Source organism: Pongo abelii, chromosome 5, assembly GCF_028885655.2.
Source record: "Pongo abelii isolate AG06213 chromosome 5, NHGRI_mPonAbe1-v2.0_pri, whole genome shotgun sequence".
Lineage (NCBI taxonomy): Eukaryota > Metazoa > Chordata > Mammalia > Primates > Hominidae > Pongo > Pongo abelii.
This window is the reverse complement of record NC_071990.2, coordinates 50,442,700-50,514,788: the sequence shown is the minus strand read 5'-3', so window position 1 is coordinate 50,514,788 and position 72,089 is coordinate 50,442,700. Positions and strand designations below refer to the sequence as shown.

The window sequence follows — 72,089 nt, the reverse complement described above, 5'->3', positions numbered from 1 at the left end:
CCTAGCCTGATTTTCCAGGATTGTTTCTCAACATAGTCATCCCCCCACAAGCCTCCCTCATAGCATTCACCCTATGCTCTAGATGCTTGTGATAATTTGACAGTCTCACTCATATTTCAGGCTCATGCTGTTCTTCTTACCTTAAGTGTTCTCTTTCCTATCCTGGTCAGTGTAATCACTTAACAAGATTGAGCACAAAGACATTATAACGTGTGCATCAAGTATTGTATTAGAATTATTTGTGTTTTGTTCTAACAGATTCTGAGATCCAAAAAGGTAAAGACTTTATGATTTTATTCTCTTACATTTATTCTTCTACCTCCCTAAATTAAATTTATAAACAAGATTAGTGTCCAAATATTTTTACCTATTTAGCAAGTCAAAACTCTGCAGATGATAAGAAAATTTTTGTTTTGTATTGAGAACATGAGAATAACATAATTAAAATAAATAAAGTTGCTACTCATGTACAAAGGTACACAACACTACTAATTTCTTATTCATAAGTTTTTTTTCTCCAGAAATGCGTACAATAAAACTGGAACTTATTTTTATACTAACAATTATGATATTAATTATTTTTAAGAAAGTCAGGCACAATGAAAGGAAGAGAAGTTTGAAAATCAGAAAGATTTCAGTTCAAATTTTATTTTGCCACACACTAGATATCAGACCTAGAGAAAGTCACGTAACTCCTTGGATATCAAATATGCAAAATGAGGATTAAAATATTTACTTCTCAAGGATGTTTGAAGGATCAACTCAATAAAATTGGGTTAAATGGTAAGAAATCACCAATATTCTATCATGTTTATCTACAGACACAGGATAGTTTTCCTTATGGAAGTCACTATTGCCTTGAAACTAACCCATTAACTAGTTAACAAGTCATAGGTATAAGAACTATTCTCTATAGTATAGATGCTTAACAATGGTCAGCCTTAGACAGATGACAGATTACAGTGATCGAATGATGTGATGATGATGACTAGAACATGGATTGCTCCTTCAGTCTTGAGCATCATTGCTCATCCAATCTTGCAACCAAGGCATGTGCTTCAACTTCGCTCGGCTTGTGCTTGAGAAATATTACAAAACTGACTGGCTCAGTCACAACTTGGGCCCACGGAACTAACTAGTCAATTGGGTTGTTAACCTGCCTCAGGTATGAGAACCAATGGCTGCAAAGCCAGGTGAAAGTCTACACTAAATTCAATCACTTTTGAGACTCTACTATAAGTTGATATTGTTGGTGCAGCAAAACAAAAAAGACAAGTCAGCTTCAGCCCCTGCCTTTAAAAAGCTTACAGATAGCTGTTACACAAGACAGGCAGTAATGTGCTTAAAATGAAATTTAAGAGTGACTCTCAGAGGGTAGGGAGAAAGAGAGAAAGATTTGTTTGACTATTGGGATCAATACACATTTGCAGTCTTTAGGAAGCTTGTGGTTTCTATATCTATGCCTTGTTATTGGTTGAATTTCTTACATAATTCAAACCATTCATTTAAATGAAATTCTGCACAATTTATGAACATAGTATAACAAAGAGTTGTTGCTGATTTCTTTTTCTCTCAGTGTCTCTGTCTCTTGAATACTCTCTGCTCTCTCTTTTTTTCTCTCTCTCAAAATAACATGTAAATGAACTGCCAGACTTCATTCCAAATCAGCGAAAGTGAGCAGATTTTATGTAATCCCTTGGCTCCTGGAAACTGCTCTATATCCAATAACTAAAGGAGGCAAATATTTCACCAGTGTGTTATGACTGGTGGTTTGCAGGGTCATTTGGGTGTTTACAAAGTTAGAAAAGTGTATGAGGTGCTAAAGAGCAATTCAACATAAACAACATTATTCCTTAATGACATGATTTTTAAATGTTCCTTAAACAATGTTATTCTTTGATGGCATGGTTTAAAAGATATTAAAAGATGTTTGAGGTCAATTGTTATATTACTTAGGGAAAGTGCCTATAAATATTGAATGAAGAATTTGATTTTTATAGGATTATAAAATGAGGCTATATTTCTATAAACTATCTAGAAAAAAAACCTCAGGAAAATGACCTTTTCCTTCATTTTTTAACATTCGCATCTTAAATGTTTTTTACTTAAGTTTTTAATTTGCAGTATAAAATGCACTGAAGAGAATATTAGCCATTTTCATAATGTGTCTCAAAAATAATTCTGTTTTGAAACTAGGAAAGGAAATCTTCAACCAAATATTCCATTAGAAATATAGATATACTGAAGAAAAACAATTTGTAAGAAACTTGCCTATATGCTTTCCTTCACTGTTTAAGCTCAAATTCCAGTCACTCAAATTGCAAAGTTTAATATGAAAATGATGGTAGCAATAGGCTCCAATGAATTCTACTACATTTTCCAGGCACATCCTCATGAGTTTTGTGGTGAGATGTAGTTTTGTTTTGATGATGACACACTCTGTTTTTTATTTAGAAACATGTCTCTTTAACCTACAGTGATATAGTGATGATACTTTCAAAATGAGTTTTTTCAGAACCATTTCAATTCAACAAATATTGCTCTTCAGATTGTCCCTTAAACAAAAATTGTCTTTTAATGCATAGTTTGAAACAAAACAAAATTTGCAAGGAGTTGTTATTTTAAAATCTGTATACAATACATAGTTCCTCAAATTTCAATTCTAATTATTTTTTTCTAAAAACCCACAACTTCCTCAAGACCTTGTGAAAATATAATGTATTGCCATTGTGCAATAAATAAGATAATCCAACAGTGAAATAAATTTCAATGCAAAGTATGAGGAGTTGATGAAAGCAGAAGACATGAGGAAATTAAAAAAAAAAAAAAAAACTGCTAGACTCCAAGCATAAATATCCAACCATAGAGGCAAATGTTTCAAAGCTTTTTAACTTTCCTTATTTAAAGAATTTCTTTGCTAGGACACTTTATATTCGGCATTTCTCCCCTTAAAATAGAAAATGAGGAAAAAGTAAAATATTAAATAGTAAAAGTATTTTAATTGTATAAGGGCTTTGGGTATTGAAAAAAAACAAATTTCCTTAAAAATCATTTAAAAAATCTTCAGGATGATTTCTATTTCTACTTGTATTGTATTATGTCTATGGGAGAAAAATTACTCCTTTGAACTTGTTTAAAGGAGTAATTGTTTAAACTTTTTAAGTATGTGCAGTTAGAATTTTTTTAGAATTGTTATTAGTATACTGAGCATATCTAATTTCAACAGAGCAAAATGACAAATATTAGTACAGTTTTAAAAGAAAACAAAAAGAAATGGTTATCCCTCATGCTTTATGTGTGTTGTGGATTTTGACATCAGTGTAGTTTGAGTGATATACATGGAATTTTGAATGTATACTGTTTAGTTTTAAGCAACTAAAAACATTCAGACCTACCATTAGTTTAATAATTATCCTCAGTTTGTAGAAGATTCATTACCCACAGTAAGAGAATATGCTCATGTTTCTGCTTTGGGTTAATATTCTTTACTAGAACTTCAATATATAGTGAAATAATTGCCTACCCTTCATATTTCAAGATTAAAATAAAATCTGAGGTATCTTTACAATTTGAAAGAAAAATTTCTTATTTCAAACTACAAATGAAGACATGCCAAACTAATAGCAAATTGTTTGCTTTTAACAATGTATGTGTTGTGTGTGTGTCTGATATATATATTAATATATATATCTGACAAGTATATATATACACACACACACACACACAACACACACACACACGGCATGCAGTACACAGGAAACATTGGTGAAGCTTCCAAATTTTAAAATATTGTGAAGAGTTGACTCCTATTGGCTAGAAGCTATAGAATATCACGGCCAAACTGGAAGCTTGACACTAACAGTTTATTTTTTTTAAATTTCAAAATTAGCTAAAATAACAGAAACACAAGCATATATTATACCCTGAACAGGGATAATAACCAAATATATGTGTGCAAGATCTCAAGATGAAGAGGAAATTTAGGGTCCATGTTTTTATTTGCTTAAAAGCAAACAATGTACAATTCAAAGTTCCAAAGCATATTTGCACAGACATTGTAATTATTAGCTCACTTTATCTCTGCTGGCTCAAAGTAGTTCTCAGCTTTTTAATCACTTCTCTACTGGCACAGCTAATGTGCCTACAAGTTGTCTAGAATTTTAATATTGCTAAATTTAGTGATGCAAATTGTGATTAAATTGTTGAAACTTGTTTAATGCAAACCCTGATTGAAAAGAATGCATGCTTATTTAAGGAAAACGTACAACTTTGCAAAAATTATATAGCGCTATATATAGTTCCACATTTAACAGCTTTACCAACCTGCAAAAAAGTTGGTTCTTGTAGAAAACTGCCAGGCTATGTAGTCTGAAATCTGGAGTCGTAATACCAGAGAGCTGTCAGTCAGCCATCCATCCATCTAATTGGCTTCTTACCATCTTTCCATCATGTTTTTTTTATAACTGGTCGCCTCTGGCTAAAATGCAAATCATGAGGAAGAGCCGTCTAGAAAAAGCTGCTGCTTTCTTAATTATCTGTCAGAATATGGACCAGTGGACCCAGGGCCGCACTGTAGAGTTATGCTAAGCAGCAAGGCATCATGGGAATTGGAGTGACAGCTCATTTTCCTCCTGTGTTTTCTGTGTTCGAATGACAATGCAGAAATATGGGTTTTCCCACACTTTCTCTGAACACCTGGGCTATTGCTCAGGGGAGCACAAAGCCAAAACTGTCACATTTCCAGACATGGTCTTATTACTGTCACTATGACAGGATTGTTGACAAATGCCAGCAGTCATCTCGGCATCTTGGGAAATGTCTGCCATGATTGTGTCAACAGCCTGACAGAAATTGTTAATGTTTAAACTTCTTCCACTGACAGAATCCTGTCTTGCTGACAATATTTGTCATATGAAACTCAATCTTTGTCAAACTTGCTTAAAAATTGACACTTTCTCAATTTATTTTTTTTTTCTTCTGGTTTACTGCCTAGCAGTGCAAAATTTTAGCAACAAGATTTCAACAAGGTAACGTAACACAGTAATTTAGATCCACATTCCATCCAAATTCTCCAACCCATTATAACTTGTGGCCACTTTGTCCTTTTGACCTTTGCAGCCAGAATAATTAGGCATAAATACAGTATATATATAAATATATATATATACACACACACACACACACACATATATATACACACACACACATATATATATGTATGCCTTAGGATTCAAACTTGTGAATTATTCAAGAGCTACAAAATACTATTTCTCAGTATATAAGGTGGAAAATCAATTAAACTTTGTGGATGTTTTTACTTATAAGTAAATCAGTTGCAAATTTGAAGATATGCATTAACTTTGACCTTTAAGCTGTTAAATTTTTATTCCATTATTTTGAATTTTGATTAAAAAATCATTCTGACAAGTTAAACAGTATCTTTTGCAGGAACTCAGCAAGTAGAGTTTTTTCTTTTTCTTTTTTTTATTTCACAAGTGATTTTGTCAAAAGTGGACTATTACAGGGATAGCCTTAACTTGTTAATTCTGATACATGTGTTAGAAACTATTTATGTGAGCAGTTTAAAGTACATTCATGTTTTAAAGGAACATCCTTCATAAATTCTACAGGTGGCTCATTTTTTGAAATATTTTTTAATGAGACACAATGCTCAGATTACTAGAAGGTAGTTAAATTGTAGCTGGCTGTACTAGAAATGCCCAGTCCTCCACAGGATGCTATATGTCTTAGACATGGCACAAAAAGAAAGAGCAATTGGTTAGCTGAATAATATCGTCCATCTGTCCCTGACAGAGCAATCCTTGTCAAACTAAGAGTGACAACTTGTTAATAATGATATAACTATTATTAGCAGTATTATTATTAGATAGTATGTCATAACACACAGTGGTATACATACATACGTGGTATACCCTTATACCAGTAGGGACATATTGAAATAATTTATTGTTAGAATAGATATCTCCTAGAAAAATGGAATGTATCTGGTAGCACTACTTACTTGAATTGCTGCCAAATATGATTTCCAGTTATATTATAGAAAATGAACAAAAACAGATACTGTCTAATTTACTGAAATAGGTAGACTTTTTATTATGCCTTTTAGTTTAATTTTTATATGTCTTTAAAGCCTTATATTATTTTTTCATGTATTTTTTAAAAATTCAAACATTACCACAAGTAACTCCAGAAGTAGATTGTGATATTTTAGACCAGGATCTGACAAATTTGTTATGCAATAAATCAAATACAGGCACACCTTGGAAATATTGTGGGTTGAGTTCTAGACCACTGCAATAAAGCAAATATTGGAATGAAGCAATATTGTAATAAGGTGAGTCACATATTTTTTTTTGTTTCCCAGTGCATGTAAAAGTTATATTTACACTATATGGTATTCAGTCTATTAAGTGTGCAATAGCATTATGCCTAAAAAACAGTGTGTATACCTTAATTTAAAAATATTCTATCGCTAAAAATGCTATCAATCATTGAAGCCTTCAGTGAGTTATCATCTTTTTACTTGTAGAGGGTCTCATCTTGATGTTAATGGCTACTGACTGATTAGGGTGGTAGCTGATAAAGGTTGTGGTGGCTGTGGCAATTTCTTTAAAAAAAAGGCAACAATAAAGTTTGCCATGTGGAGTAACTCTTCATGAAACATTTCTCTGTAGCACGTGATGCTGTTTGATAGCATTTCATCCACAATGGAATTTCTTTCAAAACTGGAGTCCATACTCTTGAAACCTGCTACTGCTTTATCAACTGAGTTTGCAAAATATTTTAAATCATTTGTTCTTATTTCAGGAGTGTTCACAGCCTCTTCACCAAAAGTAAATTCCACCTCAAGAAACCACTTGCATTGCCCGTCCATAAGAAGCAACTCCTCAATTTTTCATTTTATCCTGAGATTCTGGCAATTCAGTCAAATCTTCACTTCTAAGAAGAGAATTAGAAAGCTTTGCTTTTAATTCTAGTTCTCTTGCTATTTCCGCTGCATCTGCAATTACTTCCTCCAGTGAAGTCCTGAATCCTTCAAAGTCATCCATGAGGGTTGAAAGCAACTTCTTCCAAACTCCTCTTAATGTTGATATTTTGATCTTTTCCCATGAATTATGAATGGTCTTAATGGCATGTAGACCTTCTGAATCCTTCCCAGAAGGTTTTCATTTTCCTTTTCCCAATCCACTAGAGAAATCACTATTTATGGCAGTATGGCAGCTATAGCCTTATGAAGTGTATTTATTAAATAATAAAGCTTGAAAGTCAAAATTACTCTTTGATCTATGGGCTACAGAATAGATGCTGTGTCAGTAGTCATGAAAACAATATTAACCTCCTCGTGTCTCTCCATCAGCACTCTTGGGTGACCAGGTACATGTCAGTGAGAAGCAATATTTTGAAAGGAATCTTTTTTTCTGAATAGTCAGTCTCAACAGTGGGCTTAAAATATTCAGCAAACCATGCTACAAACAGATGTGCTGTCATCTAGGCCTTGTTGTTTTATTTATAGGGAACAGGCAGAGCAGATTTATTATAACTCTTAAGGACTCTAAGATTTTCAGAATTGTAAATGAGCGTCGGCTTCAGCTTAAAGTCACCAGCTGCATTAACTCCTAACAGGAGAGTTAGCATGTTCATTGAAGCACTGAAACCAGGCATTGACTTCTTTTCTCCAGCTATGAAAATCCTAGATGGTGTCTTCTGATATAAGGCTGCTTCTTACACTTTGAAAACCTATTCTTTTGTGCAGCTACCTTCATCAATGATCTTAGCTAGATGTTCTGGATAACTTTCTGCAGCTTCTGCCTCAGCACTTGCTGCTTCACCTTGTGCTTTTAATGAAGATGGTTCCTTTCCTTAAACCTCATAAGCCAACCTCTGCTAGCTTCCAGCTTTTCTTCTGCAACTCCCTCTCCTCTCTTAGCCTTCATAGAATTGAAGACAGTTGGGGCCTTGCTAGGGAATAGACTTTGGCTTAAGGTAATGTTGTGGCTGGTTTGATCTTTGATCCAGACCTCTCAAATTTTCTCCACATCAGCAATAAGGTTGTTTCACTTTTTTATCATTTGTGTGTTCACTGGAGTAGCACTTTCAATTTCCTTCAAGAATGTTTCCTTTGTGTTTACAGCTTGGCTAATTGTTTGGCAAAGGATACTTAGCTTTTGGCTTGGCTTGGCTTTCAACATGTCTTTCTCATAATAAAGCTTAATCATTTCTAGCTTTTGATTTAAAGTAAGATACATCTGATTCTTTCTTTTACTTGAATACTTACAGGCTGTTGTAGGGCTACTAATTGGCCTAATTTCAATGTTGTTATGTATCAAGGAATAGGGAATCTTGAGGACAGGGAGAGAGATTGGGGAGTAGCTGGTCAGTGGAGCAGTCAGAACACACACAAGATTTATCAATTAACTTTGCTTTCTTATATGTGTGTGATTTGCAGTGCTCCAAAACAATTACAATACTAACTTCAAAGATCACTGATCACAGATCACTATAACAGATATAATAATAATGACAAAGTTTGAAATATAGTGAGAATTACCAAAATGTGATACAGAGGCACAAAGCGAGCACATGCTGCCTAAAAAATTGTAGTAATAGACTTACTTGATGCAGGATTGTCACATATTTTCAATTTGTAAGTGACACAATATCTGTGAAGTGTCATAAAGCAAAGTACAATAAAACAAGACATGCCTACAGTAAATATTTTAGATTTTTGTCTCCAGTACAACTATTCAGCTCTGCCATTGCAAAAGACATATAAGTAATGCCCTTTTAAAGATGGGCATGATTATAATAAAACTTTATTTCTAAAGGCAGGTAGAAGGTTGACTTTGATCTGCAGGCTATGGTTTGCTGGCCCTTGTTTTAGACCAATCCCCGATTTCAAATTTCAGCTCTACAGCCCATTAGCTGTGTGATGCTAAGCATACTTCATTTTATTATCTCAATTATTTCTCAAAATAACCCTTGTGTAATGCATTAATCTCCTCATATTACAAGTGAAACTTGATGGCTTATAGAGGTCAAGCCCTCAGACTTCCTAGGATATAAGAAGTAAACCTGGGATTCTAATAGGAGTTTGTATAATTTCATAGCTTTCAGCTTTTTTGATTATGATATGTTGCTTATAACTCTCGTTTACTTCTGAAATAAAACTCTAAGCCAAGTTTGGAACCCAGAGGACATAAAGAGAAAGAAAATGGGGAGGTGTGCAGTGACCATTATGGATGATTTAGGGAAAACTGCTATTCACCAACAGAATTGCTTCCTCTTTTGACAACACAGGGTTCTCTGCCTTCACTAACACTAATCACCTACAATTGGCCTACGCAATTGAGGGTAGGGTGCAATCATGGAAGGGGAAATGTGCCTCTTAAAGAGTGTTTAAATATGTAGAATCATTCTCACTAACATTCAGGAAAAGCATTTGTAATGGTTAATTTTATGCTCAACATGACTGCACCATCGGATGCCCAGATATTTTGATTAAACATTATTTCTCAGTGTGCCTGTGAAAGTATTCCTGGATGAGATTAATTTTTTTGAATTGGGAAATGGAGTATAGTAGATTGGCCTTTCTCATGGGGGTTGGCACAATCCAATATTTTGAGGATGTGAATAAAACAAAAAAACAGAAGGGAGAATGACTCTTTTTGAGCTGGGACATAGATCTGCTATACTCCCGCTGGAGCTTACACTTTAGGTTTTTCTGGTTCTTAAACCTTTAAACACTGACTGTAACTAGAATACTAGCTCTCCTGAGTCTCCAGCTCACAGACAACAGATCATGAGACTTCTTAGCCTTTAGTAGCACATAAACCAATTCTTGAAAATCTCTTCATATTGTGTGTGTCCATATATTCTGTTTCTTGGGAGAACTGAGACTAATACTGCATTTTAACTTCATTTCTAAGTAAATCATGACTGAAGATTTCTCCAGCATGAGCCAAGTGGACTATCTTAATCTCATGAAACTGTATAGCCAACATTTTCCTCTAGCTCAGTGTGGAAGACGTAGCATTACTCCCTGTTCATCACAGACTCAGCCAGACTTTCTAAGACGTGTTACATCAAGAAATTACAGCCAATGGATTCATCTGCAGAAGTCAATGGGGGCATCCCTACATAATGTTCTATTGTTCTACTTTGTCCCTCGGTGAGAATTCAATGTAATGCAATTCAATTCAATTCAAATACCTGAGTATGTATGGAGCGTCTAATTTGTTTTAGGTTAAGTGTTTTGGAAGATTAAAAAATACATAAACTCTGGTCATTTAGATTGAAGTGCTGCATCTATAACCCAAAGAAGTCCAGGGATTGCTGACAAAAACCAGAAGCCAGAAGAGTCAAAGAAAGACTGACCCCTACAGGTTTTGGAGAAAGCATGACTGAGCCAACACCTTGATTTCAGAATTCTAGCATATAAAACTGCAAGACAATAATTTTTTGCTGTTTTAATCTATCAAATTTTTAGTACTTTGTTACAGCATCCCTAGGAAACTGATAAAAGAGGCATTAAAGTATAGGAATAATTGTCCTAATTTTAGAATCACATAAATCTGGATTAAAATCTTAACTCTATCACATTCTGATGTTTATTTCCTCATCTGCATAATGAGAATTCTTCCCAATCAGACTCATCCTCAGCCTTACACTAAAAGATACTGCCGACATGCAGCCAATGCTGAGTAAGTGTTCCAAATATGCTCACTGTACATTCTAGTGCCATGACTAGACCTAGGTTGGCATCCTCAGCTGCCATGGGTATTTCACATGATCCCAGCTTCCTTTGAAATATGCCTATGAGAACCCAAAATACACAGTAACCAAAATTAAAACTGGAAGTGAGAAGTTTTTTCAACTTGCTCATGATTTTTCAAAACAACAATGCATAAGTTTTTTTCCTAGAAACCTTAACCTTTGAATATTGCAAGTTTAAAGTCACTTGCATTGTGATTATATTCTTTTCCAACTCCAAAACAAGTAAATATATTTATAAAGTATAATCGAAGCTATGGATATGATGCGGCTGAATATTTGAAATCAGGACTGATAGGCTTTTCTGGGATACATGGTACTGTATAGATGAACTTGTAACCTGGAAATTAGTGGTTATCACCTAGGCACTCAGAAAAACATTCATTATCTGTATAGGCTATAAATGTTGGGACACCAAAAAAGCCTACTTTATGTAGGCTGGCCAAGCTTTTATTCCAAGTAGATAAATGAGGTTATGTTTCCATAGGCCTGCTGTAGAAATAGAAAAATGACTATACTGTTCACATACTCTTTGGCAAATGATTTTTTACATTTCTATCACTTCTTGTTACTATATAATGCACTGAATAAAAATTCACTTATTTTCAAAAACATAAATCAATTAATCAATTTAAAGATAAGTGTACCTGAGAAACAAACCTACAAGAGGTCACTGGGGAGAATTAAACATCTTTTTAAATAATAGCCTCTGAAGGAAGGATGTTTTGTAAACACAGAATATTACTTTATATAGGCAAAGCCAAACTCTAAGAGAAGTGGCAGAAATGTGATCAGAAGGAGTACAGGCAAAGTAAGACCCTAAACTTTCTCCCAAACCTCGTGGAAAAGCCATATATATTGATACAGTAATTTACATTAGTACAAAGATGAGAAAAAAATGTACTTTCTCTGAGAAGCTAAAAAGAGGACAGAAAACACAAAATTCTATTTAAAGAATCTGTAAAAGCCAAATTAGTATTTAGATTTCACTTAGTAATAGTCATTGATAAATACCTTCACGGGCTATAATAATATTATGATTAAATGTATAGCTGAATGTAAGATAACTATGTGATAAAGGAGTTGGAAAAGAGATGATGAACTGAGTTAATAAGCTGACAAATGAAACATAACAAATTATTATTCAAATTTTTAGATAATTGGCATCATTTGGGAGTAAGGAAAAAAGGAATGCAGTTGGAGAGAGATGACATACTGTGATAGAAAACTTCTATAAATGATCTATTTAACACCAATTATCATGCTATTTTGCCATTACTCCTAAGTTTTGCTTTAATATCTTGATATCCTTTGGGAAAATGTGTCATACAAATGACAAAATGAGGTTAATTATAATAAATTCAAAACACAATACTTTTGAAGCCAAACCTCACTCACTTACTAGGACTTATTTTAAATAAATCTAGAAGTTTTGGGTTTATGATTAGAACTTTGGCAGTGCATCACATTTACAAGAAAATCATACTTCCTTTATACTCTTTAAATGTATACCTAGATGACAATTTGGATGTTTATTTTTAGTGAACAAACCTCCTTATTTCAAAAAGGATTTGATTTGGCTTCCATGTCATGCTTCTGTAGATGATCGCTCTATCCAAGAGTAGTCATGTCATGAGCCTTGTTCTAATATTTTGCTAATGGCTAGATAGGCATTTAAATGCATTCTGAAAATTTCAGCTCTAGAGTTACCCCAATTCCAAAAAGGCAACAGAAATTTTAAATTTTAAAATACAAAAATGTCATCCTTGAATCTTTCCTTATTAATTTCACTCTCAAATAAACTAACGTAACTTTCCAGCTAATTCAATCTCAGCTTTCTATCCTGGTAGAGGAGGCCAATCAAAAAATTTGGAATACAAACTTGTCAGCATGGACAAGGCCACAGGGATTGAATACAGGCCAAAAATATATTTCTACACCTTCTTCCAAATAAGAGTTGAAGCAGCATATCAAAATTATTTTCCATAACACTGGAAATTCTGAGTAGCTGGATTTGCCCTTGAACATAGAAATCCAGCTTTTATGACTTAAAGAATCAGCATTTGAAGAGACATCAAGGGATAAAAAAATAAAAATAGGGAAATGACATCAAGTCATTTGCAAAAATGTATCATATTCAATTCTCACCTCAAGTAAATCACACATTTTCATATAGTGCGAGTATCTTTTGAGGCCAAGGAAATTATTGTTTGAGGTAAATTATTCTTGGGGCTCTGTACTTCATGAAAAAAGAGAGTCATTGGCAGTCCCTATTAGATGAGCTTAGCATGTTCTAGGATCTGAGTGACTTCACCCTAAGTAAAGGCTTCCTCATAAGCTAGGAAGGGCTGGAACTCTTCACAGAGACCTGGCACCTAATAGCCATTCAATAAATATATATGAGTTATAGAGATATTGAAAAACCCTAAAAGGAACCTTTGAGAGTACTCATGACGGGATGCTAGAGGAGGTTCTCTATTCATTTATTTATCTATTATTTATTCTCTATTATAAAACTCATAAATGTTTTCTGATTGAATGTTCACTGAACAGCTTTTGTTGTTTTCAATGTGTTTGAACTGATTTTCTCCTTTCAGTTAGGATTAGGAATTCTTTAAGAATAGAAATGATTGTGTATCCTCCTATATGATCTCCCAGGCTCGTCACAGTACTCTATACCTTGTAGTACCTAAATGAAACCTAGGGGAGGATGATCAGGAGAACTCATGTTTGAGTGCTTTCTATTTGCCAGGTTGATGCTGAGACTAGCAATGGCAAGTATAATAGAGTCTGGGACACATTTCGTAAATAACAATGATAATAATTATTGTTTTACTGTAGATACAATAACCATTCAAGCTGTGAGAGGTGATACCTTTAAGATGAGAATAATTTAGAGAAAAAATGGATCTTCCTCTCCTCCACACACTGCAATGTCAAATAACTAAATGACCCTGGAATTTTGTGTGTATGAGGGGGTGAAGGGATAAATAAATGTAAAAAATCTCATTATCTTCTTCAAGCATCTTGTTTCCCAGCCTTTCAAGCTTTCTACATTTCTATAATGCTTCCATAACTTTCCAGGGGTAACAGATGACCATTTATGTTGCCACTGTAGATCTTTTCTCTCTAGACATTTCATAAAGAGAGCATGATTCATTTAAGAGTTTTGAGAAGAAATAAAAACTACTAAAAAGAACAAAGAAAGATGCTAATTAAAATAATGCATATATGTAGTCAAGGGTAATGTCCCTTTAAAAGAATGCCTTTCAATTAAATTTATCAAAACTAGCTTCTGCACTTTGACATGAAGGTTTGAGTATAACACATGTCAGTCTGGCCACTCCATTACCGGAATGACATTCAAATATGCAGCAGATGGTAATCAAAATTGAGTCGAGGCTTTTGAAGATATATGTTATGATTAACCAGACGTGGACTGCACAACTCAGAAATTAAGGGATGTTGGGGATGCTACAAGAGGAATTTGATGGTAATTTGGAGTGTTAAGATCAGGTGGCAACATAAGTCACTTCCAGAACAGCATGGAATGTGACAAGACGTGTGGTGGGGTGATAGAAGTTGTTACCAAAGTCATATATAAATGACACTTCCTGACTTCTCATGTTAACCCTGTAGCATATTAACATAAATCTAAAATAGTATAACGTCTGAATATGTACTTGTGACAGCTCCCAAACATTCGCATACATGAAGGGCATTTGCAGCTTCTGAGTGTATGTGCTGTGGGGAGGATTTGTTGAGCCCTACCCACACTCCATATGGCAGCCAAAACGTCCTTATTGTGATCAGGATATGAATTAATGACAGGCATCAATCACTCAGTTCTTAAAGAGCTTTGAAATCGATGGTTTGTCGGTAGTTTATCTATAGAATTATTTTTCTCACACTGAATGTCCTGCAGCAATCAGAAGAGTAAACAGGATGGGATACCGGGAAATGAAAAAAAGTGAAGAATCTTCATTAGCATAATTCTTATCCTCAGCTCCTGAACTTTCAACTAGAAAACCGTGAAACAGAAGCATTTTGGATGTTATCGTTATTTTTAATTACACTTGCTCTCCCTGAATATCAAAGAGAAAATGTTTGACAATTTACTGTATTCTATTATTTGGAATGACAGAACTTTTTCAATTCTAATATCTCCATTAGTTCATTTATTTCCCTCTACCCACCAGCCCAGGCCCAGTAAGCTTGTTATGAAAAGGTGGTGCGGTCCAGCCCCAAGCCTCATGAATAAATATTCGTATAATAATTGCAGACATTTATTGGGGCTATACTAAATGCCATGAAATGTTCTAAGTGCTTTGCAATCACTAACACATTTAATACTTGAATCAATTATATGAATTAAGTACCAATAGTTTTATCAGCATTTTACGAATAACGAAACTGAAGCACAAAGAGGCCTGGGACCACACAGCTATTAAGTAACAGAGCTGGATTAAACCAGGTCAAAATGACTCCTAGATCCAAATCATTTCACTACTGTGCTTTTCTGAAACTTCCCTGACACATGTTACTAGCCTGCACTTGTCCCAAGAGGGATATCGGCTGCAACATCCTTAAAATCAATAGTTCTTACTGTTGTATCAAGATTTCTTGAACTCACAAGTGGATACCAAAAACATTTGCAGAACTGTGTTTGAAAACAAAGTGTGAGAATGCACGGGAGGGTTGTTTGTTTGTTTCTGTATAATAAATTTGTTTAAGTTTCTTATAGATACTGGATATAAGACTTTTGTTGGATAGATAGATTGCAAAAAGTTTCCCCTATTCTGTAGGTTATCTGTGTACTCTGTTGATAGTTTCTTTTGCTGTGCAGAAGCTCTTTAGTTTAATTAGATCTCATTTGTAAATTTTTGCTTTCATTGCAATTGCTTTTGTTACTTTTGTCATAAAATTTTTGCCCATGCCTATGTTCTGAATGGTATTGCCTAGGTTCTCTTCTAGTGTTTTTATAGTTTTGGGTTTCACATTTAAGTCTTTAATCCATCTTGAGTTAATTTTGTATATGGTATAACAAAGGGGTCCAGTTTTAATTTTCTGCGTATGGCTAACCAGGTATCCCAGCACCATTTACTAAATAGGGAATCCTTTCCCCATTGCTTGTTGTTGTCAGGTTGGTAGGTATGCAGTTTTATTTCTGGGTTCTCTGTTCTGTTCCATTGGTCTATGTGTCTGCTCTTGTACCAGTACCATTCTGTTTTGGTTAGTGTAGCCCTGTAGTGTAGTTTGAAGTTGGGTAGCATGATACCTCCAGCTTTGTTCTTTTTGCTTATGATTACCTTGGCTATTCAGTCTTTTTGTTTGTTTGTTTCATAAGAATTTTAAAACAGTTTTTTTTCTAATTCTGTGAAGAATGTCAGTGGTAGTTTAATGGGAATAGTTTTGAATCTATAAATTGCTATGAGCAGTCTGGCCATTTTCACAATATTAATTCTTCCTATCCATGAGCATGGAATGTTTTCCCATTTGTTTGTGTCCTCTCTGATTTCTTTGAGCAGTGGTTTGTAGTTCTACTTGAAGAGGTCCTTCACTTCCCTTGTTAGCTGTATTCCTAGGTATTTTATTCTTTTTGGGGCAATTGTGAATGGGAGTTCCTTTGTGATTTGGCTCTCAACTTGCTTGTTGTTGATGTGTAGGAATGCTAGCAATTTTTGCACATTAATTTTGTATCTTGAGACTTTGATGATGTAGCTTATCAGCTTAAGAAGCTTTTGGGCTGAGATGACATGGTTTTCTAGATATAGAATCATGTCATCTGCAAACAAAGATAGTTTGACTTTCTCTCTTCCTATCTGATTATACTTTATCTATTTCTCTTGCCTGATTGTCCTGGCCAGAACTTCCAATACTATGTTGAATATGAGTGGTGAGAGAGGGCAACCTTGTCTTGTGCCAGTTTTCAATGGGAATGCTTCCAGCTTTTGCCCATTCAGTATGATATTGGTTGTGGGTTTGTCATACATGACTTTTACTATTTTGAGATATGTTGCTTCAATAAAAAACAATCAATTCCATTAAAAAGTGGGCAAAGGACATGAACAGACACTTCTCAAAAGAAGAGATGTATGAGACCAACAGACATATGAAAAAAAGCCCAAGATTACTGATCAGTAGAGAAATGCAGATCAAAACTATAATGAGATAGTATCTCACACTGATGAGATTGGCTATTACTAAAGAGTCAAAAAACAACAGATGCTGATGGAGAAAAAGAAGGCTTATACACTGTTGGTGGAAGTGTAAATTAATTCAACCATTGTGGAAAACAGTGTGGAAATTCCTTAAAGACCTAGAGGCAGAAATATCATTTGACCCAGCAATTCCATCACTGGGTATATACCCAAAGGAATATAAATCATTCTACTATAAAGACACATGCACACATATGTTCGTTGCAGCACTACTCACAATAGAAAAGACATAGAATCAACCTAAATGCCCATCAGTGATAGACTGAAGGAAGAAAATGTGGTACATATACATCATGGAATACTATTCAGCCATAAAAAGGAACACGATCCTGTCCTTTGCAGCGACATGGATGGAGCTGGGGGCCATTATCCTTAGCAAACTAACACAGGAACAGGAAACCAAATACTGTGTGTTCTCACTTATAAGTGGGAGCTGAATGATGAGAACACATGGATACACGGTGGTGGCAGGGAGGACAACACACAGTGGGGCCTGTCAGAGGGTTGGGGTGGAAGGAGGGAGAGCATCAGGAAGAACAGCTAATGGACACTGGGCTTACTGCCCGGGTGATGACATGATCTGTGCAGCAAACCACCATGGCACATGTTTACCTGTGTAACAAACTTGCACATCCTGCACATGTACCCAAGAAGTTAAAATAAAAGCTGGAAATAAAAAAGAATAAGCTTGACAAAAAATACAAAGTGGTATAAAGGTACATACTGAATTAGATCTGGCCACAAATCTTCCCCAAATACTTGGGAAGACTTGAATGAATAATTTCTCCTTTGTGAATTCTAATTATTTTTTTCTGTAAAGAAAGGGAGTTGACTAGATAATCTCTGTGGGTACCTATAAGTCTAATATTCACATGAACATAATATTTTCATGTAGGGTTAATTATATTTGTGATCCTTATTTAAGCCTTGGCCACCATGAGGTTTCCTCACAGATGTCATCTTGAGCATCTTATGTCAACAGGCATGATCCCCTTCCTTTCATTTTCTACACCTGAACCCTTTGTTTTCATCATACTAGTAATTGGTGGTGGTAGATAAATATTTACCTCTTTTTTTATCTATCTCACCCATTAGTCTGTATAGTTCCTAAGGATGGAAACTGAGATTGTTTTGTTTACCATTTCAGACCCAGTATAAACCACAGAATATGGTGTATGTTAGATGCACAAATTATGTACCTCATTTATTCAGTATTGCCATGGAAGTGACTGTGACACATTACTGATTTTTACATGATAATAATTCCAGCTTACTGTTGGTGATCGCTATACAACTTACAAAGAATTGTTATACTCATTAGTTTCTTAATAGTCATAGCAATAGCTAAGCTATGCTTTAAGTCCAAAGTTATCTGTTATTCTAAACCTTTCTTAAGAAATATGTGTAAATAGTTTTGTAAACAGATGAGTTTTTCTGTTTTTCTTTTTATTTTACCCTATGATATTCTGAGCTCTATTTTACTATCCTCTATGTGGTAGATTATTGAAAGGTGGCCTCCCTGTAATCCTAGCACTTTGGGAGGCCGAGGCGGATGGATTACTTGAGTTTAGGAAGTTCAAGACCAGCCTTGGCAGCATAAGGAGACCCCTGTCTCTACAAAAAAAAAAAAAAAAAAAAAAAAAAAAAATTACTTGGTCATGGTGGCACAAACCTGGGGTGGGAGAATTGCGCCTGGGAGGATGTCGAGGCTGCAGTCAGTGAGCAGTGATCATAATCAGTGAGCATATATAGGCAGTCCTTGAGAATTGTTATGATCATTGGAAACTGGCAATAGTGAGATTGTGTCAGTTTTAAGCCTAAATAGCAAAAGGTTTTATAATTTCCTTTTTTGCTGGTCTTGGGAAAAAAATGCTACCACATAAATAAATAGAGGCTAGCTTACTAGACAATTGAAAACACATGGTCCAATTACCTCTGCTGCCCTGGCTGATGATCAGCCAACTTCCCCATATGGGAGGGAAGCCATTTGAAATCTTCCAGCCCTAGAAAGCACACCAGCTGCCTATAGACTCACTGACTAGTTATGTTCAGATCAGATAAGTTTGGCCAGACCAGAACTGCCTACCAGAACTGTGAGCTAAATAAGTTATTGTTTTAAGCCGCTATGTTTGAGGACTGTTTATTATACACCAAATGCTGACAGATAACCTATGATACGATGATACTTTAAAAGCTTGCTAGGATATTTTGGTCTTTTAGTGCAACCCAACAAGGATGAGAACTCTATATTATTTTTAATTCTTCATAGTGTGCTTTGTAGATTTTCTTTCTTTTGTCTTTATCAGAGTTGGTGTTAGGTTAGCAGGCCTCTCTCCAGGAGCCATATTTTCCCTACACATCTAAAGTGCATGTTCAATATGTAACATAATCCAGATTTATCATAATTATATATTTTGTAAAATAAAAATAACCCTTAAGAGTTTTTGAAAAGCTCCCTTATTATTCTTTGATTTTTAAATAGTCTCTCTGTCATTGATTTTGTATGACTGGAATTATTTACATGCTTTTATTTCTTTCAGGATTTTGTCTTGAAAGTATATTCAGTATACCTAGGGTTACCTGAAAAAAATGACATTCAACTATGTGATTTGTTACCTTAATTAGCATCAGATTCTTTGTACCCAGGTTTTGTCAGACTATTTCCTTTTATTTTGGCACCTCAGTCTCCCATGGGTGAGAGTGCAGAGTAAATTTAATTTTTTTTACTATTGGGGCAAAGAGCGTTACTAAATGATTTTCCTCTGGCTTGGAAAGAATGCTGTATAATGCCTCAGCTCTAAGACTCTAGTAGATAATAGAGAGAAATGAGCAGGCTGAGAAACAATAACTAAAATAAATAAATTTAAATGAAATGGATGAATGAGGGAATTAATAGTTCTTCAAGAATAGATAATATGAACTCTGATGCCTTTCTTTCCCAGTTCCTGGTACCTCTGAAGTGGGCATTTGACCCACAATATACCCTGATGCAGATGCTAAGATGCACTGGTAATGCCATCTTTGTTACATAACATTTTAAATGCAGGTCTCAGCAGACTCACAGTTTTTCAAATTCTGTGACAGATACTTAACGTTGACACTGGTCTGCATGATAAACGGAAGAAAGTGACAGGAACTTTATTAATACCTGGACTCAGAATTCATAAGGGAACACAGTAGGTCAGAAAGAAATTCCTAAAGTAAGAAACTTTATCCAAAAATAAATTCGATCAGTTTGATTTGGTCAAAACTGAAGGAAGAGTTCAGAAGAAGTGAAAGGGTTGAACAAGAAAGACTAGTACAAGCATTTTTGAGAAGTTGACGGAAGAAGGAATGAACTAAAATATATTGTATATATATATCTCCTATTTGTACATCTTAAGAGAGGGGCATCGTTAAGGCAGGAGAGAGGAGGGCGTGATAAATCCAGAGGTTATGAGAGCAGCAGCATACAAAGCAGTGAATAATTCTTGGCTGAATATAGTTTGGCCAGACTGTGCTTAGAACCTGAAAGTTTTTCACTTCCTGCTAATGACATAACAATATTTATTTATTTTTCTTTCATTTTGGACATGTCAGTTTGTTTGCAATCATCATGGTGGATAACTTCCTGATATGATAAGGCTGTCATGGCATAAGGTAATAAATATAACTGAATATGGAAAATATAAACTGCTAAGGGAATTTTGTAATATTATGGCAAAAGTAAGTGTTTATATGGATATTCAGGCTCTCAAAATAATTAGCCAGGGCAGATAGCTTCTGCATAAATGAAGAAAAATGAACATTGCCACGAGACATGGTCACAGTGACCACTCTGTCCAAATGACCCATTGCCATATTTCTGAGAAGTACTTTAAGCTCTCGTTGAGGAAGACCCTGCCAAGTACATGTGTTCAGGTACTGAGCATCACATTTTTGTTTATGTTGCTGCATTTTGTGATGTCTTCTCTCAAACCATCTATCACAGATGGACACTAGAGAGATGGAGGCTTAAAAAAAGAATTAAAATCCGTGTATTGCTCTAGGCATCTTTCGCTTTGTTATTCCACCTCTCTCAGTTTGGTGGTTCATATTTAGTGGTTGCTCAGTCAAGACTGTGACTAAAAATAATGATGAACCTGGGGGCAAAAGAACTATCCTGATATGATTATACTTTATGTTTTGATGCCATACTTGATGACAACTTACTTTTTTATTGTAAATTCCTGGGAATGGAGGCAGCACATAATGGAGCTTGGTAATTACTAGTTTATTCATTAGTGTCTTTGATATAGCTTTGAAGTTGCTTGTAAGAATTACTTCTATTTTAAAGAAAAGCGTATCAGCCGTAGGCAGACTTAGCAAAAGCTACACAATAGGTAAGTTGAGATGCCTGACCCACTCTAATTCAGCATTGCATCTGTGATCCAAGTTGCCAGATGGGAGGTCTACACATCCTTAGAGTTCTTTAGTACACGGTCATTAAGTGGTGTCCCAGCTGGATTTTAGGCTGTCATGTCCTTATGTACTTAAGGGTTTTTCCTCGGGTCCATGAGTTTCCTACATTATGAATGAATTCATTGTTGACCTTGACGTTTAATGGTGAGCTTTATGGAAGAGCCAATAATACGCTGAAAATTGAGCCCTGATGTAATCAAATCTTGATGTACGTGCAGTTCAAATATACATGTGTATGATATCATTTACATAAAATAGAAAAACTATCATTGTGATCCTCATATGGTACACAACTAGGTATACTGCTTTTGGTAAGCATTGTCCTTTTGAACATTTCTGTGTCTGTTTTTCTTATTGTATATATCTTTTATTTGTCCTTTTTATTTTATTTTATTTTTTTAAGTTTTGCATTTTTTTCTTTTTATTATTATTATTATTATTATTATTATACTTTAGGCTCTATGGTACATGTGCGCAACGTGCAGGTAAGTTACATATGTATACATGTGCCATGCTGGTGCGCTGCACCCACCAACTCGTCATCTAGCATTAGGTATATCTCCCAATGCTATCCCTCCCCCCTCCCCCCACCCCACAACAGTCCCCGAAGTGTGATGTTCCCCTTCCTGTGTCCATGTGTTCTCATTGTTCAATTCCCACCTATGAGTGAGAATATGCCGTGTTTGGTTTTTTGTTCTTGCGATAGTTTACTGAGAATGATGATTTCCAATTTCATCCATGTCCCTACAAAGGATGTGAACTCATCATTTTTTATGGCTGCATAGTATTCCATGGTGTATATGTGCCACGTTTTCTTAATCCAGTCTATCATTGTTGGACATTTGGGTTGGTTCCAAGTCTTTGCTATTGTGAATAATGCCGCAATAAACATACGTGTGCATGCGTCTTTATAGCAGCATGATTTATAGTCCTTTGGGTATTTAATACTCTCCACTTTTCCACAGTATATGACTTTATTCAATCTGTAAAATCATGGCATAACATAGATATTTTCTTTTAAAGTATATATAGAATTTTATTTCTTAAAAGAAAACAAATGTTTCCCCATGTAGTTTTGCTCTTATTACACACTACCTTACTACTCTGTACATATATGGGTTCTACAAATCTTCTACTTATTTACACCTATTCTTGTTTCACATGTAACAAGAATATTACATGTGATATTGCATAGAAGAAAATGTGTTTCTAAGTCCTTATCTTTTTTATTCTACTTTTTTTTTCAATATCCCCCTACCCTCTCTATTTCTTGTTCCTTCTAACTTTCTTAAAACGGTAAGGAAAAGATTCAATTTAACAGATATTATTACAGGTCTATCAAGTCTTCAAACAAATCACAAGCAGTTCAAAGTCAATACATTCAATTAATTACTTCCTGCAAAATGGAAACTTTAAAAGAAGATAAAATGACTCTATAATCCAAAACACCACATTAAAACAAAACAAAGCCACTTCCATTCAAGTATTCTTTAAAATCTCACAGGGCTAGTTGTTATTCTTAGATATGTCACATATCATTTTCAAAACTTCAAGTGTTTTCTCATGCTATTTCCTGTCCCAGAAAAACTTTACCTCCATATCCTCATTTGGTGAAAGCCCAATAAAACTTTACTGACAAAAATAAGTGGCTAGCCCATGGTCCATGGTTTGCCAACTTGGTTTTTACAAATATCTTACTAAAATATTATTTATCTTACTTAACGATTTTTGAGACCACCTTAAATTTTGCACTCAAGGATAATGCCTCAATTCCTTCACCCTAGTCCTGTCCTTGCTACTTGTCCTTCAAAGTACCCTATATTAAATCTTATACAATACTTTAGATGGAATTATTCTTTCTCCTAAAATCTGTTACATTTGTCTACACTTCTCTCTCATGTTTATCATATTGCAGAGTGATTATTTGATTATTGACAACCCTTGCTATATAGAAATAAATAAAACTTCATTTATTTCTATGCTCCGATGTGAAGCGCATCCCTTAGACCACAGTATAAGCCTGAGATGTGGGCTGAGTAAATGAATGAATGAATTACCAAATCAAGGTGGAAATAAATTTCAGTAAAGTAGGATGTTTTTCCTGTTGCCTATTAATATATTATTTGGTAACTGTTTATTTTCTAATAAGACTTTTCTCAGAGACTTGCATCCATACATTTATGATATTTTAAACAACTTTAGGGCAGGAATTATATCTTTCATTTATTTATTTGTTTGTTTATTTACTTATTTATCTTGTTGCACAATACATACCAATGAAGCTTTGAGGCTTGGACTAAGCACAAAGCTATATAACAGTGACATCTAATGGGACAGACATCAGGAATTTTTAATCCCAATTGTTTCAAAAAATTGCTGACAAGAGTAAAGTATCGGCCAGGCACAGTGGCTCACGCCTGTAATCCCAGCACTTTAGGAGGCCGAGGCGAGAGGATCACGAGGTCAGGTGTTCGAGACCAGCCTGGCCAACATGGTGAAATCCCCGTCTCTACTAAAAATACAAAAATCTAGCCCGTTGTGGTGGCACATGCCTGTAATCCCAGCTACTCAGGAGGCTGAGGCATGAGAATCACTTGGACCCAGGAGGCAGAGGTTGCAGTGAGCAGAGATGGCACCACTGCCCTCCAGTCTGTGAGAGAGTGAGATTCTATCTCAAAAAAAAAAAAAAAAAAAAAAAGTTAACTGTCAGGGTCCATATCCATCTCCAAGTTCGTAGTACCTAAAATAAAAATATGTGGGCAATCAAGTTTTGATGAAAAATGAATGAATGATGCGTACCAGAATGAGTTGCAAATAATAAATAAAATAGTCTGAATAATAAAAGTTTCTTATAGAATTAACAGAACTTTATTTAATTTTTGTTTTGTTTTTTGATTGTTTTTCATGTCATTTGCTTGCTTATTAGTTTAGCATAAAAATACAGTGATAGTCTAAAATCCTTTGTTGCTGTATTTGCAAAATGAGCATTTTACCAAAGGTAAGTTTCTCTTATGAATTTAGGGAGATTTAAGTCTTCCTGTTGCCCCATTAGAAATATAGGCAAAGACAATAGGCAGGTAATAAACAGTATTTTACAGATACTTTCACATTTAAAAGGAAGACAGAAAGCAACAATTTCGGCACTTTATCTAACTGGTATGTACAGACCTCTCAAGATGCAAGATAGCTGATGCAAAACACGAATCTCTACCACAGGAATGTTCAGTGGTTAGCATCAAACCTTTTCTTATAAGGATGTTGGAACATTAAAAAATGTTGGACTTCAGAAGATTGGTTGTATAACCTAATACCTTATTGTGACTATGGCTAACTATTATGTATATATATTTTCAAACTTATTTTAGTAATATATTTACACATGTTAATGCTTAATATTAGGTGCCCTGCATAGAGAACATGGTTTAATATGAATTTTATCATAGTTTGCAGCTGAAAACTTAACATATGTATCAATATCCTGAAATAAAATGCTCCCTTTTTAGTGTTAGAAGCATCTGAAACCAGGGACTTCAACCACTATGTATGGGTATTCATTACCACCATGTGGGGCAGACTAGTCTAATAGTACTCCACACAGAAGGCAGCCTCAGCTTACACAGTGAAGTTTTCACTATTTAATTTGCAAAGACCTTCAATACATGGAGAATGAACTGATGAGTGTTGCATATTCACTATGATTTAATCCACTACATGTGAATTATTATTTACTTATGTTATTTTGAAGACTTCAAGTTGAGGATTTATTAGGGATGGAAAAACTGACAGAAAGTAGAAACATGGTAGAATAAAAGTGATTGGAAGAAAATTAAACATAAACTTTATCTAATTCACAACATTTCCTAGTTGAGATGGTATAATTATTAGGCTGTTTTGAAGCAGAAACAAAGAAAAAGTAGTTTAAACAGTTAGTTTCTATTTTACCATCTTTCCACTATCTCAAGGATAATGCTGCTTTCTGAAGACCATTCTGTTCTATGTACACTTGTTAATAGAAGTAAGAAGAAAAAGGAGATGGAATGGAAATCTGTAAGCTTATTTAAGTCACTTTTGAAGAGGAAAAATAAATATTTCAATGAAGAAAAATGGCAAGTAATAATTCGTTTCCAATAAATTGATATCTAATTTGTGCCAAATATAGAACTTTCTAACCCTTACAAAGTACACAAGTTAGGTATTATTTTTCTTGTTTTTCAAAGAAAGAAATTGAGATTAAAGAGGTGAAGATAGCATTATAATTTATTAAGGAATTTAGCGAGGACTCAAATTAACTTAAAAGCTAAAGTCCATGATCTCTACACTCCAACATCCTATCCATAATACATATATATGCTCATTTTCATTTTGTATAAGAGGAAACGTGGGTATGAAAAAAGTGACTGATTTGCTGAAAATCACTTTGAAATATAGAGGCAGAGTCTGGATTTGAAACCAAGAAGTTGACACTAGTGTTTATATGCTGAATCATTACCTATTTTGCCTCAATTGTGTCTCAATTCATTGCTTATTTATATTTTAAGGTATGTTTCCACCTTACCTATAATACCATTATAATCTTCTTTTTTTTTTACATTATATCCAAGTTTAATATAGATGGCCAAATAATTTTCCAAAGTGATTAAACAAATATATACTCCCACCAACACATATATGTATTAAATGACTTCATATGTTCAACAGCATTCAGTCAGTCTTTATGACCACAGTTGTACTACAGAGCTATGGGAGATAAACAGACCTCAACAGAAAATATACACATCGAAAAGTGCTCTCCACTGTTAATTACCATTATAATCTTCTATAGAATTGTGCCTTGAACAGAGTGCTGGAAGGCAGAAACTTGGCTTAATTCATGTGTTTTTATAAAAATCTGTTTCACCTGCACCGGGTGCCCATAGTTGCCTAAGCCGAAAGCATTGGAGTCTTCCTTGACCCCTAACTTCCTTTCACATTCACATCCAATCTGACAGTAAATCCTGTTGACTTTACTCTCAAAGTATATGCTAAAATCCATATACTATTCTTTACACTCTGGTCTGAGTCAAAATCTTTTCTCACCTTGATTGCAATAATAGCCTCCTAACTGGAGCCTCCTAACTCGGAGGGTTTCCCCTTTCCCTTCTAGTATCTTCAATGCAGCACCTAAAGGGATCTCTTTATAAGATAAATTAGCTCATGCCACACCTATGCTCAGCCTCTCTCACTGCTCCCCATCTCACTGGAATTTCTTGCAATAGTCTGTAATACCTTTTATAGTCTGTGTCCCTTTCAGCTCTATGACCTCATCTCTTCCTGCTTCTCCTCCCCTCCCTCACTACCCTCCTTCACACCTGCCTCCTTGCAGTTTCTCAGACATTCCAGCAGGTACCTTGCTTCCTTAGGGTCTTTGCAGTGGCTGTCCCTTCCACCTTCAGGGTTCTGTGTGGCTAACATCTTCATATCTGCTTCAAGTACTTGCTTAACGTCCCCTTCTCAGAGGCCCAACCTGACAATCCTATTTAAAATGGCACTCTTCCCCATACTCTGCATCTCTGAACCTCCTTCCTCTAGTCTACTCCTTTGTTTTCCACATCACACATCTGAATCTCTCATACTATTTGCTTCACTCGTGTATTATATGTGTTGTGCATTTACTGTCTTCCCTAAATAGAATTGAAATCTCAGCGACATTAGGTGTCTGTTTTGTCCATTTATATATCCTAAGTGACTATGCATGCCTGGCTTACAGAATGTGCGTGTCATATGTCATCTGACTCCATTTTTAAAATTTTGGCTGCTGACATATTTTAAACCTCACATCTGCTCCTTCCCCTTGTGACTCACATCTGGACAAGCTGATGAAAAAGCCAGGGTAATGTCCACTTTTACAACAGTGAGAAATTCAGACCATGTCAGCCACTGCCCATGCGTGGAAACCCTCACCCAAATGTCAGCTTCTACTCACAATTAAAAACCCCAGCAAGTCTCCTTTATTTTGGTCTCTCAAGCCATTTTGGAAGTGCCATTTTGGAGGCCTTTCCAGCTGCCCTCATGGACTTTAATTATGCAATTAATTAATAAGACTTTGATATAGCCTTGGGATGTGTGCATGGCATCAGTCTCTGATTCCATAGATTATATCTTTATTCTGTCAATTATTTCCTTTTGCTATGCAGAAGCTTTTTAGTTTGACGTAATCCCATTGATCCATTTCTGCTTTTCTCTCCTGTACATTTCAGTTCATATCCCAAAAAAATCAGTGCCCAGACTAATGTCTTGGAGCTTTTCTTTTATGCTTTGTTCTAGTAGTTTTACTGTTTCAGGTCTTAGGTTTAAGTTTTAAGTTGATTGTGAATTAAGTTTTGTATATGGTGTGACTTGAGGCTTTTAATTAAAATTTCCAATGCAGATATCCATTTGTCCCAATGCCATTTATTGAAGAGACTGTCCTTTCCCCATGGTGTTCTAGAAAACTTTGTCAAAAGTCAATTGGCTGTAAGTATATTAATTTATTTCTGGGCTCTCAATTCTGCTCTATTAGTCTATGTGCCTGTTTTTATGCCAGTACCATGATGTTTTGATCATTGTAACTTTGTAGTATATTTTGAAGTAAGGTAGTATGATACTTTCAGCTTTGTTCTTTTTGGACAAGATTGATTTGGCTATTTGAGGTCTTCTGTGATTACATATAAATTCTAGAATTTTTTAATTTTTTTTGTGAAATATGTCATTGAAATATGTCATATTTTCTCTGAAATATGTCACTGAAATTTTCATAGGGATTACAATGAATATGTATATTGCTTTTGGGGGTATAGACATTTTAACAATATTAATTTTTCTAATTCAGGAACATGGGATTTCTTTCTGTTTATCTGTGTCTTCTTCAGCTTTTTTCATCAATGTCTTACAGTTGTTAGCATAAAGGGCTTTAACTTCCTTGGTTAAATTTATTCCTAAAGTATTTAAATTTTTCATAACCATTTTAAATGGGATGGTTTTACAGATTTCTTTTTCAAATAGTTCATTGTTGAAATGATCCTGATTTTTGTATGTTGACTTTATATCTTGCAACTTTACTGAATTTGTTTATTAATTCTAACAGTATTTTGGTGGAGTCTTTAAGGTTTTTTTATATATATAATGATGACTTTACAATGTAAAAGTGCTTTTCTGAGAAGACCTTGAAGAAACACTAGCTCATGTGAAAGGGCAGGTAAAACTAAACAGAAAGAGATAAATGCAAGGATTACTACTGAAGGTTACAACCTCTTTTATAAAAACTGTCTTGGAGTTAAATTTTGTTTTGGTTGCTTAGTATAGCAATTAAAGAAGATGACTATTAACTCTTTGCTGTTTTGTCTCCAAATTTTCTTCAAACTACTCTTAAACATATTGATTTATTGATTTTGACGTGTCAAAAATTTCACTTAATGGCTGTTTTTATACTAAGTAAAATTTATTTTTTGCCATTTTCCAAGGAAAATGGAAGAACATGGAAAATAATGCAGCTTTACATAAGAAGTAGAAGTGCTTCCAGGAAGAATTTGAAATTTTGACATGAACAAATCCATGACAAAAAAAAATAGGCTATTACACATAAAATGTTTGCTTATGCGCAGTGACTTGAGATTCCCAGTCAAGTACAGGTCTAGGAACAATGAATGGTTTTCTAGGTTTGTGGGAGCTCTCTTTTTAAAAATTAAATGCCTAAGAAAATCCACATATGTTGATCAAAAGTCATATACAAAATATTTATAGCAGCACTATTTACAATAGCTATACACTTTAAAAATACAATTTTTGTTCAACATTAAAATGGATAAGTAAATGGTGGTATAGTTATACATAGGAGAAAATGAATGAACAACTTATTGTTATGTAAAACTGTGTGGTTGAATCTCACAAATATGACGTTGAATAAAAGCAGCCAGATTCCAAATATTATATACTATATGCTTCTTCTAATGTGAAATTCAATAACCACAAAGCTCATTTATAGCAATTGAAGTCCCATAATGTTTACCTTTTTAAAAGGTGTAATGGGTAATGACAGGGATGCTGCTAATTTTCTAATTTTGTTGTGGGTACTCGTTACATGGGTACATTCACCAAAGTGTACACATAGAATTTATGAGCAATTTCATATTTAATACTACAGAAACAATTAACAATAGCAAAAACAAAACGTATATGTTTACTTCAGGTAAACTAACCATAAAATAAAACAGCTTTTTCAAATGCTTCTCCCATATGCATATCTGTTTTTGAGCTCTCTACCCTTTATATTTTGTAGATGGGGACATGCTCATCTTACTGTTGTCATATGAAGCAATCATCCTTTCTTACAACAAATTTGTAATACTATTATAAATAGATGAGTCTGAATTCCATACTACCAATAATTCAATTTTCTCTCTTCTCTCTCTTGTTCTTTCTAGCTCCCTCTGCTCTCTCAGACACACACAAAGATGAACACATATTAGTGTAATATAACATTATAGCATTTTTAGATATTTGAAATTTAAAAGAGGAAAATATTTTCTTTATGCATTATATCAATTTTGTTATTGCATATATGTGAAAATAGTGGCATGCACTAATTGATACATAATTTAGAAAGAATTAAAATTGGTAACAAATTTCAGAATAATATGTTCTTGCTGATACTTCAAAATTCCTTTAATGTCAATCTAATCTATATTTTCTTAAATCCTAGGTAAAGCCAAGAGGGGCAACAGTGAGCACTATGTTAAAAATATGGTAGCAGGAAGGGTAGTGGGAAAAGGCTGGAAGAAAGGTTAAGCATTGACAGGTTATTTTGTGCCTTCAAAATTACTCTAATGACATTTAATTTTCATTCAGGGTGAAGATTCTGGTCAGTTGTTTCTTATTCCAATCTGGCTTCTGCTTTTAGGCTACTATTATTAACTCCTTTATTCAGATGTTATTCAAATGAGTTTCTCTATTAAAAGAAGTGAAGTGATGCAGGCAAAACACATTGTTAGTAAATCCTTCCCAGTTTGGCAACATGTTAATGATGGATCTGGCATTCTCAGTGTCAAAAGCTCTATCGGCATCTGTTACAACAGAATCAAGATAAAATGAGTGAAATGAAAACAAGTGGAGGCAGGGAGAAGTTACTATAAAATATTTGAAATGCTTTACTAATTATTTGTACCTGAAGACTCTCTCACTTTTCATCAAATTAATCAGGAATTTTGAACTACATCTTGTTAATAACTTTCCTGCACAAATACAGATGGATAAACATGTAGTTGTGCGAAAAAACTGAGGAAAGACAGGTGCTGTTATAAAGTGTCTGAAAAGTGTCTTTGATGGGCCCTGCTTTAGTAACTACCACACCTCCATTTATATCCCCTCTATCAGTCATGTGCTGGCCTCTTCCACATCTGAATGGCAAAGAAGGTCAACAGAGTGCCTGTCTCAGTGCTTGACCTGGGCATTAAAAACAGCTTAAGAAGCTACACCTTTGTTTCCAACCTATGAAAGTTCACCCACACTGAATCCCATTCTGAAAAACCTTTACTCTATAAGCAATTGCACTTATCACACAATCTAACATCACTAAAGCAATTCTTCATTAGCAAATCATCCAAGTTAAGAAATTAACAGTAGTATAGGTTAATGATAATTAACACAGACTTTGGAGTTAGATTGTCTGGGCTCAATTTCTGCCACTAGCTGTGGGATGTTGAGTAATTTTCTTAACTTCTTATATTAGTCTGTTCTCACACTGCTTGTAAAGACATGCCTGAGACTGGGTAATTTACAAAGGAAAGAGGTTTAATTGACTCACAGTTCAGCATGACTGAGGAGGCCTCACAATCATGGCGGAAGGCAAGGAGGAGCAAAGCCATATCTTACATGGCGGCAGGCAAGAGAGAAAACATGTTCAGTGGAACTTCTCTTTATATAACCATCAGATCTTGTGAGACTTATTCACTACCATGAGAATAGTGTGGGAGAAGACCTGCCCTCATGATTCAATTACCTCCTACTTGGTCTCTCCCATGACATATGGGAATTATGGGAACTACAGTTCGAGATCTGGGTGGGAACAGAGCCAAACCATATCAACCCTTTTTCCCCAGTGTCCTCATCTGTTAAATGAGTGGAAACAATAGTACCTACCTAGAGGGTTTTATAACAAATTGAATGGATTAAAACATGTAAATTGCTTCAGATAGTGTCTGGCACATGGTGAGAATGATTTGCTTATTTACTGTTATTACTGGTTAATACAATTTGCTTTTAAATAGAAATTCTTAAAGATGTCAATAATCCAAAATTAAGAAAAAAAAACCTTTCTAATTAGGAAAACATCACACAGCTTATTAGATAGTTGAAACAAAAAATGTGGACCAATTTTAAGAACTCTCAAAATATATTTTCCCCCTAATGTATGGCACTTGCTGTGTTACAGATAATTAAAGCCCAGCAAAATTAAATAGTCTGACTAAGGAGATAGAGTTAATAAAAGATGGTGATGCAGGTTGTGGTGATTGCGATAGGATGTGTGCCACCAGGCATTGAGGACATAGAACTGCTAGTGGGAGTGCACAGTCAAAAAGCTTCAACTAGCTAACCATCTCTATTCTCAGATTCCAAATTCTACGTATCTGTCTAGGTCTTTCTTCAGCCTCTGGGCAATACATGTTGCTACCTCTAAGACACCTCTGGTTCTATACCCCAGCGGCAGATTAAGCACAATGTACCAAAATTCTCCGTTCTCCTGAATCTCTTGTCTTTGTGTTTTCCTAAACCCAGTAACTAGGATTTTTGACTCACTCAGTTGTCCAAGTCAAAATGCTAGCAGTACTTTATCTCCTCTTTCTTCACCTATATTTTTATCTACCATCTTAACTCAGAACACCATTTTCTTTCAATGAAATGACTGATCTCATGTATTTTACTCCTATGACCCATTCTCACAATGTTGTCATAAATTATCTCCAGAAACTGAAAATTATCATGCTAAATACACTTTGAAAAACTTCAGTGGCTCTCAGTTGTCCATCCACTAGATCAAGTTCAAAGTCCAAAACATAGCTCCGAGGAAGTCCTAGCTACAGCAATCAGAAAAGAAAAAGAAATAAGGACATCTAAATGCAAAAGGAAGAACTCAAATTATCCTTGTTTCCAGATGATATGATGTTATATTTGAAATAAACAAAAGACTCCACCAAAAAAAAAAAAAACTATTAGAACTGATAAACAAATTCGGTAAAGTTGCAGGAATACAAAATCAACATAAAAAATCAGTAGCATTTCTATATGCCAACAATGAACAATCTGAAAAAGAAATCAAGAAAGTAATCCGATTTATAATAGCTACAAATAAAATAAAATAAAATACTCAGGAATGAACTTAACCAAAGAGGGGAAAGAGCTCTACAATGAAAACTATAAAACACCAATGCAAATGATTGAAGAGGACATACACACAGAAAAAAATTTATATTTTTTATGTTCATGGATTGGAAGAATCAGTGTTGTCAAAATGTTCAATTGCCCAAAGCAATCTACAGATGTGATGCAATACCTATCAAAATACCAATAACATTGGTAATAGAAAAAATAGAAAATATAAATATAAAATAAAAAATCATGGGCCCTGGGCTACAGGGGGGCATGGAAGTGAAGATGCGGGCATTACTGTTCAGAAAGTTACATTTACCTAGTAGAAATATAACATATACTGAAGAGGGCACTGTAGAGTTGGAGGCATATTAGGTGAGCTCCGGAGTATAATTAAGTGAGTTTCAACAAGGTATCATCACTCATGCTGTGTGAACTTGGGAAAGTTTCTGCACATTTCTGTGCCATAATGTTCTCATCTACATTGTACTGAGGAATGCCTACAAAACATGTAGTGTACTGCTTGCACATTCCAAATGTTCAATAGATGTTAAACATTACAGTGATAACCATTGTTTTTCACACTGTTTTGGATTCTAATGCTAAAAAAGAAATAAATGCTGTCTACCCAAGCTCTCCTTGAGTTTGCAAATGGAAAAATCAGATGTCTAAATAGTCCATTGCATTAGGATGTGCTCACGGCAGATACAGAACCCTACTCATGATAGTCAATCAGTGAGAAAGAAGGTTCGTTCTTTGCTGGGGGAGAAAAATCCAGATCCAGGAAAGTGCTAACCTCCAAAGCATACAGGAGACCAACTAGAAAATGTTCTACTCTTCAATAGCATCTCAACTTTCTGGGTCCTCTCACACACACAGAACAGAAAGTCTCCTATATGAAACCAAGCTCAAAGATATGTTAAACTTGCTGAGACGTATTTTATGGCTCCAGAGAAAAAAGAATTATTTTCTATGAATTATAAAGAAATGTGGACTTTTTTCTCTAGTAATCTATTTATCTATGGAGTAAATTCTGAAGTCATAACTTCAGAGTGAATTCTATGTAAGAATGTTTTCTAAGAAGGAAAATAAGAAATGTTATTGCCATTCTACAGGATACTTGCTAATAATTGAAAAGGGATTGTCTTCTCCGATAATTATGGCATTCTGAGCCAAGAATTTAATCATAGATGTAAGAAGAGGCCACAATGAATAACTCATCTAAAAAGAGGTTTATTTATTCTGGGATGTTGTTTGTCTCCATCTTGCAAGGGTCATCTTCTTAAAACTAAAGCCCTCAGTGTCCGAGTTCCACAGAATTTCCTGCTATGGGATGTGTCCCCTAGTTCCATCCATTTTGGTCCAAATGACAGAATCTCATTCTTTTTAATGGCTGAATAGTCCTCCATTGTGTATATGGAATACAAATGCAGGGAGGAAGAAAGTTATGCAAATGAAAGAAGAGTTTATTGAAAGTAGTGTTGACTTGAGAGCGGTATTCCAGGGGTGTGCCTTGATGAGAGAGCTATGGGCATGTAAAGAAAATGGTTAGATTACTGCCTACCTAATAGTTTAGTGTGCACTGTGGGTCACTTCAATTAACATTATAGGTGGACGATCTTCCACTCTGCTTTTTCAAATTCATTGGTCATATTTTTAATATATGTTATAAAAAGACATTGAATAGAGGATTGTACTTCAAACATGAATTAAAAATAGATCCATGCTCTGAAAGAGATTATGGTTTAGTGGGAGAGACTGAAAAAAATCTGGTACTTTTCATAAAATGTGGTAAGAGCTTTAACAGAGGTGGGCAAATAATACTTTGAGAATACTCAGGGGAGACAAGAAATATGAGGGGATTCTGAAAATATCTCCTATGGGTGAAGACAGTTTACCTAAAGCTTCTGGTATCAACAATTTTTAATCAGTTGCAGAAAGAGGGAACATGTTACTGACTGAATAGGGAACATGAACAAATGTCTTTTGTTAGCATGGATGCCCCAAGTTTTCCCTCTGCTGTGTCCTCAGATTGGTCTCAGGTATAGACAAATAGCTATGGATTAGTATTACTCATGATGATGCATCCTTATATTGGATGGCCTAGAGAAAAAATGTCAGTATAATATGACCTCAATGGGCTTTTCATAAACACAGAGTATAAAAGATGTATCCTGATGACGTGCTGGAGGAAAACTAGCTAGTCAGTCTACACTTGTTAGGATTTGGACTACTTGACGGAGAAGTAGAATTGAAGTTTTTAGTTATTCAACACTCTTTAGTGGTTGTCTACTTCTGAGAGCAATGTATAGTCCCAGTCTTTATAGAATTTGTAGTGTTATGGAAAAAATAAACTAGGAAATGGACTATTACAAAGAGGCTGGATGACTTGTAATGTAAATATAGAGTATGCCGGAATCTGGGAGCTTATAATATCAGGCATCTATTTCAGTATTATTCAGGGAGTTCAGTTTAGGGAAAAATTCTATAAGAATTAGTAGTGATATGAAAAACTGGTAGAAGTTAGATATAATAGAAATAATCTAAAAGTTAGGTAATGGGATTAAGCAGGAAGAGAGAAAGATTGAGTGGCAGTGCAGTAGAATGCCAAGTATGTAGTGGTGGTGATGGTTATTAAAAGTGCAGTCAATAAAAGGGTGCATTGCCTGCAGATTGTTTAAAAACAACAAAGCTCAACCTGTTTGCTATTATCACCATGCGCCAGTGATTCTAAACAATGTTAGTGATGAAATATCCCTACTGAAAAAATCTTTTGTTGATCTACTTTCTAAGCAGTTGCTACAGATTCTGTTTTAAATTTTATTCAAGCTTCTGCTCATCCAATTTAAAACTTGTCCTTCAATAAACACTTTAAGTTTATAACAGTTCCGAATCATCTGAGCTTGTTTCAAATGCAGTCACTGTCTCCAACCCCAACGTGCAAGATATTCCTGTGTATAAACAATTAAAATAAACAATATTAACACAATACTTTTAAAGATGAAGAAAGAGAACTTGAGTTTTTATAATTCTGTAATTCCATATGACCATTTAACATTTTAACTTGAATTTAAGATTGAAAAGAGTGAAACAGTACAAACTGTAGGATGTATATACAATACATAACATATATACATTACATAATGTAATATATGTGTATGTACACATGCATATATCCACACACACATATATTTAAGTTATAAATCAAATGTAAAATACTTTCCTAAAATACTTGATCCAGCCATCTAATACACAGAAATATGCCCAGAGGGAAGAGCTATCTTAGGCAAAAGAAAGGTATGTATGAATCCATAAAAATAAGAGATTTCAGAATGCTATTGAGAAAATTACAAGCAATTCATTGTGGTTATTGTGGTACATAGTTGGTATATATATATATGGGGTACATGGAATATTTTGATATAGGCATACAATGCATAATAATCACATCAGGATAGATTGGGTATCCATCACCTCAAGCATTTATTCTTTCTTTGTGTTACAAACAATCCAATTATACTTTTTAAGTTATTTTTAAATGTACAATAAATTGTTGTTGACTGAAGTCACCTATTGTGCTATCAAGTACTAGATCTTATTCATTCTATCTAACTATACTTTTGTACCAATTAACTATCCCCACTTTCTGACTTCACTACATTTCCTGACCTCTGATAACCATTATTCTACCTTCTGTTATCCATGAGTTCAGTTGTTTTAATTGTTTTAGCTCCCACAAGTAAATGAGAGAACATGTGAAGTTTGTCTTTTTGTGCCTGGCTTATTTCACTTAACATAATTTCCTCCAGTTCCAGCAATGTTGTTGCAAATGACAGAATCTCATTCTTTTTAATGGCTGAATAGTACTCCATTGTGTCTATGTACTACATTTTATTTATCCATTCGTCTGTTGATAAACAGGTTGCTTCCACATCTTGACTATTGTGAATAGTGCTACAATAAACACGGGAGTACAGATATCTCTTCAATATAAGGATTTCCTTTCTTTTGGTTAGATGGCTAACAGTGGGATTGCTGGATCATACAGTAGTTCTATTTTTAGTCTTCTGAGGATTCTGCAGCCTGTCGCCTATAGTGGTTGTAAGAATTTACATTTCCACCAACAGTGTACAAGGGTTCCCTGTTCTCCACATCCTCTCTAGCATTTGTAATTGTCTATCTTTTGCATATAAGCCATTTTGACTGAGGTAAGAAGATATCTCATTGTAGTTTTGATTTGCATTTCTCTGATGATCAATGATGTTGAATACCTTTTCATACACCTGTTTGCCAATTTGTATGTTTTCTCCTGAGAAATGTCTTTTTAGATCTTTTGCCCATTTTTAATTGGATTATTAGAATTTTTTCCTACAGAGTTGTTTGAGTTACTTACACATTCTGCTTATTAATTCCCTGTCAGATGGATAGTTTGAGAATATTTTCTCCCATTCTGTGGGTTGCCTCTTCACTTTTTGGATTGTTACCTTTGCAGTGCAGAAGCTTTTTAACTTGACGTGATCCCATTTGTCTATATTTGCTTTGGTTGCCTGTGCTTCGGGGGCATTATTCAACAAATATTTTACCAGCCCAAAGTACTGGAGAGTTTCCTTAATGTGTTCTCATAGTAGTTTCATAGGTTGAGGTCTTAGATTTAAGTCTTTAATCCACTTTAATGTGATTTTTGTATATGGTGAGAGATAGTGTTGTAGTCTCATCCTTCTGAATATAGATATCCAGTTTTCCCAGCAACATTTATTGAAGACACTATCCTTTCCCCAATGTATGTTCTTGACACCTTTGCTGGAAATGAGTTCACTGTAGATGTATAAATTTATTTTGGGGTTTTCCATTCTGTTCCACTGGGCTATGTGACTGTTTCTATGCCAGTACCATGCTATTTTGGCATGGCTTTGTAGCATAATTAGAAGTCAGGTGATGTGGTTTCTCCAGTTTTCTTCTTTTTGCTCAGGATAGCTTTGGCTATTCTGGGTTTTTTGTAGTTCCATATAAATTTTAAGTTTGTTTTTTCTGTATATTGTGCTTAACCCAGGGCACATGATTTTTTATTTTATTTTTATATCATAAGCGAAAGGATTAATTATAACTTTTTGAAAGTAAGTTTTATCATATATTACTACCTTACTAACGCAAGACGCAACCAACAAAAAAAATATATTTCTTTAAGCTTATTGAAACAAAGAAAAATTTTAAAGAGGTTACTTATCATTAAAAACAACTTCGGAAAGAATATTATATTCATATGGGACCGCAGAAAGAACAGCATAAAGATAGCTACATTTTCTAAATACCTAATATGAGCCAGAATATCCACGGATTGTCTCATGTAATTATTACAATAACTATCAGAAGCCATTGCTACAATGATTCCCAATATCATAGTTGGAAAATTGCGTTGTAGAGTTGTTAGGTATCTTCCTTATTTAGAGAAAGCTTTCAGGTAGTAGAGGCAGGGTTGAACCTAAACAGTCTGTTGCCAGAGTTTGTGTTCTTCATCACTTACCATGGTACAATGCTGAGAAATGCCCTCTGTCCCTTACACTGAATAATTTATATTTTTCATGACCTATGTTTTTTTTCTATACTCTATATATTAGATAAATTCTTACGGATCTGGTTCATAAAGGCAGGATTCTGGCCCTTCCTTGGCACTCAATGTGCACACTCTCTGTCGACCACAAGAGGGCGACTGTCATGTTTTTAGGGTAGACCAATTCCAACTAGAAATGCTGATAGCAAAATAAAGTCAGGCAAACACTTTTAATTTTGAAAGAAAATATAAATTAGTTATGGATTCAACATATATTTGTGTACCACATTGAGAACAAAGATAGAGACACTCTACTTCAGGAGTTTATATTTGGGAAGAGCTATGAATGTGTAACAAATCTAAATAAATAGTGTGGACAATAAGATTTATACATTTAGAAGAAAACCTTATAAACTAAAAAATAATATTGCATGATTACAGAGCACTTTAAAATTTTCAAACTCGTTATTGATGCTCACAAGATTCTTATAACTTTATAAGGGAATGTGTAATTATCTCTACCTCACAGATGAGAAACTTAAGACTTGAAATTTAAGGACTTGCCTCAGTCATTGGTTTGCTATTGTCATTGGTTTGCTATTAACATTGGTGAGACTTTCACATGCACTGCCAAACCTACTTCTAAACAATTGTTTTTTTCACTCTCACAGGAACTTAATGTGTAACTAATAAAAATTGATCATCTCCACCAACTTAGTGATTTGGTTAATTGTTATTTTCCCCAATTATTTTCATATGTCTACTATAGTTGGTGTATTTTTTGTTGTTGTTTGTAGAGTTAAAGTATAAAATGGCTGAACAGATCAAACATGTATGTGTGTTTTTAATTTCAGTAAAAAAATTTAAAAACCCACAACAACTCAGTTATATGCCTCAGACCTTGTTTGCCAAGTTTCTACAAGGAGAGAATTTTTATGGTCAAATTATAAAACCCTGAAAATAGGACTTTATAATGGAAATGCTGATACAACCGTAACTGTGGTATTGCAATTGCATCACTATAAGAAAATTGGTTTAGATAATATACCCTTCTGGAATGAATGCCATTCTAAATGATTGTGCATCTCCATAAATCTAAGCTAACTCAGTAATTCAAAATTACTAAGATTTAAGTTTAGTGCCAATAAGCAATAAACTTATGGCTACTGCGATAATAACTGTTGGTCGCTACCCCCTTATTTCACAGCAGGTGGTCTGCTCCATCCTGATAGCTGACTGAATGAAAGCAGACAACACTTTGAAACTAATTCTTGAAGTTGATGGAAGACTCCAGAGCTATTTCCACTGGTGAAATAGTGTTGTTGTGTTTTGTGGATTTTTTTTCTTTTTAAATTAAATGCGCCGAGACACTTGACCTTTCTGACAAAGAAAGGGCATACACAGCTTGACTCTCATTTCATGTAACAATTATGAGTCTCTAGATATTCAAACTTGTCTTGAGCAGATTGTTTTTAGTTCATAAGCCATTATTAGCATACTACCCCTATTAATAAGGGAAAATAACTCATTTGTCAGTGAATGGATTTCTTTGAGTCAAAGATGTTAGAGAAAGCTTTATTTACTCCGTGTTTGAGTTTAGATGAGCAATCCAGTAAGTCTTCCCTCCTTGTTTCTAATATCTTTACAAAACTATATAATTTGTTTAAAATATATGATCAGGGTCTCGCAAATTAAAATGTCAAGTTTTCAATGATAAGTAACATTTCGAAAAGCCTTTCTTTGCAGTTTTTTAAATATGGGAAATAATAAGTAGTTCCATGCAGCAACTGATAAGATTCAGCCCTACTGTTTTTAGAATCTGGGGCTTTTCCTTGAATATTAATTAAGTGTTGTTCTCAATTATTTTAAAGTTCTTTGACATTTCATAACATCAACAGATTAGATGTAGAGTTTGGTCTAGGTTTTTTTAATTTGAATCTCAAGTCCTTCCTCTTTTTTTTTTTTTTTTGTACTTCCTTACCCAGAATAGTCACTAAATACATCATTTTCTGATTTTCTTACTTTGAAGAAAATGGCGTTATACTGAAACGAGAAAGTAGCATTAAAGATAAAAGAGAGAAGATTGGTGAAACCAAAATATGATGGCAATTATTGGAAACAGCAAAGAACATAGTTTAAAACACTGAAAGAAAAAACATTATCGAGTATGAAATAAAAATAAATTATTTAAGCATTGTAAATTCTCATAAAACAGTATAATATGAAATTATTTTGCAGAAATTTCACTTGAAAATGATATTCTCCTTAGCTAAGATTTTTCTCTTTAACTACAATTAAATATTTAAATTAATTGTATTATTAAAATAAAATAAATTATATAATGCCTATATTCTTGGACAAGCAAGCATATTTTATTTTTTGAAATTTGTTACCAATATTTTGAATATAATAATCATAGTAGGTTTTAACATGTGGAAGCTCAAAGATTTTTAGGCTATTTTTGATAACAAGGCACTTTTCAGAAGGTTTACAAATTTCTGAGCTTTGACAGTTCACTGATATGCCTTTGTTATTGTCTTGTAAAGTCACACATTTGTTCACATTGCACTAAGATGTACAAATATATTATATTTTCTTTATATTTCATATAGCATATGTTAAAAGTATCATTCTACTGAATAATGCGGAGCTCCATTCTCTACCAATCCTTTTGGGTAACTCAGCCCTAGATAGTAATTTAGAATATCTCAGTAGGAAAATGCTTAGTCTTTCAGAGTGGTACTCTTTTCTTCTGCTCAACACAAAGATTGTATCTGTCTGTATGGAGAAAGAGGGCTCATGTGACCATATCCTAGGAAAGGAGTGGCCCTGGGATTCACAGTACCATCTTCTTGTCCCTCTGGTCTCCATAGTGATGTTCTGCACCTACCTGGTCTATTTTCCCTTTTGGACTTTGCGTCTTAATTTTATGACTATTACATTAGTGGTTTATTTTTCTCATTTGGAGCTGAGTGGTTCTTCCCACTTCCTAGGACCAACCTCAGGTCTCCTTGGCACTATAGATCTTTGGAAATATAACTGCAAATCTCTTTAACCTCAGGCACTGACAGCCTGTGAATTCAGGATCAATTTGTTCCTACAAGGGTCACATTTTTCTGGCAGCATCACATTCAGACTATTAGCTAACTTCTATGTCCCTCTCCACATTCCCAAGTGCATATGAAAAATTCTGGGTCTCATCCCAGCTGAGACTGCCATGGCAGCTGCAGTGGCTGGGAAAGCTGTGTCTACTTCCCCATCGCCTAACTAGCCTATGTGGCAGTTTTTTTTTTTCCTTTGTTTATGGTTGACCCCAGTTTGGTACAAAGATATCCTGAGTGGGATATCTTCCTTAAGTATTGAAGTGGGGGTAAAACTTCCAAGCTGTTGATCATCTATCTTATCAATCCATCTCGCCCATGTTCTCTCTGATCATACTGGAGACTCTGGAGGGAAGTCTGTGATACAGGCATCTCTCTTCTACTGCCTCTTTTGTCGCTTTTCCATATTTTGGGGGGAAACTAGCAGGAACTGGATTTCTCTCTCTTCTTGTCAGGATGAGATACTTCTGTATATCATATTTCCCCCTTCCTTAGGTGGAAAACACTATACTTATTCCCAGGAGTTACAATGGTAAATTGCAAGCAAGGAGAATATGAGTTACTGTTAAGGGAACAGAATAAAAGTTATTTTCTTCCCTTATTTATTTTCAGCTTCTCACCTGTAACTTCTTTTATTATCAAAATGCCTAGTGGTTATATGCCACTGGTACACATAGATATAACCATTTTGGTTGTTAAAATATTGAAACCCTTTTATTGTTGTTGGTAAATAACCACTGTGCTAATTCTCCAAATACACTCACTGTCACCATGGAATTATCATCCTTCTCCTGAAATGTCCAGACTTTCCCAGGAACTAGTAACAAAAGGGGTAATGCTTGGCATATGGGGAACCGCCAGTACCCTCCTTCAGCCTCAGAGATAGAATTCATTCTGCCTGGTCACTGCCTGGCTGTGCCATCCATGTAAAATATGGTGAATATCATCCTCAAATATTCCTATAAATAATTACTCTACTGCCTCCGAAATACTCTGTGTTCAAGTGTCAATCAGCATGCCCCACAAGTTCTACAGAATTTACTTGTCCAACCATGATGTGATTAAAATGAGCCTGAACTCTGCCTCCATAGTCTTGTAAGAGTCAAGAACCCTTCTACAACTGGCATCCCATTCTTCTTTTTATCTTTGTACTCATCCATCTACATCTCTGCCTTTAACTGAGGTTTAAAATTCACTCCCTGCTCTGGTTACTCAAAATTTTCTACTTGCATTTAAATACTATTTACACATAGTAAATTTAATTAATATTTAGTGGTCATAGGGTAGTTTCGCGCTGTGGCACATGTAGACTGCTACTCATATTCTAGCTGTTTATATCTCAGCTCCTGGGAGCAATACATTTTTTTTGTCTTTCTTATGAAGATATCTCGATTCATATTTGTGCTCAGAGAATCTGTTTATACTCAGAATGGACTTTTCGGAGAAGGTAATCAGTTAAGACAGGATGTTTCTTCTAGAGAGAAGTAATACCAGTTTCTGAGAAAATAATATTGTATTCATATTGTCACAAAAAAGTTCTAAAATTATATATAGTCATATGCATTATCTTTCTCTGATTCATCTATATTTTTGGATGTAGCTGGAGTTAATTCATTCTCATCATGAATTTATCATTATTTGAATGACTACAATTTATTCATCCTCCTCTGTGAACTTTTGTTTTCAGTGATATGCTACTACAAACAATATTGTTTTGATTATTCTTATACATGTATCCTGAAAGATTACATGTTTTAATACATCACATCATGAAGAGAGAGAAAGAACTGCACCAAACCAGAAGATCCTGGACTCTTAGATGGTTATTTCATTGAAATGAGTTTTTAACTGTCTCCTTTGAGGAGGGAGGGAGGTTGTTCTACATTTGAGACAAAAATTTAAATAGATACTTATTGAATAGAAAAAAGATATTGTACGTCAGACTGGCTAGCTATTTAATGATGCATTTTTTTTTCTCTTTCTCCTGAGAGCACAGGGTATAGAAACTAGACTACATTTTCCAGCCTACCTTATAATTAAGAGTGGCCATATAACCAAGGCCAGTTCACACTGGTGAATAAAATAAATCCTGGTAGAAATGATGTGCACAATTTTCAGAGCCAGTTCATAAAATACTTCAATGCAAGATTCTGTTTTGCTTCCCCTTTTTTCAGTGACATTGAAAACCACATGTTGAAGATGACAGAATGCTAAGATGGAACATCACCTGGGTCCCTGAATAAATGCTTGAAGGAGAGATTCATACAGATCAGTGTTACCCATTTTAACATATGAGCAATAAAGAAACTTATTTCATGTTTGAAACCTTATACATGTTTTGGTTGCTATATTATAACATTTATTATCAAATAATATGGTCTATCTGAATCTAAATTATCCGTTCTTTAAAATAAATATAGCATTAACCATCCAGTAAGGTTATGGTGAAAAATAAATAGACCAAAAAAAGTGTCTAGTATAATACTGAGCATATCGGTGTTCAATAAAGGCTTTTAAAAAAAATTTTAGAAAGGTTTTGAGCATAGAAGACACATTAGAACTCTTTCTAGCCAACTTTCCCTCTTTCAGTGAGAACATCGATATGTATAAAGGATTACTACATTTTTTAACAGATTGTGTTCTGGGGGCCACAATTATTGAGTAAATTTGTGAACATTTAATGTGGTATAACTAAGAAAAATATAATTGTCATCAAGGCTTTTCATTAAACTCCTGAGAGCAGTCTATATTAGGTGAAAAGAGAAACGACTTTGTTGCATATCCTTTTACAAGGATGAAGACGAAACCACTTCTCGAGCCGTAGTGATATAGTGAAAGAGAAAACCATTGATCTTTGCTATGTTTCTTCTGCTTCTACCTTAACATTCTGGGGCTTCATACTGGTGAACAGTTTTACTCCCACATGTGTTTGTGACTGTGAGCTAAGAGGAGTTGCAGTGGTGACTGAGGAAAGCAAAGAAGGTTCTCAGATAAATCTTAGCTGCACACAAAAATCTTCAACTCTGTTCCCTACCTTACTCTAGAACCAAATTCCTTTCACTCCTTACATAAATAGTGGAATCTGTAAGTAGGAAAATGTTTCATGACCTTTTCAAGCCAATTTTCACATTTTCTATTTTCCTCTGTTCCCTTGTGAACTAGTTGCTTTGACTTTTTTTTCCTTTTTGTCTCATAGAAAGACAAAGCTTCATCATTTCCATTATGTAATAAAATTTTATCACTAATCTAATGACTAACACTACTTAGAATATCAGTGGAGCATAGATTTGGATCAAAGGGAGTGCAGCATTTTAATGAACAGTTTATTCTGTTTCAGAATAAACTGTTCTATTTCAACTTATTGAAATAGAACACGCTGTTGGGTTGAACTGTTAGGTTCTGTTCAGCAAGAACTACCATCTTTAATTAATTTCATCATCTGTTCTTGACCTTACAGGATGTTCTTGCGTCCTCAACCTTACAAATTTCATCTTATACTCTGTGTGAGCAGTTTCCAGTTTGGGGATCACAAGAAAACATTATTAATTCAATGTTGCTTAAATTATACCTCTTTCTGCTGCATCAATTCTAGGCAAGGTTTCTCTCACTTTGAACTTCTCATTTGGTTTCCTTTTCTCTGAATTACCTTACTATTGCAACATCTTTCTCTTTTCTCCAAATGACATCATAACTATCCCAGCCTCTTCCTAAGGAAAGTTCCTTTTCTCGCATTTGCAGATTTTGTGAAGTTACATGAAGTGACAAGTATCTTCATTTCATTTGGAATTTGTACTTGCCACCACCTTATACATATATCTTATTCTTTATTGTCTATTTCCTCGAAAATATTATCTTCTCTATTTAAATCACAAAATCTGGGTCGTATTTATTTTTCCACTTTTTCATGCTGTTGGACTTAAAAGGCTAGCAAACTCTGGCTATCATCTATTCATGGAGAATGTCCTTGAGAAAGACGTTCTTGGGTTGCAAAACTGACAATTGCCTGGGAAAATATTTACATCTCAAAGAGGTAGAGAGAAAATTTTTAATTATACATTTTGAAAGAAAGTGATCTAAGAAAAAGGAAGTTGGGAGCCTAGAGTCAAAAAGAGACGTCTATAAAGTTTAGTCAAGATGAGAAGAAATGCTAAAGCTATCTGGATCAAGAGTCTTTATGCAGGAAAACATGACCTTTCTCTCTGCTAGGTCAAGAGCAAATAAGATATGCTTTTTTGTCTCTGAGGTGACCTTGGTAATGTCCTCAAATAAGGAGTCTATATAGTCTCTGATCTGTGTAGTAAGTTACTAGAATAGAAATGACCCTTAATCTCCAATTTCTCCCCAGCAACCCAGTGGTATTTATAAAATTCTTCACTAGATTTACAAGTTTCTTTGATGAAAACAGGTTTTAAATGAGAAATGTCAAGAGAACTTGTAGGACGGGTATGGATAGGCCCCCCAAAAGACACTAGTATAATAGTTCTCAAAGTGAGTTTTCCATAGGAGCCAAAATTATTACCAAATTGTTTTCAGTTTACTACAGGGATAAGGGGATTTAGAGACCTACAACTTCTTCTCTTGCAGCTTAATTTTTATAATCAATTTTATTACAAAAAAATCCATAAGTTACAAAGTTTGAAAATTGCTAAAAGTTTCCAATTCGATATCTTACAGATGAGAAAAGAGAAAAAAAGGAAATAATAAGACTTGAGGAAACTTTAGTGACTATGATTATATACTTAAGATTACTTATACCAGGGTAAGAATTCTAGATTTTTAATTGCTATGTGATCTTGGGAAGTTATTTACTCTCTGTAAGTGGGAGAAAACAATATCCATCTTATAAAGTTGTTGTGGATAGTAGTTAAAATAACATTTCTAAAGCAAAGTCTCTAATTCATACTTTCAAGAAATGATACAAAAATGATAATTTTACAATAATTACCGTTTATGCATTAAAATGTAAATTAAAGATTGTGTTTATTATCTTGAGAAAAAAAGAAAAGGCTCGTTATTGCAGAGTTAAAAATCACAACCTCAAATTTAATTATAGTCCTAGTTTTATAATCATGTTCAGTTTGGAAAATAATTTCCATGTATTTTATGAATTTAGGCTTAGTTCAAAAAGCATCTTAGTGAATCAGCACTACTATGTTTTTTGTTTGTTTGTTTGTTTTTGTTTTGTTTTGTTTTGTTTTTGCCATTTTCCCTTTTCCAGTTTGGAAAATGTTGGTTCAAAGCAAATATTCAAATGGCTGCAGCCCTCTCAGTAAATGAATAATCTCTTTTTTTTTTTTATCTCTTTGAAAGGAATAGGAGAAAAAAATCAATGAATTTGTTTTCATTTCTGCTCTTCTTGTCCATAGGAGTTCTGGAGGCAAAAGTACATTTTAATGAATTTACCTGTGGGCTTGGTGATCCAAATTGATAATCATTCTTATTAATAATAAAATTCAATTTTCTGTGTTGATTACTGTGAACCATGAACCGGCCCAGGTACATTAATTTTACCTAGAGACTGGCTGAAATGGTCTTCCTCATGTCAATTGATAAGAAAATTCTCATTTCTTTCTTCCCAGCAAGGGCACATGTCATAATCAAGCTCCTAGCACTCAATTTAAGTAGTATAATAGTATATTTTTCATCTTAGATTATACAGGGAAAAAATATTTAGAAGGGAAGCAATTCCTAGATAATTACTTAATCGCTCTAGTTATGATGGGATCTGCCTGGAATCTTTATACATTCTAAAATTATTATGATTATGCGATTAATAATCTTGTTACTCTGCATATAAACATGAGCTAAGATCTTACTTTTCCATACTTCCTGGGCACGCTTGAAGTGTTGTGAAAAAGAACTAATCAATTTCTGTTTTCACGACCAGTAACTGAGGAATAAAGATAAATATGCAATAAATTATGCAAATTTTACACACTAAATTAGAAATAACAGTAATTTAGGAAAAAAATCAAATTCATGGATTCTAGTTTAAAAAAAGTGAAATATTTCTGAATTGTGATAAGTCCTACTTTAGGAACTTTTATCAAAATAGTCTAAGGGTAGCTAGGCAGAGTTATAACTATTGGTGAGTCTATTTTTAATAAATTATAAATAATACATAATATATAACCTAACCTCTTTGGGCTTCAATGTCTTCATCTATAAACCTTAGTATTCTTTACAATATTTCAAATTAATTTGTTATGGCTCAGATATCTTTTCACATCAAGATTCAGCATTGACAGGTTTATTTAAACAAATCTCAAGGGTCAAATTGTTATAGCATAATTTTAAAACTGAGGTTTTAAGAATTTAAACATACATCCTTGTAACTGTAAAGTTTCTCTTCAAGAAGATTTCATTGAGTTTATAAAAAATAGATGATATATTTTGTGTGACAATGCATTTTTTTCTTTGCTGACCATGCATTTTTTTCTTTTCTGGCCATCAGTTCTTTGAATTTGGCATTATTCAACCCAATATAGACTCAATATCAAGACTACTAAGGAAATTCTATAAATGAGGGGATTCTTTTGTATCCTTACTTAAACAACACCTGAACCAAAAAAAATCATCAGTGGGTTCTTTACACCTGATAAATAAATTATTTACAGTGAAAATTTTTTTCTTTTTTCTCTGTTTTATAGTTATTGATTTCAAATACTCTATCCCAAAAGTATATTTTTAGTTTTATTCTTATTTCTCATGAAAATATTAAAGCTTACGTCACAAAAAAAAACAAAATTAAATGTTATTTTTAAAAAATAGTCTCTAAAAGTGAATGCCTTTGCAGTGATAAAGGTGCTATATACTCATTACTTTAACATAAAGTTAGAAAATGGGGTAACAGATTTGATCAATCTCTTAATTATGAGCCTACACAGCAACAAATTTATATTTAATATGTACGTAAAAATTAAGCTATACAGATGGCAGGGATGTCATTCCTATCTGCTTGTTGAGGCTTAATTAACATATAGGTTTACTAAATTTCACTCCAGTCCTGGTTTCAGTCAATAAATGAGCAAAACAAACAGAGAGAAAAGAGGACTTGGTGACTCATGAATGTATATTCTGTGGCGCTGATGCTCTTCACAGTGATCACTAAAATTAGGTTAAAAATGAAAAAGGATATTTGATGACTGTCTAGATATGTCTTTTCAAGCAGAGTTATCTTACCGATATTTAGGTGATAAATGACAAGGAGGCAAAATGGCTATGTAGTTAACGAAGAAGACATTTGAATATGAACATAAGCATAAATGCATTCAACCTCTCTATATATTTTCCTCTAAAATATTTAGGAAAATTGAAAGTTTTTTTCTTAGGCAGTGAAAAATAACAATTTCTTAGGATCAAAAAACAACTGGGGATATTTTGTTCATGCAGAGGCACCCTTAGTGGTCCAATGGGAGTTACTCTTCTTATTCCTTGACCAGCAGAGGGTAAGTATATTTTGTGTGTCTTTATTGTCCAGGGTGATGAGGTTTTTGATAAACCTAAATTTTGTAGAAACCAAGTCACTCACTAATTGTGTAACTAAATGTAGAATTAGACAGTAAAGGGAAAATAAAGAAGGATAAAATATTTTCTCCAGCATACTAGTGTTAGCTTTAGTTTCCTCAGGACAAGATTTCTTATTAGATCAACAAAATTTCTGGTCCAGAAACCTTATAATATGCAAGCTTCGAACGTATTGAGATTTATTTGTGCTTCAGTTAAAAAAATACTATACTCAGAAAATACATGAGAACTATTGTCATAAAACATTCATAGCATTTATTTTATTCATTTTTCATATACTTATTTGCATGTCTTTTTGAAAATAATTTGAGTTTCTTAAGGCAGTGAAAATGTTTTATTTATCTGTTTTCTAAACATCTACAGTTACTAGGAGGTGGCCATGAGATCAGTGAATCCAGGTACTCCTGCATAATTCTATTGTTTGTGATTTAAATTCTTAATATATTCAAAAAAAGCAATTTAAATTTTATGTATTCTCATGTCCAAATACCAAATGTTGAAAGGCATACTCTATTTTTGTTTTGTGGTGTAGATCTTGTAGAATGTGTTTAATATGTTGGACATTTATAATACAGGATTGATGTTAACCTGTTCAAAAAAAAGGAGCAGTTTCCACATTCTCCATGGGATTAGACCTGCGTCACAAAGTCCCCTAAGTGAATCACCTTTAATGCTGTCATATTGCTGTTTGATTTTTCACCCTTTGGATTTAACAAATAAGTACTCAAAATAAAATTTCTAAACGACTTCAGTCCTTGCATTAAGGCAGAAATATTGCAACTTTGTCATGTCTTTGGAAAGAGCTAAAATTAAAAAATCAATGAGACATTTATCTTCTTTGCTGTTCTTTCTTTGTGTTTATTCACAGAAGTTCTGATAACAGAGAAAGCATAATAATATGTAAATTATTTTTAATGAAATTTGGGTTTTGGTTTCAGTGCCCAATTAGAGCTTTGTCTCATCTACAACAATCAAATGCCCTACCCTTTTCACAGTTGTACCACAGCAACTAGAAAAGTAACAGGCACATGGTAGGTGTTTGATTAATATCTGTTAATATCTGTTCAATTAATCTTACATAGGGATGGTTGAAATAATCTTATACTATGTCAAATGATAGTTAAATCCTCTATTCAGTGAACCCCAGTAAGTTCTTAGCTTTTAGTATAAATTCTTAGCTTTTTTTTTTTTTTGAGACAGTGTTTCACTCTGTCACTCAGGCTGGAGTACAGTGGCATGATCATGGCTCACTGCAGCCTCGACCTCCCAGGGCTCAGATCTGCCCACCACAGCATCCCAGTGTAGCTGAGACTACAGGCGTGTGTCACCACTCCTGGCTAATTTTTGTATTTTTGTAGAGATGGGGTTTCACCGTGTTGCCCAAGCTGGTCTTGAACTCTGGAGCTCAAGTGCAATGTCTGTCTCGTCCCCCAAAAGCGCTGAGACTACAGGCATGAGCCACTGCACCTAGTCAAGTCCTTTACTTTTAATTCATATTTTATCAGTGAAGAATTTGGTTGTAGAAGGGAAAAATTATTGAGCATATCTCTTTATCACTTTGCCCAGGAAACCTTGCCACAATTCTGATTATTTGTACATGTTTCAGTTGCAACACCTTTGTAAATAACATTCTTATAAATGTAAAATAAGGATAACTAATATTAACTGGGGCTTCTTTACACCCAGATTCTTAGTGCTCTCTATGAGTATATAGTAAGAGAGATTCAATGGATCATTATTCCTTATGGGGTCTGGGGAACAAAATCAACTCTTTATCATATATCTGCTGTAGTCGACTTTGGAAAACTTACAAATTAACTCAGAAATAACTTCTCACTATGTAGAAAATAACAACAAACAAACAGAGAAATGCATTCTAGGTTTATAACATTGAACGTTTTTTCATTGACATTCACAAATCCCACTTGAGGGGACAGAACTTTCTTCGTGGTACAGCTAAACTTGACAGGATAATATCCATAAACACCAGAATACTGTCATGATTTATGTTCATACATAATTTAAATAAAGAAAGTATGGATTATAAAATTATCTGACAAATCTGGATCTCAACATTTTTATATGTAAAATTAAATATTCTATATGATAGTTTCAGTCTTAAAGTTCTATGGTTTGGATTTCTTGTTACATTGAGATTCATTGTTAATACTGGGGCCATTAAAATAGTGAATGGAATTATATAAAGCTAGTACTCCTGGGGTATCAAGTGAATTGCTGCAGGACTATTTCTGATCTTGGTAACTTAGCAATTTATACCCATATTCTTGTAACTGTTAAAGTTTCTTAAACTGACTGCAAGAGAAATCAGCAGATGTAACTTTTGTGTGACAATGCAGCTTTTTCTAGTCACTATCTCTTTGAATATGACACTATTCACCAAGCATAGAAATGTTCTTGCTCTTAATAAGCTTCAGTAGTCAAAACTATGCAGAAGACTTCTTTAAATGTAAGGGTTTTTTTTTTCCTTGTTTCAACAACAGCTGAGTCAGACAGATGATCCGTACACTGTTTTATACCAAGAAATCATTTACAATGAAGATCCTTCTCTTTTTCTGTATTTTGCTTTTTGGAGTCCTTATTCCACCAGGTAATATGAATATTATTGCTAGAGGGGTCAAGGGGCCAGCATTAAAGTAGGGGAGCTGGGATATTTAAAGTAGAATTGACATTATAAAATCATTTTATTAATACCATCACCATGTTACATTACATTTATTCACAGTTCTCAGGTAAAAATATTTGAATAATTTTTCAAACACAACATTCTAGAAAAGGCTGTAATTCACCTTAATTACATGAAAATACACATTCACATTTATGCATATACATAAATGATTAGAAGAAAATAATGCTACATTGATTTCACAGATCCATGAAATATGTATTTATTCAACACTCAAATTTAACTGAATTTGATCTATTAATAGATTAGAAAAAACTGGGAAAGTTATGAATTATGATTGGAAATCATTGACCCCTACAGTGATATTTATAGCAGAGGTTAATCAGATAAAATGTCTTGCTAAAAGTTTCAGATTGTATTTTATTAACAATTGAGACAAGCTGCACTTGTCTACTCTTCACTTCCAGTTAAATTCTCCTTTTTCTTTATCTTGCTGCTTTCTCTGATTATCAAGATATCTGTCAGTATTGAGATCAGAGGAGGTAACCTTAAAATAAATCTGTAGTAACTCATTCTTTTACTGCTATTCTGCCCTAATATTTAAACATAAATAGCTTTTTAGCTAATAATTTCTCACCAAAAGGGGACAAGGCTATGAACTTCAATTAATAATGTAAACCAACAAGGGAGTTAATTTAAATCAGATAATAATTTTTCTTCTTTATAAAAAATAATTAAAGCATGCTCATTATAATTCCCTCTATATTTAGAATTTTTCTGAGATACAAAGAATTATACAGATTTCAATAAACACTGACAGGTTTTCTTCTTAATAATGATTTTAATAGCTAGCATTTGTTCTGCCTTTTGCCTGTATTAATTTATTTTTCCTAACAATAGCCATGCAAGGTGAACTTATTAATAGCCAAGTCATTTATTCATTTAACTGGATTTTTAAACGTGTACTATATGTTTATCATTTTGTAAAACCTTTTATAATATATAGGACCATTAAATAGAGACAACTGCATTGGTGTCCTTATTTCTGAAAATATTTTTCCTTCTACTTTTAAAGAAATTTTTTTACTTTACAGTGAGCTCTTACCAACCTCTTAGCACTCCTATGAAATTATTGACAACCATATGTAGACTGAAGCTTGAAAAAATGTACTCAAAGACAAATACGTCTTCCACAATATTTGAAAAGGCCCGACATGGGAAAGAGAAAATCAGCACAGGTAAAATAAAATAAGTAGAATTGTGTCTTGCACATTTTAATCAATACTTTTCGACTGAAATGAAGTAAATATTCTGAGTATATTCTCTACCTCAGTCCCTGTTTACTTATATGTTCTTGTCTTTTACCTCATAGCTTTATGAAGACTGAATTTCATGTTTAAAACAAGAAAGAAATCTTATTTTAAGGTTGTAGAGGCTGATTTTTTTGATAAAATGCTGGCTAGACAAATGCCCTTTTATCATTTCCATGAAGAAAGATTTTCTAACCATTGCTTTCAGCAACATTATTACTTTTTTAAATGTTTTAATGCAATTGTGCTTAGGAGTTATACTGTTGTCTCAGTTTCCGTCCTACCCAACAGCTGGCAATTTTTTTTTTTTTTTTTGAGACAGAGTTTCACTCTTGTTGCCCAGGCTGGAGTGCAATGACACTCTCTTGGCTCACTGCAACCTCCGTCTCCCAGGTTCAAGCAATTCTCCTGCCTCAGCCTCCAGAGTAGCTGGGATTACAGGCTCCCACCACCACACCCGGCTAATTTTTTGTATTTTTAGTAGAGACAGGGTTTCACCATGTTGGCTAGGCTGGTTGTGAACTTCTGACCTCAGGTTATCTACCCGCCTCGGCCTCCCAAAATGCTGGGATTACAGGTGTGAGTCACCACGCCCAGCCAAGGCAAAACTATTTTTATCAATCACCACTGTTCAAAATACCGATATTTTTTGATATAAAAAGTATATTGTTATATGAAAAGAATGATGAAGGTGTTCTGTTTATTTTAAAGCGTGGTTTAATTAAGATAACTCAAAAAGGCAATTGAGCAACAAAAGTCTAGATAAGGGTCTGGGAACTTAGTTTTAAAAGAATTCTATTTGACTAAGTTTCACTGGATGTCAGCATGGTGTTGGAATGGGACTTTTCAGTGCTCCTTCCTTTACAGAATCATTAATTTGAACAATTATCCATGCACGAAAATGCCTTCACAAGAGCTAAGGAAACCAGGTGAGAGATTACAGCACTTGGGTAGATTACAGAAATAAGAAAAAACACATTAAAGACGGTAGGAAAGACAGTGTCACATTGCTCATGGACCTCTCTCCCAAGCCTAGACAGCACAGCCTGGAGACAGATACCCTTCCTGTGAAGGAAAGAGAGGGAAATGACCATAGAACTTAGCCTTGGACCCAACACTGGATGCCCTTTCTAAGTAGAACCGAGCACCGAGAAGGCCCCCATGGCCTCAAGACTTCAGAACAGTACCTGAAGACTGAGCTTCCAAGTCTGCTCTGGCACCAGGCCGGATCTGACAGCCTCTGGCTCTAGGCCAGCCCATCAAGTCTCAGCTCACTGCCCCTCCAGGCCTGTCCAGTAGCCCTAGTGCTAGTTCAAGCCCCACAGACTCAGGCTAGGCCCAATAATCACATTCAGTTTCCAGAGTTTCTCTAGAGCTAGGCTGGCCCCAGTGTCCCTGGGCTCTGGATTTCCCCCCAGCACCAAGCTGACCCCCAGGTTTCAGGCTTGTCCAAGAACAAGGTGAGCTCCACAGCCATAGTCATCAGGTAAGGACCTGTGGACTCAGCCCTGAGGCCAGCATCGGTGGATACAGGCTCCAGGTTCACTCAGTACCTGGCCAGCTCGTGTAACCCCAGGCTCGCCTTTATTCCAAGCCTATGTTTTAGGACCCACAGCCTTTAAAAGTTCTTCCCTCTTGTCCATTACACCACTTTACCAATCACTTCAATGGCAAAATTTCCTTCAGTTCTTGTATATCAGCTTAGTAGAGTCATAGAGTAGAATACAAAAATTGCTACATATATAACTAGCAAAGGGCTTAAATCTAGAATATATTTTAAAATTCTAATAAATAAATAACAAAATGCTAGGTAATTCAGTAGAAATATGAAAAAAAGACCTAAGCCACTTGAAAGAGTGGATAAACAACCTCTTTAAAGTGCTCATCCTCACTTGCAATCAAGAAAATGCTAATTTAAACCATGATAAACTACCACCATACATTCAACAGAACATTCAAAATTTGAAATCTATCCAACAGAAGATTATTAAATATGCTTCAAGAAACAGTACAAGAATATTAAGAGCAGCCAAATCCTCCCTGTAGCAAATAACCTATATGATCTTCTAAAGTTTATTGGATAAATAAAGTGAATGCCATGTATTAATGAAAATCAGTACTGCAAACTACATCCAACTGCAAAGTTGAATTATATGAATATAAATTTAAAAATCCAGAAACAAACAAACTGTATGATTCTCTCTAAGATACACACACACACACACACACACACACACACACACACGCAGTGCTCCTCAATTTACGATGGAATTATGTCTTGATAAAGACATTTTGAGTTGAAAATATCATCAGTTGAAAGTGGATTTAATACACCCTAACTGGCAGAACATCATAGCTTAGCTTACCTTAGCTGAAACATGCTCAGAATACTTACATTAGCCTACAATTGGGCAAAATCATCTAACATAGAGTGTTTTATAATAAATTATTGAATATATCATGGAATGTATTTGATAATGTACCGAAAGCATAAAACAGAATTGTTGTATGACTACTTATAGTATTGTATCCACTGAATGTATGTCTTTTTTGCACCATTCTGAGGATGAAAAATTGAGTCAAATTATTGTAATTCGGGGACTATCAGTATAAACAATCATGTGCTGCAAAACAGTGTTTCAGTCTATGTTTAGATACATAAACACTTACCATTATGTTACAGTTGCCTAAAGTATTCAGTCCAGTAACATGTGCCATTTTGTAGTCCAGGAGTAATAGGCTATACCTTACAGCCTAAGTATGTGATAGGCTGTACCATCTAGATTTGTGTAAGTACAGTTTATGGTGTTCGCACAAGGACTGAATCACCTAATGGCACATTTCTCAAAACATATCCCTGTCCCTAAGTGACCCCTGATTGTATACACATATGTACACATTTATTTATGTGTATATATATATATATATAGTGCGTATATCTAGATTTATACATATTTTTATGTGTATACATGTTCAAAAGCAGGCGTAAAAAATGCATAATTCAGGGATACAAATATTAATATAAGGCAAAGTAAGAAAGTTAGTGTTTAATTCAAGACAGTGATTACTCTTAGGGAAGAGGGAGGGGGTTATGATGTGGCATGAGGGTGTGAAGCTTCTAGTAATATCTTGTTTCTTGATGTAGGTAGTAATCTCATGGCTATTTCATTTACAGTGCTACATTAGGCTCTGCATTTATATTTTGTGTTCCTTCTCTCAGAAGGAAATACCCTTTGTGATATGTTGCTTTGTGAACAGAACTATGCTGAGGTTAATCAAATTATGAAATGTACCTTTCATATCTCAGGGTAAATATGGGCTTGAAATATTATTATTACCATTATTCATATTACTCTTACTATTTGCAAATAAAATACAATTATTAGCAAAGATAACTGCGTAAAGTGCTGGCTCCTAGATAACTGAGTACATATCACTGCAAATCCAGAGTATGTTAAAAGGAATATCCTCTGATAGTGTAGTCTCAAAATCCTCAGTTATTTTAAATTCTTGCTGCAAAATTTGTGGGTAATATTACTACTTTATATAAAATGATATATATGTATTTTATTTATAAAGATGGACACAAAAATGGTTAATTATAGAATAAAAAGGTTTTTAAGATGAAAGCATACTTATAGACATCAGTGATAAGGACTTGCTCATTTTTATCCACCTTCTGAAATATGTCCAGCAATGCATGCTTATATTAGTCGAGTAATGGTAGATATGTACTTCCTAAGACAGTCTCTTCCAGAATTTTTATTAAACTTTTTAATTAATTTAAAAATTATTATATAGGTTCAAAACCTGGCTCTCCAGTGATATGTGCCATGTATCTGTGGAGATAGAGAGAATAAATGAATACCTGCAACTACAGATCAGAACTTCTGTTAGTGACAGAGAGACCTTCTATCTAGATACATACATCATTCCTTATAATTGTGGAAGTTACAAAGTCAAAGAAATTATGGTGTAAAGTGAGATTAGAGACATTTTTAAAAATTTTCTACAGCATTGGAAACTTCAGGATGAAAGAGAAAAATGGCAAAGTAGAACTAGAAAATTATGAGCCTTGCCAAAATGTTCACTATGTCCACAGCTTGTGGTTATTTACTATTTCCTTATTCTAATCACCCCAAAGTGTCTATTTTTTTTTAGCAAAACTTCTCTTGTGCTTGGCTCTAGGATGCAGATACAAGAGGAGATGAGATATTTAAGGAAAATAAAATTGTATCTTTCAATATTTTAGAACTGCTCAAGTCAGGTTAAAAAGAACCATGGAATCTTAAAAAGGAAGAGAACATTTACCACAGAACAGTACTAAGAATGAATAATAAGTGAGAGGGTGGAGATCATCCCACTCATATCCAATGGTTCTAGTCAATGAGCAAGACAGACAGAGGAAGATTAATACATTGCAAGCACTTCAGAAATCCCTTATTGAGTCACTACAAAATTATTTAAAATGCATAGGAATGGAACCTCTAGTTTAGGAACTGTATACTTGTTGATTTCCTTGATCTGCTCTGATATGGACAAAAAAATTAAAGCAAATATCCATTTCCTTTATTTCTCCTCTGTTGTCTGTGATTACTTCCGTGTCTTCTTTTAAATCTTGGGAGTTCCCACCTAGATTACTAATTCCAGCTGTTCTTGCCTTCTTTCAGCCAGAAGTGAAGGGCACCATATCACCTTTAATAGGTGGAAGGCATGTACAGCGATTGGAGGTCGATGTAAAAATCAATGTGATGATAGTGAATTTAGGATTTCATACTGTGCAAGACCTACAACTCGTTGCTGTGTGACAGAATGTGACCCTACGAACCCAAATAATTGGATCCCAGAGGACTCAGTAGGGACTCAAGAATGGTACCCTAAAGACTCACATCATTGAAGAAATCCATCCACAAGAAGATGACACATCTTAACGAAGTCTTCTCATTATTTCATCACTTCATTAATGACCTATAATTTCCATGCGTGCATACCTATAATGAATAAATAATTAAATAAAATATATTTCAGTCAGAAATATTTATAAACATTGTGCTTGCTTGGAAGAAAGAATCAGAATACAAGGCAGGGATTTGAACTCTGGAATAGAAGCAGTGTGGAAAAGAAAATCCATGATGGGACCACTAAGTTTAGTGAGATTCTGGGGCCAATTCCTTATTTAGTGTGAAAAGCATATTATGAGTCATTAGTGAGGTATTATCAAGAATTCTTTGAGGAGACTCAGGAGTGGGGACAGAGTTGGAAAGAGATGTGATCCCTGAACTAGTAAAAATTGTTGAAAGAAATTTGAAGGATTATGAAATCCTCGTAACTTTCTCATAATGCTTATACTTCCTGGTTATACTTTTTCTCTCTTTTTTGAAAGAATTATGAAATAAAAATAACTGATTTTTTTTCCAAGAATAATCTCAAAAGGTAGAATAGAGGGAGACTAGGTTGAGGAAGAAAAAGAAGAATGGTAAATCCCTGCAGCTTGTGTCAATAATAATAATGTGAAATTATGATTAACTTTTTTGCTTTGTTTTGCTTTGTTTCATGTTTTTAATGTTTCTGCATGTTATCAGATGATTCTTATCATGCTACTTATTGGTGTCTTAGTAAATTTTAAGTTTTTAAAAAATAATGTAACAAAATATATATGTGTGTATGCATGCACACACATATAATTTCTATTACAGAAATTTTTGTCATACCCAGGATTTATGTGGCAAGGATATGTTAACAAAGGCTAAAATATGTCCTTGAGGGAAAGGGTCAGCAGTTGGTCTTAATATCTCACCTAGATTAAAAATTTTCCCCTTATTCAAACATTTTGAAATATCAACTCTAAAAATAGGTGATGGTTTTGCAGGGCTTGGTATGTGCTAAGTATTACTTAAAGAATGTCCTCTAGGCTGTGTCCTTGGCTGGCAGGCTTGGTTATTATGTGACTTACAACCTGTGGACTAAGGCCACATGAAGAAAAGGGAGTAAGTCACTTAAAATTATGTGGTAACAAGGTATTTAAGTTGAGGCTACTTGTACCTTGTAGGTTTCTTATGCTGCTGTGACATATACACATGTCAGCTTTGGTTAATCTTATAGCCAAAACATATCCTGTACACAGTACCTGGGCACATAGGAAAATGCATCTGGGTGTCCAAATTATATACGATATTCCTGATATGTATAATACTATGCTCTCTGACCAGTGTCAATTTGGAGCTAAATAACCCTATTTTCATCTTGTGATTTTGGTTTATGATCCAAACTCTGAACCCCACTTCAGGGGTCTCACAGTGTACCATACTATAATTTAATGTATCTGTGGTAGGATAGATGAAAATTATGAATAAAGCTGCTATAATTGTATTAATGTGTGCATTCATTATTAATGGTTATATACCTAGGAGTAGAGAGGTTTCAACATAAACTGTTTATATTATTATCTTTTAGAGATATTGACAGCAAAAAATGATTATGCCAATTTAAGTTCCAATAAGCAGTGTACCACAGTTCCAGCTGGTCCACATTTTTTCCAATTTTAGCCCTTCTGTTGTGTGTGTAAATGCATATCATCTTGGTCTTTTGGTCTTATTTCCTTTTTCCTCTCCATTAATGATGTTGATAACCTCTCCATAATTGATGTTGATACTGGCCATTAGAAATGCTCTTTTGTGAATTTGTATTTGAGTCTTGGTGACTTTTTTTTTTTTTTTTTTAGTGGTTGTATCTTTTTTTCCTGTTGATTTGTAGGAGTTATAAAACATTAACTCCATGATAAAAGTATCAGTAAAATGAGGACAGAGGAATCATTTTTAAATTGATAATGTTTACCTATACCAAAAGCCAGATCAAACACCATATTTTACAGTGGATTATTGAACACTTTCACCCAAGTTCAGAAACAAATAAAGAATGTTGTTAATTTATCAATACTTCCACATAACATTATACTAGAGGACTGCACCAGTGCTATAAGTAAAGAATAGGACAAATAGTATGAGCAGTCGACAGGAGGAAATATAGCTGTCATTATTCACATGTAACATGATTAGATATCTACATTTTTTTAATATCCAGAAACTAATAGAATTAATACATCAATTCAGCAAAGTCACTAAATAAAGTCAATACAAAAAGTAAATTATATTTCTAGGTACTAGAATCAAATTGAAAACAAAATTTTAAAACATGACACATTTTAGATTATTAGATATTTAAAAATAATTCCAACAAAAATGGCATCTCAAGCTACAAAATATTGTGGATAGAAATTACAGACATAAATAATTAAAGGGATATTATCTAAAACAGCCCATATTCAAATTGTCCGAATTTTTCACTAATGTCCTTTATAGTTGTGAGGCTTTTACTCTACAGAAAGTAAGTGGGAAAAAAAAGCAAAGGGAAATATAATTGTTGGCCACTTTCTTTGGTTCCTGTAAATATTTTTTCCAAACTCTGAGTATCAGTTGCCTGAACTCCTGAAATGTGAATTTAGGATCAGCAGTGAGCACTAGAACTTTGTAATTAGAGAGAGACAGCACACAGCTTGTGGCTCCAAGGAAAAGGAAGTGATAGAGTACTTTGGTGAGAGTTTGTTATCTTATCCATGAACTGAGATCTATGTGGGCAGATAGGAGATTTGATGTCATGTGTCTCTGTTTGATTTAAGGTAAAGGTAACAGATGATAAATTAGCTTTTTTCAAAGATTTTTTCATGACTATTGAGATGATCGTATGGCTTTTGCTTTTAACTCTGTTTATATGGTGAATCATATTTATTAATTTATGTAGGTTGAACCAGCCTTGCATCCCAGGAATAATGCCTACTTGATAGTGGTATATTAATTTTTGATGTGCTGCAGGACTCGGTTTATTAATATTTTGTTGAGGAGTTTTGTGTCTATGTTTATCAGGGATATTGGCCTGAAGTTTTCTTGTTTCACTCTATCTCTGCCAGATTTTGGTATCAGGTTGATGCTGGCTTCACAGAATGAGGTAGGGAGAATTTCCTACTCCTCGATTTTTTGAAATCGTTTCAGTATGATTGGTACCAATTCTTTTTTGTATGTCTGGTAGAATTCAGCTGTGAATCCATCTGACCCAAGGCTTTTATTGGTTGGTAGTTTCTTTGTTACCCATTCAGTTTCAGAAGTTGATATTGGTACATTCGTGGTTTCACCCTCTTCCTGATTCAATCTTGGGAGATAGTGTGCATCCAGGATTTTATCCCTTTCCTCTAGATTTTCTAATTCGTGTGCATTGAGTTCATAGTAGTCTCTCAGGATCTTTTGTTTGTCAGTGGGATCAGTCGTAATATTGCCTTTGTCACTTCTGATTGTGTTATTTGGATCATCTCTTCATTTTTCTTTGTTAATCTAGCTAGGGGTTCTATCAATTTTGTTTATTCTTTTGAAAAGCCAACTCTTGTTCTTTTGCATGGATTTCTGTCTCAATTTCATTCAGTTTTTCTCTAATTTTAGTTGTTTCTTTTATTCTGCTAGCTTATAAATTGCTTTCTTCTTTTTTTCTAGTTCCTTTAGGTGCAAATTAGGTTGTTAATTTGAGATATTTCTAATTTCCTGATGAAGGTATTTAGTGCTACAAACTTTCCTCTTAGTGTCCTTATTTTGATGTTCACCCAAGAGTTACTCAGGAGGAAGACTTTTAATTTTTAAGTATTTTTGTAGTCTTGGGAGATATTCTTGAAATTGGTTTCTGACTTAATTGCACTGTGATCCAAGACTGTGTTTGGTATGATTTGATTTTTTTTAATTTATTGAGAATTGCTTTATGACTTAGCATGTAGTCAATCTCAGAATATGTTCTGTGTGCAAATGAGAAGAATGCATATTCTGTGGTTGCTAAGTTAGGTGTTCTGTAGGTGTCTGTAGGTCCAATTGGGCAAGTGTTGCATTAGAATTCAGAGTGTCTTTGTTAGTTTTCTGCCTCCACGTTCTATCTACTGCAGCCAGCGGGGTGTTGACACCTCCCACTATTATTGTGTGGCTGTCTAAATCTTTTCATAGGTGAAGAATAACTTGTTTTATGAATGTGGGTGCTTCAATGTTGCGTGCGTACATACTCAGGATAATTCAGTCTTCTTTTTGAATTGTACCATTTATTATTATCTAACCCTATTCTTTGTTTTTGTTAATTGTAAAACATTTAAAGTCCATTTTATCTGACATAGGAATAGTGACTCCTGCTTTTTTTTCCATTTTGCATGATAAATCTTTCTTCAATCCTTTACGTTGAACCTCTGGGTATCATTACATGTGACATTACTCCCTTGAAGATGGTAGATGGTTGGGTCTTGTTTTTTTATCCTGCTTACCATTCTGTTTCTTTTAAGAGGGGTGTTTAGCCCATTTACATTCAGGGTTAGTATTGATATGTGAGATTTTGAACCTATCACCCTGTTAGTTAATTTTTATGTAGACTTGGTTGTGTAGTTGCTTTATAATGTCTGTAAGCTATGTGTTTAAGTGAGTATTTGTGTCAGCAGGCATCATTCTTTCAATTTCATGTTTAGCATTCCCTTAAGGACATTTTGGAAAGCTGTTCTAGTTGATATGAATTCCCTCAGCATTTGCTTATCTGAGAAGAGTTTTATTTTTCCATTACTTATGAAGCTTAGTTTGGTGGGGTATGAAATTTTTAGTTGAAATTTCTTTTCTTTAAGGTTTCTGAAAATGATCCACATCTCTTCTGGCTTGTAAGGTTTTTGCTGGGAGGTCTGCTGCTAGTCTGATGGTGTCCTCTCTGTATGCAACTTCACCTCTCTCTGTAGCTGCCTTTAAGATTTTTTCTTTTGTGTTGACCTTGGTGAATCTGATGAATATGTGCCTTGGGGATGGTCATCTTGTATGCTATCCAGATGAGATTCTTGTATTCCTTGAATTTGCATGTCAACCTCCCTAGCAAGATTAGGGAAATTTCAATGGATTATGTCGTCAAATATACTTTCCAAGTTGCTTATTCTCTCTCTTTGTCTCTCAAGGATGCCAATAAGTCATAGATTTGGTCTCTACATAATCCTGTATTTCTTGAAGGTTTTGTTCATTTTAAAAAAATTCTTTTTTTCTTTATTTTTGTCTGACAACTGATTCGAAGAACTGGCTTTTGAGCTTGAGATTCTTTCCTCAGCGTGGTCTGTTTTGCTGTTAATATTGCCAATTGTGTTATGAAATTGTTGTAAATTTTTCAGCTGAAGAAGTTCAGTTTGGGTCTTTCTTAAAATGTCTACTTCATCTTTCAGCTCTTGAATCATTTTACTGAATTGCTTGGCTTACTTGGATTGGGCTTCAACTTTTCTTCTGCATCTCCATGAGCTTCCTTTCCATCTATATTCTTAATTCTATGTCTGTTATTTCATTCGTTTCAGCCTAGTTAAGAACCATCGCTGAGGAGCTAATGGGTTCTTTTGGAGTTACGGAGACACTGGCTATTTGAATTGCCACAGTTCTTGTTTTGATTCTTTCTTATCTGGGAAGTTGGTCTTCCTTCAGCTGTTGTGTAAATTGAATATATATTGAGTTGGCTTTATTTCTGTAAGTTTTCAGAGGATTAAGCCTTTGTCTAGCGTCTCTGTTGTTGATTTCTTGCCCTTGGTTTTGCTAAGGAAGAATTCGTTTTTTGTTATTGTAGTTTGCGCTGCGTCCTGTAGATGGTGCTTGACAACAATGGGCGGTAGACGGACTGCCACTCAGCTGAGTGGCTCCTTTGTGTATCCTTGCATTTGCAGCTGCACTTTGCGGTGCCAAGTGGAGAGAGATGACACGCTCACCAGATCCACTCCTCAGCCTTCAGGAAGCCACCTCTGATCACTGGCACTATGCCTGCATTTTTGTTGTCCTTGATGTTATTGTTAGAGTTTCAGGCTGAGGGGCTGGCCCATAGAAGAGGTCCAGCAGGGAAACAGGCCGCTCGCTTACCAGACCAGACGAGTGAAGGGAGCCATGCCCAAGCCTCACACCAGCCCGCGAACTTGGGTAACTCACCCCTCGTAGTTTTCTGTGTATGTGAGCTTCTCCCTGGCTCCAGTGCTTGGCAGACATCCCCAGCACTCATTAGCGGCAGGCTGCAGCCCTGAAACACCAGGACTTGCTTGTGGCTCCTCCCTTCTCTGGGCCCTCAGGGTTGGGTTCTGGGTGTTTTGGGGGATCCAAAAGGATTCCAGGCTGCCAGAATGCCTTCTGTTGGAACAAAGCACCCAGGCCGGGCAGTAGAGCATGCGCCGTGTCTATATTTCTGTGGGGTGGCCAGACGGGAGCCCTGGGAGGGACTGGCAGGCAGGCGTGCCTTGCAGGACCTTCGTGCCCCATTCCCGCGGGGAAACTGGCTCTGCTATCTCCCGTTCTTGTGGTTAGCTGAGGACAGAGCCTCTCAGAGTGACAGAGAGTCCTGGGATGGGCATCCACAGCGGAGCTCAACCGGAGCTCTCCCGCACACAAACGTCCCTGGCTTGGTGCCTGCTGAAGCCCCATCTCTGTCTAATCTCTGGGAAGATGCCCCTGCCCGTTCAAACGTCCATGCGGGGTGTCTAGCTCTGTGGTTCAGCCTGCAGTGCAGTGGCACAATCTTGGCTCACTTCAACCTCTGCCTCCTGGGTTCAAGCTATTCTCCTGCCTCAGCCTCCTGAGTAACTGGAATTACAGGCATGCACCGCCACACCCGGCTAATTTTTTGTATTTTTAGTAGAGATGGGGTTTCACCATGTTGGCCAAGCTGGTCTTGAACTCCTGAACTCAAGTGATTCACCCACTTCAGCCTCCCTAAGTGCTAGGATTACAGGCGCAAGCCACAGTGCCTGGCCCCAACATGTTTTATTAAAGGGACTGTCTTCTCCTCAATTATGTTCTCGGAATCTTTTTCAAAAATGAGTTCACTGTAGATGTATGGATACATCTTTGGGTTTTCTACTCTGTACCAGTGATCTACATGCAGTTATGCCATTACAATGCTGTTTTGGTTACCATCACTCTGTAGTATAATTTGAAGTCAGGTTATATGATTCGTCCAGTTTTGTTCCTTTTGCTTAGGATAGCTTTAGCTATTCTGGGTCTGTTGTGGTTCTATATGAATTTTAGGATTTTTTTTTCTATTTCTGTGAAGAATGTCATTGATATTTTGGTAGGGATTCTATTGAATCTGTAGATTTCTTTGGGTAACATGGTCATGTTAAAAATATTGATTCTTCCAAACAATGAACATGGAATATTTTTCCATGTTTTTATGTCTTTTTCAATTGCTTCCCTCAATGCTTTATAGTTTTCGTTGTAGAGATCTTTTACTGTTTTGGTCACATTAATTCTTAGGTATTTTATTTTACTTGTAGTTTGTGTAAATTGAATTACTTTCTTGATTTCTTTTTCAGATTGTTCATGGTTGGCGTATAGAAATGCTACTGATTTTCGTATGCTGATTTTGTATCTTGCAATTTTACTGCATTTGTATATCAGTTCTAAGTTTTTTTGGTGGAGTCTTCAGGACTTTCCAAATATGAGATCATATCATCTGCAAACAAGGAGAGGATAATTTGACTTCTTCCTTTCCAATTTGGATGGTCTTTATTTCTTTTTCTTGTCTCATTACTATTTGTGTGACTTCAGTACTATGTTGAACAACAGTGGGGAAAATGAGTCGCCTGGTTGTGTTCCCTGTCTTAGGGGAAGATTCAGTATGAGAGCTGTAGGTCTGCTGAATATAGCTTTTATTATGTTGAGGTATGTTCCTTGTATACACAGTTTTTTGAAGGTTGTTATCATAAAAAGATGTTGAATTTTATCAATTGCTTTTTCAGCATCAATTGAAATTATCATATGATTTTTGTCCTTTGTTCTGTTAACATGATGTATCACACTCATTGATTCAAGTATGTTAAACCATACTTGCATCCCAGGGATAAATCCCACTTGGTCATGATGAAAGATCTTTTTAATGCATTGTTGAATTCAGTTTGCTGGCATTTTGTTGAGGATTTTTGCATCAATATTCATCAATGATCTTGGCCTATCGTTTTCTTTATTTGTTGTGTCTTTGTTTGATTTTGGTATCAGGCCTCACAAAATGATTAGGAAGTAATCCCTCCTCCTCTATTTTTTGTAATAGTTTGAGTAGGATTGGTATTAATTCTTCTTTAAATGTTTTGTAATATTCAGCAATGAAGCCATTGAGTCCTGGGCTTTTCTTTGCTGTGAGACTTTTTATTACGGCTTCGATCTCATTACTTGTCTGTGGTCTGTTCAGGTTTTGAATTTCTTCCTGGGTCAATCTTGATAGGTTATATGTGTCTAGAAATTTATTCATTTTTCTAGATTTCCCAATATAATGGCATATAGCTGCTTATAGTAACCACTAATGATCCTTTGAATTTCTACACTACCAATTGCAATGTCTCCATTTTCATCTTTGATTTTATGTGTTTGGGTGTTCTCTCTTTTTTTCGTAGTTTGGCTAAAGAGTTGTCAAATTTTTGTAAACTTTGAAGAAACCAACTCTTTGTTTCATTGATCTTTTGTATTTTATTTCATTTATTTTTCATCTGATCTTTATTGTATCTTCTACTAATTTTGGGTTTGGTTTGCTTTTGCTTTTCTAGTTCTTTAAGATGCATTGTTAGGTTGTTTATTTGAAGTTTCTCCACCTTTTTGATGTAAGCACTTATAGCGATAAAATTCTCTCTTAGTATTGCTTTTGCTGTATCTCATAGGTTTTGATATGTTGTGTTTTCATTATCATTTGTTTCAAGAAAAATTTCAATATTCTTCTTAATTTCTTCACTGACCCACTGGTCATTCAGGAGCATATTGTTTAATTTCCATGTGTTTGTATAATTTCCAAAATTCCTCCTGCTGTTGATTTCTAGTTTTATTCCATCGTGGTCAGAGAAGATACTTGATATAATTTTAATTTTTTGAATGTTTTAAGACTTCTTTTGTGACCTAACATACGGTCTATCCTTGAGAATGATCCATGTGCTTACAAAAAGAATGTGTATTTTGCCTCCATTGGAGGAAATATTCTGTAAATGTCTATTAGATACATTTTGTCTATAGTGCAGATTATATCTGATGTTTATCTGTTGATTTTCTGTCCAGGAGATCTGTCCACTGCTGAATGTGTGGTGTTAAAGTACCCAGCTATTATTTCACTGGGACCTATCTCTCCCTTTAGCTCTAATAATATTTTCTTCATATGTGGGGTCTCCAGTTTTGGGTTCATATTTACAATTATTATGTTCTCTTGCTGAATTGACCCCTTTATCCTTATATAATGACCTTCTTTGTCTCTTTATACAGTTTTGGTCTTGAAATCTATTTTTGCTCATGTAAGTATAGCAATTCCCAGTCTTTTTTGGTTTTCATTGGCATGGTATATATTTTCCCATCTGTTTATTTTTAGTCTATGTGTGTCATTATAGATGAAGTGTGCTTATAGTGGAAAACAGATTATTGGGTCTTGTTTTTTTGTTTGTTTTTGTTTTTGTTTTGAGACAGAATTTCACTCTTGTTGTCCAGGCTGGAGTGCAGTGGCACGATCTCAGCTCACTGCAACCTCTGCTTCCCGGGTTCAAGCGATTCTCCTGCCTCAGCCTCCTGAGTAGCTGGGAATAAGAGCTGGTATCTAAGGCTCCTGCCATCACACCTGGCTAATTTTTTTGAATTTTTAGTAGAGATGGGGTTTCATCATGTTGGCCAGGCTGGTCTCAAACTCCTGACCTCAAGCAATCCCCAAAGTGTAGGGATTATAGGCATGAGCCCATAAGCCACCATGCTCGGCCTGTTTGTTTGTTTGTTTGTTTGTTTGTTTTTTAATCAATTCAGCCGCTCTATGTATTTTGATTGGAGACAAGTAAGTACTTACTCCTGCTATTTTGCTACTTGTTTTCTGGTTATTTTGTGGTCTTTCCTTTCTTCCTGTCTTCCTTTTAGTGGAGGTGATTTTTTCTGGTGGTATGATTTAATTTATTGATTTTTATTTTTGTACCTCTGTTATATGGTTTTTGATTTGAGGTTACCATGAGGATTGCAAATACAATTTTATAACCCATTATTTTAAGCTGGTAACAACACTGTTTTCATAAAAAAAACTAAACAAGCAAAAATAAAATGAATTAAAACTCTACACCCCAACTTCATCCTCCTGCTTTTAAATTTTTGTTATTTCTTTTTCTTTTTTTTATTATACTTTAAGTTTTAGGGTACATGTGCACAATGTGCAGGTTAGTTACATACGTATACATGTGCCATGCTGATGTGCTGCACCCATTAACTCGTCATTTAGCATTAGGTATATCTCCTAATGCTATCCCTCCCCTCTTCCCCCAACCTACAACAGTCCCCAGAGTGTGATGTTCCCCTTCCTGTGTCCATGTGTTCTCATTGTTCATTTATATTTTATTGTACTATGTCTTGATGGTCTTAGAAAAGATTTGGAATAATTCTCTGGATTACCTAGTAGACTCTTCTTCTCTTCTCTTACCTTCTCCCAAACAAATGGAGCATCTCTCTTTTCTGAGCTGTCGCTGGGGATGAGGTGACACAAACACCCCTGCCGCCGCCACCACTGGGACTTCACTGGATCAGACCTGAAGCTAGCATAGCACTGGGTCTTACCCAAGGTCCTCTGTAACCACTATCTGGCTACCACCTATGTTCACTCAAGGTCCTGGGTCTCCACAATCAGCAGGTGGTGAAGCCAGTTAGGCTTGTGTCCTTCCCTTCAGGGTGGCAAGTTCCCTAAAGCCCTGATGTGGGGAGGTATCCAGAGGTACCATCTGAGTGCCAGGGACTGGAGTCAAAAACCTTAGAAGTCTACCTGGTATTCTGTTATACCGCAGCTTAGCTGACACTGAAACCCCAATACACAGCTCTTCCCATTCTTCCTCCCCTTTCAACAGGCAGAGGAGCCTCATCCCATGGGCACTACTACCACAGGCCCACAGGGAGTACTAACAGCTACCATGGATGTTCCTTTAAAGTCCAGGGGCTCTTTAGTCAGGTTGTGGTAATTGCCACCAGGCCTGAGACTCACCGTTCAGGACAGCGCTCTTCCCTCTTGCCAACAGCTTGTCCAGAAATGCAACCGAGGAGCCAAGGCCTAGAATCTGGGACCCCAAGAGCCTGCTTGTTTTTCTATCCCTTTGCAGCTGAGCTGGCACCTAAGGTGCAAGACAAAGCACGCTTTACCTTTCTCTCTGCTTTTCTTAAGCAGAAGGAGTCTCTCTCCATAGCCATCACTGCTGGGAATGTGCTAAGTCTTACTTGAAGCTAGCATATCTCAGAGTCTCTCCCAAGGCCCTCAGGTAATTTCCCTTCAAGGCAGTGGGTTCACTTCCAGCTCAAGGTGTGTCTAGAAATGTCACTCAGGAGCTAGGGCCTGGAAAGGGGGCCTCATGAGTCTGGTTCCCTATCCTACTGTGGTTGGGCTGGTATCTACTGTGCAAGACAATGTCCTCCTTACTCATCTCTCTCCTACCCTCACATGAAAGGAAGTATCTATTGGATCCGTGTGCTATGTAACCTGGGGTTAGGGGAGAGGTGATGCCAGCATTCTCTTAGCCACCTCAATTGGTGTCTCAGTGGGTCTCATGTTCCTCACATTCACTGGCTCTGAGCCCAGTTCAGCACTAGGACTCATGTAGGAGTTGCAGCCCTTTTGGCCTAGACTGCCTTTCAAGTTTATTCAGAGCCCAGGTCACTTTAGACTATAGCGGCAAGGCTTGCCAAGAATCAAATTCTACCTTCTGGCTAGGGCTGGTTTCAATACTCCTTCCATGAGTGGGCATCAGCTGGGTTCAACCCAGTTTTACTTTCTGCTATGCCAGAGCAGCACTGAGTTCAATGCAGTGTCTCACAATTGCTGTTCTCTCCCTCTCTCAAACACATGATTCTTTCTTTGCACCACTCAGCTACTGTCAAGGGATGAAAAAGGGGGGTGGTATCTGTGATTTAAGACTGTTTCTCCTACCCTCTTCCAGTGCCTCTTTCAGCATGAAATTAAAACCAGGTGCTGTGAGTGCTCACCTGATTTATTTATGAAGGTTCTTTTTTGTTTAGACAGTTGTTAAATTGGTGCCCTTGCAGTTGGGGGTGGTAAGGGGACTATAAGTGAAGCCTTCTCTTCCACCATCTTGCTCCATCCAACCTTCCTCAGTTTCTTGATAGTAAGTTTTGAAATTAGGAAGTGTGAGTCCTCCAACTTTGTTCTTTTTCAAGATGATTTCTGCTATTTAGGTTTCTTGCATTTTCATATGCATTCACTGTATCTCATAAGTTTTGGCACATTATGTTTTGTTATTATTCATACTAAGCATATTCTAATTCATCTTTGGATTTACTTTTGAACCAGTGATTATTTTAGATTGTATTATTTAATTTTCAGTTATCTGTATTTTTTTTTATTTTTCTTCAGTTACAGATTTTAAATTTATTCCATTGTAGTCAGAGAAGGTACCTTGTATAATTTCAATGTTTTAAATATATTGACACTTGTTTTGTGACCTAATATATGACTATCCTAGAGAACGTTCCATATTCATTTGAAAAGAATGTGTATTTTGCTTTTGATGGATGGAATGTCCTACAGGTATCCATTGGTCTAGTTAGTGTACAAGGTTGCTGAACTTTTTGTTTCCTTACTGGTCTGTCTAGTTTTTGCATCCATTATTGAATGTGGTATATTATTGACCTCAAGTATTATTTTTATTGTCTATCTATTTTTTGTTTCAATTCTGTCATGTATTACTTCTTGCATTTCAGAGCTTTTATGTTAGGTACATAATGTTTGTAATTTCTCTATATTCTTGATGGATTGACCATTTTACTGTTATACAATGTTGTTCTTTGTCTCTAGTAACAATTTTTTTTAAAGTCTATTTTCTGTTATGTCAGTTTAGTCTCTCCAGTTCTCTTTTGCATAGGATATATTTGTCCATCCTAATAGCAAAATCAATTGGACCAATTGGTAAGGGATAAATGCTCTGTATTAGAGATACAGTTGTCTTTTTTTTTTCTTTTTAACCTATGTCAATAGAGTACTTTCTATTCATAGGAATCTTTTCTTAGTCTTCTGTATGTTTTCTGACTGCAACAAGATGAAATCAATTCAAAATCAATTTGAAATCAATAACTGAACTCTTAATTTTAGTGCTCAATAATATTTGTTGAGTAATTGTTGCATAGTGATATACTGAAGTGGTCTTCCTCCTATCAACTAATGCTGTATTCTCAATTTTTCTTTTCTTTCCCAAAAAGGAAACAGATAAATCAAGTTCCCCATATTTGATTTAATCCAAAAGTTGTTATTTTTATTTTATAATATGAAGCATTTGTTGCAAAGGATAACAATTACTAGGTAAATAAGTTCATCTATCTTGATTTTACTTTTCTCACCAGTAATATGAGTATATTTGATTAGAAACTCTAAGCAGCTTTTAATTCTTTATTAATGTATGCTGCAGATTCTATGACTGTGAAACATTTTTCTTAGATATTATAGAATGAGTGAGTTAGGTTTCCTAGGCTAATATGTGGTCCCTTTCAGCAGCATTAGCATTCAATGATCTTGTTAGAAAAGCAAATTTTAGTCCCCATTCCAGTTCTACTAAATTGGAAATACTGGGGGTGGGACACTGCACTGCAATCTGATTTTAGCAAGCTTTCTAGGGGATTCTGATGCAGCTAAAATTTAGGAACCACTGTCTTAAAAATTATCTTAACTATATGGTAGGAAATAATTGATTAATTGATTTCTTTTTCTTTTTCTTTTTTTTTTTTTTTTTTTGAGAGGAAGACTCGCTCTTGTACCCCAGGCTGGAGTGCAATGGCACGATCTCGGCTCATTGCAACCTCTGCCTCCCAGGTTCAAGCGATTCTTCTCCCTTGGACTCCCAAGTAGCTGGGATTACAGGCGCCTGCCACCACGGCCAGCTAATTTTTGTATTTTTAGTAGAGATGGGGTTGTTTCACCCTGTTTGCCAGGCTGGTCTAGAACTCCTGACCTCAGGTGATTCACCCACCTCGGCCTCCCAAAGTGCTGGAATTAAGGTGTGAGCCACCACACCTGGCCAATTGTTTTTCTTTATAGCATCAGCTTCTGAGTCCTGGGCAAAACTTCCAG

At 35.0% G+C, this 72,089-nt stretch overlaps 1 protein-coding gene across 1 annotated transcript; it reads left to right on the top strand.

The window, feature by feature from the left end:
* Positions 1–51,438: 51,438 nt before the first annotated feature.
* Positions 51,439–59,330, top strand: DEFB112 (defensin beta 112). Its single transcript, XM_063725278.1, has 2 exons — positions 51,439–51,615; positions 57,632–59,330. The coding sequence occupies exons 1-2, from the start codon at positions 51,522–51,524 to the stop codon at positions 57,856–57,858; spliced, it is 321 nt and encodes a 106-aa protein (XP_063581348.1). The 5' UTR covers positions 51,439–51,521; the 3' UTR covers positions 57,859–59,330.
* The last annotated feature ends 12,759 nt before the right edge of the window (positions 59,331–72,089 follow it).

Bases quoted from the DNA above. Each gene is read 5' to 3' on its own strand.
- DEFB112 (XM_063725278.1), top strand. From the start codon at position 51,522: ATGATCCGTACACTGTTTTATACCAAGAAATCATTTACAATGAAGATC. The intron at 51,616-57,631 runs GTAATATGAATA...GCCTTCTTTCAG, and splicing joins TGGAGTCCTTATTCCACCAG to CCAGAAGTGAAGGGCACCAT.